Source organism: Impatiens glandulifera, chromosome 1, assembly GCF_907164915.1.
Source record: "Impatiens glandulifera chromosome 1, dImpGla2.1, whole genome shotgun sequence".
NCBI classification, from domain to species: domain Eukaryota; kingdom Viridiplantae; phylum Streptophyta; class Magnoliopsida; order Ericales; family Balsaminaceae; genus Impatiens; species Impatiens glandulifera.
This window is the reverse complement of record NC_061862.1, coordinates 600,207-672,295: the sequence shown is the minus strand read 5'-3', so window position 1 is coordinate 672,295 and position 72,089 is coordinate 600,207. Positions and strand designations below refer to the sequence as shown.

At 36.7% G+C, this 72,089-nt stretch overlaps 2 protein-coding genes and 3 non-coding genes across 5 annotated transcripts; 4 read left to right on the top strand and 1 right to left on the bottom strand.

Moving 5' to 3' along the window:
- Positions 1-45,907: 45,907 nt before the first annotated feature.
- Positions 45,908-49,273, bottom strand: LOC124921005. The gene has a single exon (XM_047461603.1). The coding sequence runs from the start codon at positions 49,271-49,273 to the stop codon at positions 45,908-45,910; it is 3,366 nt and encodes a 1,121-aa protein (XP_047317559.1).
- An 11,085-nt stretch (positions 49,274-60,358) lies between these two features.
- Positions 60,359-60,484, top strand: LOC124922850. Its single transcript, XR_007097903.1, has one exon. It is a non-coding gene; the product is annotated as a small nucleolar RNA SNORD14 (small nucleolar RNA).
- Positions 60,485-60,558: 74 nt separating this feature from the next.
- Positions 60,559-60,681, top strand: LOC124922842. The gene has a single exon (XR_007097894.1). It is a non-coding gene; the product is annotated as a small nucleolar RNA SNORD14 (small nucleolar RNA).
- A 53-nt stretch (positions 60,682-60,734) lies between these two features.
- Positions 60,735-60,858, top strand: LOC124922831. Its single transcript, XR_007097884.1, has one exon. It is a non-coding gene; the product is annotated as a small nucleolar RNA SNORD14 (small nucleolar RNA).
- Positions 60,859-67,733: 6,875 nt separating this feature from the next.
- Positions 67,734-68,179, top strand: LOC124920979 (secreted RxLR effector protein 161-like). Its single transcript, XM_047461571.1, has 2 exons — positions 67,734-67,941; positions 68,031-68,179. The coding sequence occupies exons 1-2, from the start codon at positions 67,734-67,736 to the stop codon at positions 68,177-68,179; spliced, it is 357 nt and encodes a 118-aa protein (XP_047317527.1).
- The last annotated feature ends 3,910 nt before the right edge of the window (positions 68,180-72,089 follow it).

Here is a 72,089-nt window from a genome sequence, read left to right as displayed (position 1 = left end):
ATGGCAGCTTCTTTCCCTTTTCCAATTATACAGGAGCTTTGAGCAAATATGTTCGTTACATACCCCTACAAAAGTAAAATTCACAAAATACATTATCAAATTTGTAAAACTCGAACCTGAAATTTGATTGGTAAAATTCAAACCCGAAATACAACAAAAAAAAAAAAAAAATGCGTTCAAGTTCTTCACAGAAAATATATATAATAATTAGTAATGGGTACCTACCTCAGTGAACCACTCATTTCCTAGTGAATCACCCCTTGAAAACAATTTATATAAGCAATCATAGACATAAAAACTACAGCACACGTGTTTACATACATTGGTTTTTAATCCTCCCATCACTCCTTAGATTTCCTGAGTTTGTCTGAGGTTTTAACATGTGAAGATATGAGAATGGTTCTTATAGATTTTGAGAGATGAAAAAATAGGGTAAAAGGCGGCGCGGATAGGGAACTAATTTGAGATAGGGTTTCTCTAGACTCTTGTCCCATTTTATTAAAATACCATTAAGCCCTTACATAACTTATAAATAGTTAAAATTGATCCCAAACATACACCATGGTTAACAATTAACCTAATCTAAGTTGAGATTAATAATTAATATAATATAATATAAGTTGGGATTATATGAATATATTAAAAAATTAAAAGAAACCTGATTATGTGAATATATATATAAAAAGAAGAAGAGTGAGACATTATTATCATATTATTTTTAAATATATATATATATATAAATATATTTGAGTAAGACTTTTACAATAATGGTGACTTTTTTACAATATCATTGTTTTAGTTTTTTTTCTTCAAAAAGTAAATACTTTTGAAAATAAAATTTTAATAGTAAAATATATACATATAGTATCACTCATATTTTCATCAACAAATAAAATGTTTATTATATAATGATTTATTTTGATCTTTTATATTCATTAACAATTTTAATTAATTTTAATATTTTTATAATAAAATTTTAACATTAAAATTCATAGATAATATAAAATATATAAAAATAAATAAATTACAATTAATGAAAATAACTTAATTTAATTCGTTAATATTATTTTTTATAAATATAATAAGATAGTTGAAGAGTTCAAATTTTAAAAAATATTTAGAATTTTGTTTTTGTAAAAACTAAAAAAAAAACTCACAAGGAACAATCATGTAGGCTCTGATCAACTCTGGACAGCCTTAAAAAGTTTTAAATTTACTAACTTAAAAAACAAACTATTATTTATATATTTATTTAAGTCATTATATATGACCAATTTGAAATATTTGTTTAAAAGTTTGTTTTATTGAGAAAATATAAGGTTACTGGAACAGTTACTACAAACTAAAGTTTACTTTCTAATAATAATATAGTATTTAGTGGATTATTGAATTATAAATATTTGATTTTGGATATCCATTTATATTGCTGATAAAAATAGTTATAATTCTAGTTCAAGTTTATAAATGTTTTATTTTTTTGGAAAATTATATATTAATTATTTTTATTTTTATTTTTACCATTTACACAATTTAAAGGAGTATGTAGTTGTAGTTTTTATTTACATCAATAATTTTTCTTTGTAATAGACTAGAATACCATCCTACTATCTATACACTTCAATTAAAATTGTTTTCAATGAAAATGAGTAGGTTCCTTTAATTAGATTACCATTCAGTTTTAGCACCTTGTTTCAGTTAACTGTATTTGTATAAAGATAAGAAAAAAGATAAAGAGAATAAGTTTACAAATGTTTTGGTAACATAATTGGAGGTTTTAAATTTAATTTCTACTTTAATTTTATTTTAGGTTAAAAAGTGATATATATATATATATATATATTTCATATAATAAAATAAATAATAGTTCTTAATTGGTAAACATTACCATCAAAAAGTATCAAAATTTTAAAACAAATAATCCTACAAAGAACGATCTTGTAGGTGAAAAACAAAAATCAATAAGACTCTTAAATACTTTAGTTTCATAGATGTCGTATCTAAATTTTTTCTTATGCCCCCCACTTTGTTAAGTCGATATCTTTTTTATTCAATTTGATTGTCGTTGTCGATAATCAGAATTATCTAGTTTCGCTTGGTGGGCCGGAAATGTTCTCGGATTGGTTCTCGCGTCCAATTAAGACCTTGCTCATATTCATCAATGAAGCCAATGTTTTCTTTCATTTTTAGGTATCGATTTGTTAATATCAGAAAAACTTTTCCTCTAAAAAAAATCTCTAACATAGTGATATGACAAATTGTATTTTCTAAGATTTGTATCACCTTCGAGAAATTTGTCTCCCCTTATTCCCCTGGCTAACTGAAAATAAAAATATTATGTGGTTATTGAGAAGTCAACTTAGAATTTGTTGGAAGTTAAGCTAATTTCAAATAAATCTTAGTCAAGCTGTTACTAGTTAAGTTATCTCCTAGTCAACTTTAATGTGAAATAAGGATGTTATTATTGTAGCCCTAGTAGACTCTAATTTGTGATCAACTTTGATATTTTAAAATTTCTAATAATCAGTTGATAGTTTGAAAATATGATAACATTGTTGAAGACTGCCAATTTTATTACAAATTTTAAAGTGTCATGATTTTGTTTGTATTTTTTTTATTGATATTTGTATAATGATTCTTATGTTTATTTGACCATTTCAAATTAAATCTAAAGTCAACATGTCCATGATTTTCAGGCATAAGTTGATAAAATCGAAACTACTTGGTTCGTAGAAGAAAACATGTTTACGCGTGAACTGAGTCAGGTCTGATGGTATCGTTGGAGATGAGAGTCTATTCATATAAGTATCATTATCAAGTTTTATAACTTAATAATACTTATCTATCTATTTTGCAAATAGTTATCTTTATTTTAAAATTAGTTATTTTATTTTTATAAATTAGTTGATAATTTTTTAAATATTATAAGATAGTTTGAGGGCTAAAGTGATATTTGTATATCAAATTTTGCCTATCAATTATATCACCTTTTGTAACCTCTTTTATTTATCCGATAAATATTAATAATACAAATATCAGTTTTCTTCTTGTTCTTGGAGATTTCATTCTCATTTCTAAGAGATCTTTAATATGTGAGTACCAAATCTCTATATGGTATCAGACCACTTCGACTTTAAAGGAGACAATTTACTTGAAGACACGGAAGAGGAAGACAGAGGCACAAATCAAGTAATCTTACAGAATTTGGGGAAAACTTCTTTGAATCATTCTTCTCCAAATTCATCAAAAATGACAACCAAGAAGAGACACGGTAAGATCACTCTGCATACATAGTGGAGAGATTCCAGGTGCAATCCTAACTTCTACAGTACTAACTAGGGAAAACTATTTTGAATGGAACACAAGTGTTGAACTGTCATTGACGACAAAGATGAAGATGTGCTTCCTTGATGGATCTTGCACAAAACTTGAAGATCCAGAAGATGCAATACTTTGGAAGATGATTGATGTCATGCATGGTCAGATCTTGAATCATGCATACAATAGAAAAGAAAGCAAGAATACATTTTCCAAGTGCAACCACATCAAATGCGTTATGCAATAAAATCAAGTCTAAGTATGAGACAGATAACTGACCAACTCAATACAAGTTAAAGAGAGACATATGTACAGCTAAACAAGATAATCTTGATCTTGAAGATTATTATTCTAAAGTTATATTGTTCTGGGATAGCAGTTACATTTACAGCCACACCAAAATTGTACATGTGATAGGAGTCAACAAGATTGTGTAGGCTGTAAACTAGAAAAAGAAGTTATAATGGTTTATGAGAAGATCAATCTACTCATTTTCCTTATGAGTTTAAATGATTCTGATGAGATTTTGATAGATTCAATATTGGTCATGGAATCAAAACCAACTGTATACAAAGTATTTACAATGTTTCTTAATGTTGAGAAGAAAATAAACATCAATATGGAACATGACACATATACTTGATCCATGTTTGTGAAAGAAAATTCCTACAATAATTCTAGAAGAAATAAAACTGAAGATGTGATGTAAAGAAATAAAACGCATATGTGTACACATTGAAACATAAATGATCATCTTAAGGAAGGATGCTACAAGATCATGGGCTACCCTGAATGGTGGACAAACAAGAGAAGGAAGAAGACATGTTCATATATAGCTAGTGCAACACATTTTGATAAAGAAAATGAATTAGTGAAGATTTTAAAGTTTCAGTACAAGGAAATTCAGAATTTTAAGAAGGCTATCAAGGAAGGAAATAACAAAACAATAAGTACATCTAAAGGAAAAGGAAGCTGCAATGATCTTGACTTCGCTGCAGGTGTACCGTCTTCAAACCCAAAGTTTTTCATATCAACTATTTACGAATTAAGTATGAGAATAAATTATCTGGAAAAAAAAAACATGTTTGGATAATTGATTTAGGGACAAGTAGTCATATATGTAACTAGAATAACCTTCTAACTGAAATTAGACAAACTGAAAAAGAAAAAAAATCTTTATCTAGTATATGGTTCAAATAAGATTATAAATGAAATTGGTAATTTGATATTAAGTGACAAAATTACTTTAAAGGATGTACTATATTCACCTAATTCTAAATATAATTTATTATCTTTTGCTAAACTGATTAGAAATGAGAAAATGAATTATATTCATTCTAAAAATAATTGTGTGATGCAGGAACTTAATCAGAACATCTCGTTTAAACTTGGAAAAATCTATTTTTTTTCTTTTGCAAATGAATTTGATGTAAAAGAAATAGTTTATAGCACTCTTAATTCTTTTTTTTGTTAATGATTGTTACAAGATGCACCTAAGATGTGTGTATCCTTCAAATAAAGTACTCAATTTCATTTTTTAAAATTCCGCAAATAGAGTTCCTCATTGTAAGACATATTTGTTTTCAAAATCTCATTGCTTACCTTTCCCTATTAGAACAATTATGACCAAATATGTTTTTTATTTAATTCATATAGATCTTTGGGGTTTCTGCAAAAATGAATCTTTCACAAAAACACCTATAATATGTTAACTATTGTTGATGATTATTCAAGATGCACTTGAATTTTTCTACTAACTGATAAAATTTCAAATTTTCTTTTTTCTAGTAAAAAATTAGTACAACAAAATATTAAAAAGTTAGAAGTGATAGTGGAACTAAATTAGTAAATTTGAAATAAAACATAAACATCTTTTTGAAGTCGCTAGGTCGTTAATGAGTTATTCCAGTTTACCTATAATGTTTTGGCCCTTTTCATTTTAACAACTACTTATTTGATAAATAGAATGCCCACATCAACATTGAATTGGAAAACACTTTTTTATGTATTACATGAAACTGAAATTGATTACACTATTTTGAAATTTTTTAGATATTTATGTTATATAACTAATATATGTCCACACAAATCAAAGTTTGAAAGTATGGAGATTAAGTGTGTTTTCATCGGATATCCTTCAAACAATAAGGGTTATCTTTTATATAACTTTGATTTAAATGAAATAATTATATCTAGAGATGTTGTTTTCTATGAAGAGATATTTCATTTTAAAGAAGTCACAACCATCTCAAATCAATATACAAATTATGATCACATTACTTTATCTTCTAATGATCACAATAATATTTCTAATGAAGAAACATCACAAACAATTGATAAATCTGCTTGTGACGTGTTCAATTTAGAAAACTCTAGATTCATAGACATTGAGAATAAAAAAGTCAAACTTAATTCTATTATATTTCAAAATGAGAATAGTACCGATGATATTGATTTAGAAAATATTTATAGAAGAGGTATGTTTCAAACCAAGTTGAAACAGAAAACAAACAATAAAGGAAATATACTCCTAAAACTTTCCCTTTTGCACCTCTAACATAGATGAAGAATACATAATTTTATTTCAAAAATTGATTTCACAAAACTCCTTCAAACTACAATCATACATCTAAAGATTCAAAGTGGATCAAAGCAATGAATGATAAATTAGATTATTTGAATTTTAATCAAACTTGGGAATAACTAATTTATTAAATGATAAAAAGACATTTGGTTGAATAGGTATACAAAACAAAATTAAATGTTGATGCTACTTTAAACAAATGTAATAAGCGACTAGTTGTAAAAGATACAATCAGAAAGATATAATAGCTGTAAAAGATACAATCATAAAGATATAATAGATTTTCATCATTGTTTTTGCAACGTCAGATACATAGACATAGAGAAAAATAACTTTTGTTTTCAAAATTAAGTGAAAAATGAAAAAATAATTTTATTTTTTTAAGATAAAATATTTACTGTATACTTTATAAGTGAGAATCGTGATTTTAGAAAATTTGAAACCAAAAAGTAATATATAAATAAAATTAAAATTAATTATTTATTACAAAATAATTTACAGAGTTAATGACTCAAGTGCCAATTAACTATAGCTAGATTATTTTATTTCTTTTTTTTTATGATAATCTTAATTATCTAAGTTTTCATTAAATTCAGGTTTATTCATAAAAACTAATTTTAAATATTTAATAATACAATTAATTTTAAATTAGTTTATAACTTTTATTAATATATATACATATAATATTTCTTAATTTGAATTTGTTTGATTTATCGGGTCGAGAGTTGTGATTAATTTGAATATATATATATATATGAGAGCAAATTGATATTTGGGGTGAGATCGTGGGTTAACCTATCCATAAACTTGAAACGATTAAAAATAAATAAAAAATGATATACGTATGTTTCGAACTTACAACCTCACAAAAACAAGTAAAACTTTTTAATCAACTAAACTAATAAAATTTTATATTTTAAATTTTACACAAAATTTGATGAACACGCGACATTTATAATAATATATATAATAATACTTAATTTGAATTTGTTTGATTTGTCGGGTCGAAACTATGGTTAATTTGAATATATATGTGAGAATAAATGTATATTTGGGTCAGATCGTGAATTAAACCGCCCATAAATGAATTCTTAATTATTTTTTTTTATTTTAATTATAAAAGAGTGTTGGATCGCTCAGAGGAATTTCAATATTAAACCTTAGGCTACAATTTATTTTTTACATATTTATTACATACACCATTTTTTATAATTTATAAAAATATTATATTTTTTCTTTACTAGTTTTTTTAATAAAAATTATATATATATATAATTCTATTTATATTAATTATTTTATAATATATTAGAATTTTTATGTTTCTATCCATGCGGCAACAATATAATCTTATCATATTAATGGTAAGATTAAAACCAACTAAGTAGGAAAATATGTAAAAATAAAGTATTTTCTTACACATAGTTTACAAACTGAATATAATTATGTCTTAATTCAAATAACAAGTCACCAAATCACAAATAAAACAAAAATTGGTATATGATCGTTCTCAATATTTTAGAATTATAGTTTGTCTATCCACGTGGAAACAATATAGTTTTATCATATTATTTGTAAAACTAAATCAACAAAGTAGGAGAATATGCATAAATGAGTATTCTCATACACATAGTTTTTATAATCCAAACCGAATATAATTTTATGTCACAAAATTCACAAGTCATTTAAATCACAAATCACCAAATCACAATCACTATAAAACAATATTAAGAAGTGATCGTTCTCAATCTTTTAGATTTTTTTTGTTTCTATCTACGTGGGAACAATATAGTCTTATTATATTATTTATAAGACTTAACCAACTAAGTAGAAGAATATATAGAAATGAAGTATTCTCATCCACTGAGTTTTATAATTTCAAACCAAATATAAATATACGTTCCAAATCACAAGTCATTCAAATCTAAGACCACCAAATTACAATCACTATAAACCAACATTAGTAAGTGATCGTTATAAATCTTTTAGAATTTTTGTGTTTCTATCCACACGGCAATAATATAGTATTATCATATTATTTAGAAAACTAAACATACTTAGTAGGAGAATATGTAGAAATAAAGTATTCTCATATACAAAGTTTTTATAATTTTAAACCGAATATAATTATTCGTCACAAATCACAACTCATTCAAATCACAAGTCACCAAATCATAATCACTATAAAACCAAAATTAATAAGTGATCGTTCTCAATCTTGTAAAAATTTTATGTTTTTATATAAACGGAAATAATACAGTATTATCATATTATTTATTAAACTAAACATACTAAGTAGGAGAATATGCAGATATTAAGTATTCTCATACACAAAGTTTTTATAATTTCATACTGAATATAATTATACGTTTCAAATCACAAGTCACCAAATCACAATCACTATAAAACCAACATTGATAAGTAATCGTTCTCAATCTTTTAAAAAAATTGGATTTATATCCACGCGAAAATATTATAGACTTATCATATTATTTGTAAGACTAAATCAACTAAGTAAGAGAATATATAGAAATGAAGTATTCTCATACACAATGTTTTATAATTGAAACCGAATATAATTTTACGTCACAAATCATTCAAATTACATGTCACAAAATAACAATCACAATAAAGCAACATTAGATAGTGATCGTTCTCAATTTTTTAGAATTTTGTGTTTCTTTCTACGCGGGAACAATATAGTCTTATTATATTATTTGTAAGACTAAACCAACTAAGTATGAGAATATGCATAAATAAAGTATTCTCATTCACTTAGTTTTTTATAATTACAAATCGAATATAATTATATGTCCCAAATCACAAGTCATTAAAATTTAAAGTCACCAAATTATAATTATTAAAAACCAATACTAGTAAATGATTATTTTCAATCTTTTAGAATTTTTGTGAATTTATCCAGGTGTCAACAATACAGTCTTATCATACTATTTGTAAGATTAAAACAACTAAGTAGGAGAATACGTAGAAATCAACTATTCTCGTACACGGAGTTTTTATAATTTCAAACATAATATAATTATACGTCCCAAATCAAAATCACTATAAAACCAACATTGATAAATGTTCGTTCTCAATCTTTTAGAATTTATGTGTTTCTATCCACACGGTAATAATATAGTCTAATCATATTATTTGTAAGACTAAACCAACTAAGTATGAGAATATGCATAAATGAAGTATTCTCATGGACATAGTTTTTATAATTTCAAACTAAATATAATTATAAGTACCAAATCACAAGTTAATAAAATCTCAAGTCACCAATTCACAATCACTATAAAACCAACATTAGTAAGTGATCATTCTCAATCTTTTAGAATTTTTGTGTTTTTATCTACGTGACAACAATATAGTCTTATAATACTATTGGTAAGACTAAACCAACTAAGTATGAGAATATGCAAAAATGAAGTACTCTAATACACAAAGAGTTTTTATAATTTAAACTGAATATAATTATACGTCTCAATTTACGAATCATTCAAATCAGAAGTCACCAAAATCACATAAAACCAACATTGATATCGTTCCCATTTTTAACTTTTGTGTTCCTATTCACGCATGCAACAATATAGTCTTATCGTATATTATTTTTAAAATTAAACAACTAAGTAATAGAAAATGCATAAATAAAGTATTCTCAAACACAAATCTTCTTTAATTTCAAATCAATTATAATTATATGTCACATATAACAATCCATCGAAATCACAATCCACCAAAATCAAAATCACTATAAAGCCAACATTAATAAGTGATTGTTCTCAATCTTTTTGAACTTTTGTGTTTCTATCCACGCGGACAACAATATAGTTTTATCATATTATTAGTAAGATTAAATCAACCAGGTAGGAGAATATGCATAAATGAAGTATTCTTATACAAAAAGTTATTATAATTTAAACTGAATATAAGTATATATTCCAAATCACAAGTCATTCAAATAATAAGCCACCAAATCACAATCACTATAAAACCAACATTAGTAAGTGATATTCTTTCAATTTTCTAAATTTTTGTGTTTTATTCATGTGGACAACAATATAGTTTTAACGTATATTATTTTTAAGATTAAACTAAATAAGTAATAGAGTATGTAGAAATGAAGTATTCTCAACAATAATGATTTAATCATTTGATAATTAATATATTCTCAAATCTCAAATCACAAGTTAAGTGATATTGTCTAAAAATAGGCCATGAGAATATACATAAATGAAGTATTCTCAAACATAATTATTTAATCATTTGATCTTTGACATATTTTTCAAGACTAGAACCAAAGGCAAAATATTTTGATATTATAGGGCCAACTTTAATTAAGAGAATAACAGTCACAAATTCTCAATAGTATAGAGATAACAAGAATATAGGAATATTGCCTCATAATTTTTGAAATGTTCTTTTTGTTTGTAACCGTATCGAACAATAAAATAAGCTTAAATGCTATTTTTTAAATATAATCACTATAATAAAACAAGAAAATATGCAGAAATGAAGTATTCTAAAAACCATAATAATTTAATCATTTGATAATTAATATTTTCTCAAATCTAAAATCACTAGTTAAGTGATAATGTCTCAAAATAGGCCAAGAGAATATGCAGAAATAGAGTATTCTTATACATGGTGATTTAATCATTTAATCTTTGACATATTTTTCAATCTAAAATCAGAAGCCAAAATATTTAGATAGAGCAAACATTAATTATGTAATATCGTTTCATATTTTTCAAAATGTTGTTTGAGTTAGTAACCATATTTTTCATATTTTTAGCCTAAGACGGTTATAGCCCTAGGCCTAAGTCCGAACCCTCACTCAAAATTGAACCTCTTCAACCTTACTAAGCCCAAATTGACAAGATTGGACTCGAACTAAGGGTTTAATCCTTATGCCCGTTTGGTTCCAATTTTCAAAAAATCCAAAACTATTCTGGAGCCAAGCCCCCATTTTCTAAAAAATGGTATTTTCAAGGTCATAAAGTAACTCTCAAGATTTTCTGGGATGTTTCCCAAAGCAATTTTCTTTTACTAGGTCTTGTTTGGTTATACTTTCTAACATCTTTTTCTGATATTTTCAGGTTTTGTTAAATTTGAACCCCAACGCAACAGGTACACACCTCCTTTAAATAATTTTGTACAATTATTTAAAGTATATCCTCATTTAGGACCCCTGCACTACTAATTAAAGATAAAGAATGTTATAATTAGATTTATAGAAGTCAGACTTTGTCTATTTTAGAAGGATTTTGAAAACCGTCCTTAGGCGGGCGTAGAGGACATAGCGCGAAAGCCCTTTCTCGAACGTAAACAGACAAGAACCACTTTTTTCAGAAACTCTGGTATAAATACGTTTGTACACGTATCATTTTATTGATTTTCATAAAATCTCTTGGCGACTCTAATTTTCAAATGAATAATCTTTAAATTAATTATGCTTAATTGATTTAAATCGGGTCAGGTTAAATTGTTATTTAGCCTCCTAGATTATTAATGTTTGAACAAAAGATTAATTATTTTTTATAATTAATTTCTTACTGCTCCAGGTATTTTCAAAATCTTTTAAAAAAAATGTTTCATTTTAAAAGATGTCTGGCACGCAAACCAATGTTGAAATCATTGAACCTCGAGCTGCCTCGAGATAGTCCTTCCATATTGGCACGTGCCTCACAAGCACGTGATAAGCTATGGAACGGGACATAGACCGGGGGATAAAACGGTGTTACAGCTTTCTTGACGACTCTGCTGGGGATTAACTTGTTATTTTAAAATGAATAAAATAAACAAAACTCTGGTTGTTTATAAATTGATATTTATAACATTCCACTCTCACAATAGTCCACTTCATGGGGTCCATCACCCCAACAGGTACTTAGGTTTTACCCTAAAATTTTTCTCGAATGGGTACATCACCCAAACTTACATGAAGAAGTACTCGGTCGGAATTCTATACTCCTATCAATTACGTGAAGACCGATAATACTGATAGTTATGTTAGATTGTTTGTACACAATCCTATAATTTCAAACCCTGTTAGTCAACAGGTAACCTAAACCCTATCTGTTGATAGGTACGTAAGATTGTTTGTACACAATCTCATTATTTCAAATTCTGTTAGTCAATAGGTAATCTAAATCCTATTAATTGATAGGTACGTGAGATTATTTGTACACAATCCCGTTATTCCAAACCCTATCTCTCGATAGGTCTAGACGTTGTTTGTACACGACTCCTTCTCTCAAAACCCTATCTCTCGATAGGTCCAGACGTCGTTTGTACACGACTCCTTTCAAAATCCTATCTCTCGATAGGTCTGGACATCATTTGTACACGACTCCTTCTCTCAAAATTCTATCTCTCTATAGGTCTGGACGTCGTTTGTACACAACTACTTCTCTCAAAACCCTATCTCTCGATAGGTCCAGACGTCGTTTGTACACGACTCCTTCTCTCAAAACCCTATCTCTCGATAGGTCTAGACGTCGTTTGTACATGACTCTTTCTCTCAAAACCCTATCTCTCGATAGATCCAGACGTCGTTTGTACACGACTCCTTCTCTCAAAATCCTATCTCTCGATAGGTTGAGGCGTCATTTGTACACGACTCCTTCTCTCAAAACCCTATCTCTCGATAGGTCGAGACGTCGTTTGTACACGACTCCTTCTCTCAAAACCCAATCTCTCGATAGGTCCAAACGTCGTTTGTACACGGCTACTTCTCTCAAAACCCTATCTCTCGATAGGTCTAGACGTCGTTTGTACACGACTCCTTCTCTCAAAACCCTATCTCTCGATAGGTCCAAACGCCGTTTGTACACGACTCTTTCTCTCAAAATCCTATCTCTCGATAGGTTGAGGCGTCGTTTGTACACGACTCCTTCTCTCAAAACCCTATCTCTCGATAGGTCGAGACGTCGTTTGTAAACGACTCCTTCTCTCAAAACCCTATCTCTTGATAGGTCGAGACGTCGTTTGTACACGACTCCTTCTCTCAAAACCCTATCTCTCGATAGATCCAGACGTCATTTGTACACGACCCCTTCTCTCAAAACCCAATCTCTCGATAGTTCGAGACGTCGTTTGTACACGACTCCTTCTCTCAAAACCCTATCTCTCGATAGGTCGAGACGTCGTTTGTACACGACTCCTTCTCTCAAAATACTATCTCTCGATAGGTCGAGACGTCGTTTGTACACAACTCCTTCTCTCAAAACCATATCTCTCTATAGGTTGAGACGTCGTTTGTGTACGACTCATTCTCTCAAAATCCTATCTCTCGATAGATCCATACTTCGTTTGTAAACAACTCCTCTCAAAATCCTATCTCTCAATAGGTCGAGGCGTCGTTTGTACACGACTCCTTCTCTTAAAACCCTATCTCTCGATAGGTCGAGACATCGTTTGTACACGACTCCTACTCTCAAAATCCTATCTCTCGATAGATCCATATTTCGTTTGTACACGATTTCTTCTCTCAAAATCCTATCTCTTGATAGGACGAGGCGTCGTTTGTACACGACTCCTTCTCTCAAAACCCTATCTCTCGATAGGTCGAGACGTCGTTTGTACACGACTTCTTCTCTCAAAATACAATCTCTCGATATGTCGAGGCGTCGTTTGTACACAACTCCTTCTCTCAAAACCCTATCTCTCGATAAGTCGAGACGTCATTTGTACACGACTCCTTCTCTCAAAATCCTATCTCTCATAGGTCCAAACGTCGTTTGTACACAACTCTTTCTCTTAAAACCCTATGTCTCGATAGGTCAAGACATCGTTTGTACACGACTCCTTCTCTCAAAATCTTATCTCTCGATAGATCCATACTTCATTAGTACACGACTCCTTCTCTCAAAACCCTATCTCTCGATAGGTCGAGACGTCGTTCGTACACGACTCCTTCTCTCAAAACCCTATCTCTCAATAGGTCGAGACGTCGTTTGTACACGACTCCTTCTCTCAAAACCCTATCTCTCGATAGGTCGAGACGCCGTTTGTACACGACTCCTTCTCTCAAAATCCTATCTCTCGATAGGTCCAAACGTCGTTTGTACACAACTCTTTCTCTTAAAACCCTATCTCTCGATAGGTCGAGACATCGTTTGTACACGACTCCTTCTCTCAAAATCTTATCTCTCGATAGATCCATACTTAATTAGTACACGACTCCTTCTCTCAAAACCCTATCTCTCGATAGGTCGAGACATCGTTCGTACACGAATCCTTCTCTCAAAACCCTATCTCTCAATAGGTCGAGACGTCGTTTGTACACGACTCCTTCTCTCAAAACCATATCTCTCGATAGGTCGAGACGTCGTTTGTACACGACTCCTTCTTCAAAAACCATATTTGTCGATAGGTCGAGACGTCATTGGTACATGACTTCGTCACAAGACAAAACCCTATCCTCCAAATAGGTAATTCTTAAACCCTATTTGTCGATAAGTACTCGATACCCTATCCTCCAAACAGGTAATTTTGAAACCCTGTCCGTTGATAGGTACCTTCAAACCCTATCTATCGATAGGTACTCAAAACTCTGTCCTCCAAATAGGTAATTCTCAAACCCTATATGTCAATAGGTACTCGAAACCCTATTTGTCGATAGGTACTTGAAACCCTGTTCTCCAAACAAGTAATCCCTAAACTCTATCTATAGGTACTCGAAACCATATTCTCCAAGCAGGTAATTCCTAAACTCTATCCGTCGATAGGTTCTCGAAACCCTGTCCTCCAAACAGGTAATTCTCAAACCCTATCTGTCTATGGTACTCGAAACCATGTCCTCTAAACAGGTAATTCCTAAACCCTATCCGTCGATAGGTTCTCGAAACCCTGTCCTCCAAACATGTTGTTAGATAAAATTAGACCGGTTCACAGAACTTAACATAAATAAACCTTCCATGCAGGAACAAAGAACCGGACCAGTCAAAGTACCCAACCGGTTTGAGAAAACCAACCGGTCAGACCAATGAACCGGTTAAGAAGCTCAACCGGTCAAGTTATCAAACCGACCTGAAACATGACCGCTCAAAAGAAGGCTGGAAACACCAGATAGCCGGTTAATAACCGGAAGTCATCAGGCTAAGTCAAATGACCGACCAGCATAAGAAGATACTTCGGGTATCTGTTGAGAATGATACCAAAGGAACAGATTGAACATTTCCATATCCATACAAGTCTGAGGAAAGTCTGTAGGCTGCAGAAGACAGTCTTACAAGATCTTTCCACTTCAGGATAAATCAGAGGCAATCTTCCAAGTACAGACAACTGTCTAACTTACAGTTACTATATTGGGTAAAAGACAAACCCAGCCAGTTTGTCGTACATACTGGAAGAACAGACTGCCAATTCTGATAGGTTGACCGCCAGGTCTGAAAAGTTGACCGCCAGGTCTGAATCACTGAACCTCTGCTCAGCCAATCAGATTCAAGGAAGTGAAATATGACCGTTGGCATATTTCACCTATAAAAGGAGCAGCTGAAGAAGAGTAAATGCGGGACAAGAGAGATTTCAAGGGAACACAGTGAACAATTAATCTACAAGTGATAAGAGTGTGTTCTCTCTCTAGAAAGCTTAAGTGCTAAGTTGGAGTGTGTATTTACAATTTCGGTGTAAATTGTACAGGTGTTATCGAGCAGGAAATAAGTCTCGATCGGATTGTATTTGTATTCCTTAATGAATATCTTTCTCGCGGTTTCGAGAGGAAGGGGTGACGTAGGAGTTTTATCTCCGAACATCCATAAAAACCTGTCTTGTTATTTACTTTCGGCTGGTTCTACATTCTAATCGACCTGTACTAACCTACCTACACCGCTTTAACCGACTCTACACCACTCAAACCGAATCATCAAGTTAAAAAAACCGACCCATCAATCTCCAAACATGTCCTATTCAAAACTGGTTCTGCCTATCTTGTGAGTGTACTGCTTCAACCTGAAACAAACCTCTTCCGCGCTTGAACCTGGTTCAAGGGTTTGTGACAGTTTGTGTAGTATTGAAACCCCGGTGTTAATCTCTAACAGGATTAATCACCACCCTTTAAGTGAAACGCGCTAACCGATCCAACCCCGGTCCTCCAGCGGCGACCTAGATCCTAACACAGGTAATTCTTAAATCCTATATGACAATAGGTACTCAAAACTCTGTCCTCCAAACAGGTAACCCTCTAAACCCTATCACACTTTCCTCTTCCGGTTCATCGACAAGTTCGATCACGTGTCTTTCGTATATGCACCAAGAATCCAAATCACTTTGCCGATGCTTTGGCCACGTTAGCAACTATGACTTAAATTCTTGTCGGAATTAAGGTCAAACCTCTAAAGATCCATCAGAAACGGAAATCCGATTTCGAAGTCGGAGTGGTAGCCTCCGTTCAAGTACCCACCAAACCATGGTTTGATATCCTTCAAAACTACATTGTGTATGGAGAATATCCGTCCCACTTCCAAGCTAAGGAACGAAGAGCTCTACGCCAATATTCCACTAACTATGCTTGGATAGCTAACAAGCTATATAGACGGTCTTTTGATGGTCAAAACATGCTTTGCCGCAATGGTCCCGAGGCACGAAGGATCATAGAAGAAGTACATGCAGGTGTGTGTGGTCCACACATGAATGGACTCGCCCTTGCTAAGAAAATACTCCGCCTCGGATACTATTGGCAAAACATTGAGCAAGAATGTGTCAGCTATGTGAAAAGTTGGCACCAATGCCAAATCTATGTTAATCTAAAGCATACTCCAGCATCTCTACTATACTACATGACATCACCATGGCCCTTTTCGACATGGGGCATTGATGTCATTGAAAAAATCTATCCCCATGCTTCCAATGGACATGAGTTCATACTCGTAGCCATCGACTATTTCTCTAAATGGGTCGAGGCATCGTCTTATAAGATCCTCAAGTCTACTCAGGTAGCAAAATTCATTTGTGTTAACATCATAGCTAGATACGGAGTACCTCATGCTATTTTCTCGGATAATGGAAGACACTTCCAAGGAAAGGTTTTATCCCTTCTTAAAGAATTCAAGATCAAACATCACAAATCTTCACCCTATCGACCCCAAACCAATGGCGCGGTCGAAGCGGCAAACAAAAATGTGATTAGGATCATCAAGAAGATGACCAACACATATAAGGATTGGCATGAAAAGCTGCCATTCGCCTTATGGGGATATCGTACGACTGCTCGAGCATCGACATACGAGACTCCCTATTCTCTAGTTTACGGCATGGACGCTGTACAACCCATCGAGATTAAAATCCCCACACTGAGAATCATGTTAGAATCTCACGTTGGTGAGGAAGATTGGGTAAAATCTCGATACGACCAGTTGACATTGATGGAAGACCATAGGTTGGATGCGTTATGCAAAACCCAAGCTTACCAGAAACGAATGGCCGATACCTTTAATAGAAAGGTCAAACCCAGAAGCCTAAAAGAAGGTGACCTAGTGCTCAAAGTAACTCGTGAACTGTTAGACCCTAGGGGCAAGTTCCGACCATGATGGGAAGGTCCCTTCCTCATCAAGAAAATCCTCTCTGGAGGTGCGGTTCGCCTTTCAACAGTTGAAGGCGGAGAATTTGTTGCTCCTAGCAATCTAGACGCCCTAAAACGATATTATGTCTAATATCGTTTCGCGCCACGACTCTAATCTAGCCTTAGTAGGATTACAACGGCTCTAATCTAGCCTTCGCAGGATTACAACGGCTCTAATCTAGCCTTAGCAGGATTACAACAGCTCTAATCTAGCCTTAGTAGGATTACAACGGCTCTGATCTAGCATTAGCAGGAGCACGACGACTCTCGATCCAGCCTTACCAAGATTAAGTCCTCTTGAACTAACCAACCTTCAATGGTGTATGTCTATGCCATAATTACCATCAGTTAGTCCCTAGCTAAGAGTGAACTAGTCAACCTCTAGTTTTGTACAGCTATGTCATCATCAACAGTGGGAGAACTACGTGAGACCTGATTCTTCCAAAGAAAATAAAAGAATATATCAAGAACAAATGGAAGATACGTAGGCAGCCTTTGTACAGGTTCAGTCACAATGAGCTCAGTAAGCTTAAGAAGCTCAGTAAGCTCAAGATGCTCAAACTCAAAATGAATGAACTATTTCTAGTTCTATCCCCCACAGGGTCTGAGGACAGTGGGAACCCTAGTTCTTTCCACCAACTGGTGATAAGGATTTTAGGAAACAAGTAAGGGCAAAAGTCAAGGGCATTTCCTTTAACCAAACTATGATTGATCTCCCGAATCAAAACCCCGAGTTTCCAGAAAACTTCTATCGATGGATATCCTTAATAAGCTTGTTTTCGTGGTATGCGATTATCCAAAAGACTAACCCTCAAGGGAAGGCTTTTGAAAAAGAAATGAAATAAAACCCCAAAAGCCAAGCCAAAGTCGCAATTTGAGAAAGGACGTCTCATTCCCCTTTGTATAAGAGAATAGAGAGAACTATACTCAAGGCTCCAAAAAATATATATCTACAAAAAAAAATCCCCGTAGATCAGGGTAAAGTCATTGTTCATACTCACTCGGGCGGTTGTCCCGATGACTATCGCAAGAGTAGAACGTGTCAATACCCATATGGACGAAAAAAATAGAAAACACTCTCGTGTAGGTTGAGGTGTTGAAATCACCGTTTATGCTCACTCGGACGGCTGTCTCGATGTCTATCGCAAGAGCAAAACGTATCGATTCCACCAGATATACCCCGGTAGTTAAAAATAAAAAGAAGAGAAAAATTCCCCAACCGGAAAGTTGAAACTCTCTCTGTGATGATACACGGAATAATCGAACTTTCGAAGAATTGCGGCCCACGGCAAAAGCAACCAAAAATATAACTGAACATGATTCTCATGGTTACCTTCCCCGCAAGTTAATATCTTGGATAATCGTCTGCACGAAATCAAATTTATCATCCATATCTTAATATAGGAGAATAAGGAGTTCGAGATCTTTTAGAAACGAGACAATCCCTTTCAACACATGAATGCTCATGTCTTAGCCCCGACCAGGGTTTCTTCTACTTTCAAACCTTGTCCGAGACAGAATTAAGAATAGTTTGTTCCCCCAACAACTTTTATTAAAGCTCTCCACCTTATAGAGTGATAAAACAACTAGTTAATGTGTCAACTAGGTTATGAAGAACACTTTGTAAATCCAAAGGAAAAAAGTTCATGTTAAACCATTCCCTTAACTCCCCAAAGTGTTGACAATTTCACCCATTTGTGAAGGACCCTTCGCAAGGACAAAGGAAAAACTCTATGGGAAGCTCCCTGAGTGTTAAACCCCCACGGAGTTAACGATTTTAATCTAGTTGAGAAGGAAACTTTGTTAAGCCCAAGAAAGATAAGTTGACGATTATGACAATTCCTCTCTTAAACAATCCCCAGCGGAAGCAAGAGGTTCAATCAGATGTGAAGGTCACTTCGTAAAAGACCTATTTAAAGCCCTAGTAATAGGCACAGAAGATCATTGTTATGATTCTTAAAGCCCTATTCCAATAGGCATCTATATAGGTTATTGTCATGACCTATCCCCAACAAATTGGCGTCCACATATGGGTTATTGTTATTGTTATAGCACATTCCCCTCGGAGCGAATGTGTTCGCGTATCCCCGATAAGAGTAAGCCATATCTCTCGATAGGTATGTGTATTGGTCATTTCCATGACCACTCCCTACCAGAGTGATTCTAATCACTCAGCTTATCTATAGGTTATTGTTATAACTCATATTCTCGGCATGATTGTAATCATCCCCACAAAGCGATGATTGCTATAGTCCCCACGACAACGTGATTGTTATCACCACCCAACATGATTGTTGTCACGTCACCTAGAAGGTCTTCCTTCATCCTCAATGGAGAATTCTCTTCATTCCCCAGAAAAGTCCTAGTTGTGGATATCATCTCCTACAGTAAGTCCTATCGTATTATAGACATCCTCGAGAGTCATTGTAATGACTACTCTCTAGTAGTGGATTCCATTTGTTGATGGATGGGGTATGATTGTTATCATTATCCCCAAGAGTTGTACCTCTATCCCCGTGGGATTGTATTCCCAAGAGAGCATTCCTCAGGAGGGTCCTACCTCCCGATAGGTAGTCTTACTGGCATGAGACTCCTCCCCACAAAGAGTTCTTTTTAATCCCCAAATGAGTCCTATTTATTGATAGGCACCATCCGTCATTGTTATGACAGGATTATTGTAGTAATCAATCCCCAGTTGGAGTCCCGCTTACTCTCCCAACAGGATAAGACTATTATCGTAGCCTATCCTATGCAAGATTCAATAAAGAAGAGAATGAGCCATTGTCATGACTCGTACCGCAACACCCTATCATCTTCCCGACACATGATAAGACTATTGTGATAGTCTATCCCCAACGAAAGACAACAGGCAAAGGAAGATCACATAATCTCCCCAACCACGAGTCATTGTGTTGACTCCCCACCAGCAGTCGCTGATATCCATGTTTTATCCTTCTACCTCACTGTAGGTTAGGGTGCAAATTTTTATGATCAAACCTCGAACCCACGTTTTCCAAAAACTAAGACTGTTTTATTCAAACTTGGTTTGAGAGGGGCATTCTGTAAACATGAAATTTTGACTTACCTTATTTGCAAAATAATATTATTATGTTTAATAATATTAAAATAATTTTTATATTCAAAATAACTTGAAAGAAGGAATTAAAACCTAATTAAGGATTAATTATTGTGATAATTAAACCTTAATTAAGGAAACTTTCCAAAATTTCAAAAATAATTTGAGGATAAAATATTTGTATATATTTTACCCAAATTAGACCAACGAATGGGTTAAAAATATTTAATTAAGATTTATTCATGATTTATGTTTAATTCATGACTTAAACCAATTAAATAAAATACCCAAAAATTCCCAAAAATTCCGAAAAAAATAAAATATGATCATAATTTTTATTATGATTCTATAAATATTTTTTGTGAATTTTTCGGCAAAAAAATGGATTTAAAAGGAATTAAATTCGAATTTTAATAACCTTTTAAATAAAATATAAAATTGCATAATCCTGTGTGGCTGATTTTATGTTTAAAATTTGCAGCAGGATCCTGGACCATCAGATGAGCGCCCAGATCTCATCCGATAGCCCAGAGCGCGCCAGAAATCCAGTTGTATCGGAACCGCGCGCGCGCGCGCCCGCACCGGATCAACTAACGGGACAGACTAACCCCGTTAGTCAACTAGGCTGACCGCTGACGGAACCAGACGGAACTCAGCGTTCTGTTACTCAAAATGACGTCGTTTTGTTCATCTTCTACGTTGGGATGCAGGGGTCGCCGGAATCGCGACCTCGCCGGCGAGTTTCTTCCAGAAGCTCTAACTTCGGCTACAGGCGATCAAATCCGTTGATTTTTTCGCCCACGTGATCCCCTCGTCAGCACCTACGTTTTCCCCTTATCTTCCCCGGGATAAGGCTGCAACGAATTAGGGATAAGAACGCCAGCGATCAAAGAAAACTCAAATTGGCTTTCTACAGCCGACCTTCGAGCACTATAAATACTCCTCTACCCCTCTACTACCAATCCATCAAACAATAACCAAGAATTACACATCAATTCAATCCGATTGAAGACCTTTAGATTCCGGCGAAGAACAGTTTCTTTCAAAACTTTCTCCAGCGAGCCAATCTTCGATCCACGCTTTTGGATCACTTCCAGCAACTCTCAGGAATGTTTTCAAGTTGTTGGTATGATTCCAGAAGCCTTGAACATTGATTTGTAATGGAAAATTTTGAATTTCTTCAAAATTTCTTGTTTGATCACTTTGGTCGTGTTCTTATGCTTGATTGTATGGTTTCTTTGTAGAGAATCATTATATATATCATGTGTGAGCTTTTTGTTGAAAGAAAACCGATCAAATCAACCTAGAACAGAATTTTGCAAAAATCAGTTTGAAAATTGGATTTTTTGAAATGTTGTGTTCTTGGTTTAAATCTGGATTTGTTGATCCAGATTGTTGTTATATATGTTTATAAACATGTTTGAATCATTTCCATACAACTATAATCAAGTTTTGATCATGTTTGATCAAAATTGAAATTTGAGAAAAAAAAAGCTTAAAATTTTGAATTTTAAAACTTTGTGTTCTTACTTTTAATCTGATTTTGTTGGTTCAATTAGTTGTATTACATGTTTGTATACATGATTAGATGATTTATAAGTAACTGTGATCATGTTTGATCAAATTGAAATTTTGGATAAAAAGGTTAAAAATCTAGATTTTTGAAATTTCATGTTCTTGCTTTTAAGTTGGATTTGTTGATTCAATTAGTAGTTATACATGATTCTTAACATGTAGGGATGAATTCCAAGCATCTGTTTCACCATTTTGATCATGTTTGATCAAATTTGGTTTTTGAAAAAAGTTAGATTTTGATTCAATCTTCAAAACCCATTTTATTGATGTAATGATGTTCTTGTTTTGGTATGGATTAACTATATTCATCATTTTAAAGTTAATGGAACAAAAATCGGGCCTTGAAATGGCCTAATTTAAAAGATCCCAAAATTTGACCTAGAAATGGTGTTTTAAAATTGATCCTCTTATGATTTTCAAAATCGTGATTTATGTTGGGTCTTTTGTTCTTCATGATCATATTAACCTACTGCAACTTACGGATTGTGATTTGGACATCCCAATCAAAAGTTATGGCGTTATGAAGTTTCGGACCAAAGCAAGAACACCAGGCCCTGAAATTTTGCCTTCGGACCGAGAAAAACAGGCCAGGACCGAGCCGCGCGACCGAGGAAACCGCTCAGGACCGTGCCACCCGACCGAGAGAGTTGTCTTAGGGCCGACAAAACTAGCCTAGACCAAATTAACCTAGGACAAACCTTGCACTTGATCTAGGATTGACCTTGACACCTAACCTAGGACCAGCAATTAAGCCTAGCCTCATCTTAGCCTAGGCCAAACCCTAGCCCTAGCCTAGGATCAAACCCCCATTTAGCCTAAGACCGTTATAGCCCTAGGCCTAAGTCCGAACCCTCACTCAAAATTGAACCTCTTCAACCTTACTAAGCCCAAATTGACAATATCGGACTCGAACTAAGGGTTTAATCCTTATGCCCGTTTGGTTACAATTATTTAAAGTATATCCTCATTTAGGACCCCTGGACTACTAATTAAAGATAAGGAATGTTATAATTAGATTTATAGAAGTCAGACTTTGTCTATTTTAGAAGGATTTTGAAAACCGTCCTTAGGCGGGCGTAGAGGACATACCGCGAAAGCCCTTTCCCGAACGTAAACAGACAAGAACCACTTTTTCCAGAAACTCTGGTATAAATACGGTTGTCATACTTCTTTCCGAGTGTCTGAAGCTCGTTTACTACGCCGGTGAATCGGTTGCTGAATTCCTTCATGTTTTCCCCCGGTTTCATCCTTATGTTTTCATACTTCTGCGTAGCCACCAAGATTTTGTTCTCCTTGGTTCTTTCGTTTCCCTCGTGGATCTGAATAATCGTTTCCCAGGCTTCCTTTGCATTTTCACACTCTGATATTTTGTTCAAAGTGTTATTATCTATAGCCTTATAGATGTGCCTCATGCAATGGTTGTCCAGGTTACTTCTTCTCCGATCTTCACTCGTCCATAGGTTTTCCTCCTTGTTGATCTTGATCGGTCCCTCTTTCAGGACTCGGCTCATCTCATCATCTAACGTAATCAGATGTAGATACATCTGTTTCTTCCAACTGCTAAACGCTTCGCTGTTTAGCATTGGCGGCTTGTCGCTGTGGGTCATGCTTCCCATCTTCTTCGGTTGCTTGAGTGCTAGGAACCTTGCTCTGATACCACTTGTTAGGATCGGGGACGCCCTTGGAGGACCGGGGTGTTTTCCGGTTTTAAGAAGGGTGGCCGCTTACAACGCACATAACACTCTTTGGTGATAGTCCGGTTAAAGACTAAAACCGTTCTTAGCACTACGCAAACTATCACAGACTCTTGAACCGGGTTCAAGGGCGGAAATGTCTGTTTCAGGTTGAAGCAACGTATGCGACTTTTAGATGATGTTTTAAAAGGAGTTGGTTTTATGGATGTGAGTGACCGGTTTTAGGTGTATGATTGGTTTGAGGTTTAGGTGAAGTAAACAAGAAATGAAAGCAACGAAAGAACACGAGACAAGAATTTGTTTATGGATGTTCGGAGCAAACCCTCCTACGTCACCCCTTCTTCTCAAGTTATGAGAAGGATCTCCACTAACTCTTTAGAGTTATAACAGACACTGCCGGTCGAGCCCAACTTCGCTACTCGCCGGTTACACCAAACTCACACTTTGATGTAATACAATTACTCTACACAACAACACACAGAAAGCTTCCGGTTTTAGACACACCGGTTTTACAGTATAGGACTTTATCTCTCTAGAATTTAATGCTTTGATGATTTGTTTTTCGTAATTCGTCACTTGCATTTAATGAAGACGATCCGTCTTCCTTTTATAGCTGAAAGTAGCCAACGGTTACTTTCTTCTCTCTCCTGCGGATTGGTCGATCGTCATCACGCCTGTTGCAGAAAAGGTTGCTTGCACGCTTCACTTTCCTCAACACCTGGCATTCATGCAGGCAGTTCTGAGCAAAAGATGACGTAGTCGGTTTTCAGATTTGGACACGTGTTGGGCATGCACCTCCGGTTGTCAATTTGAGATCAATAAAGCATCATTGCTTTCCTCGCATGCTTCTGATCGGATCCGATCTTCTTTTATTCTTTCAAGACACGTTTCTTCCGTCATGGTACGTCACTTTTGAGATTTGAATCTTCTGACTTTTATTCTGAACCTTCCGGTTTTTGTGTCTTGTGCGGTATGATCCGGTTGGAATGAAAGTTTTTGTCTTGACTAACCGGTTGCTTGAGAAGGTGAAAACCGGTTCCTCTGATCTTTAACTTGATCACTTGAAACTGGTTTCTTTGAATTGTAGTATCAGCCGGTTTTACAACGCCAACCTGTTCATACGGTTTTAGAAGTACCTGCACATGAAGATTGACTTCTGTTTAGTTCGTCTGGCCGGTTCCAAAATTAATCTACTTAATTTTTCTATCAATTTCTCCCTTTTTGATTATTTAGAATAAATATTCAAAAATTGTAATGTGTGGCCGGTTTTAAAATTAATCTACTTAATTTTTCTATCAATTTCTCCCTTTTTGATTATTTAGAATAAATATTCAAAACATGTAATATATGGCCAGTTTTGAAAGATTTATGTTCGATTGTTTTTGAAAAAGATGTTTCAAAAGGCATGAGTTTGATTGTTTGAAGAAAGTGTTTCAAAAACATATGTTTTTCTAGCAAATATGTGAAAACCATCAGAAAAGTGTAGTGCAGTAACTAAGTTCAAGAACATAATTAGACATAATTGTTTGAGGTAAATAACGAGAGGTTTAAGGCTTGGATGATCCCCCCTTGTGAAGCTCCTTTTCCAGCTCCTTTTCCAACCGTCTTCTCTCTTCTTCTTGCCTTGCTTTGTATTCCCAATCACGTCTTTCGGCATCAATCAGCACTCCGGCCCATACACTTGAGTGACCGGTGCCCTTATTCTTGAACCCGAAGTTTGCACAAACTGGTTTTGGTGGTGGAGGCGGTGGAGCATTCGAAGGTCTGATGCTTGGAGTTGCGGTTGATCCTTCGGTTGTCCTTCTCTTCCGTTGGTTGAGTTGCTCCGGATCTTCTTCTTCTTCTTCATCAAGCGGTTGCGCATTTATCACGACCGGTAAAGCTGTTTTCTGTTCTGCCCGCTTCATCACTTTCTTAACTGCACTTCGTTTCTTCTTGTTCCTTGTATCCATGGAGTGGGACGGTTGAACCAGTGGAAGTTCCTGGATGTTGGCCTGTTCCTCCTCGGTAAACTTTTGAGCGAGTTCGAAATCCCGTTCTTCAGTCTCCTTCTGTAACCGTTCTCTTTCTATCTCTTCCTCTTGCAATTTCTTTGCGGTTTCAGCATCCTTTTCGATTTGTGTTTGGGTTGTGCTGACTTGAACCTTGGACATTTCCCCGATTTGAATGGTCATTGCCTGCAGCATGTCAACTAATGGAGCGGTTGCGGTTTGGACGGACTCGGCGATCAAGGCTTTTACTGTTGTCTGCATGGCCGTGTCCATCATGGTCTTTAGAGAGTTTGACAGTTTATCTTCAGCTATTGTAATTCTTTCGTCGGTTACGGTTGTGAACTTTCCAAGGCATGAGTCAACTGTTTCAGCCACTACTTGCTTAATCTGATCAATTTCCAGAGTTTTAACCGGTTGAGAGGATTCTTGTTCCAGGTTTTCAGATGTTCTGGATGTCTCTCCCCCTGTATAGAACGGCTTACTTTGATATAACTCGGCATTGTTGAGTTGACGTTGGCAACCTTTCCTCCATTGCATGTCAACACGATCAAGATTTTGGACAAGCTGCTCTCATGCTCTCGTACACGCCAAACTGTATTGATAGAAAAATTAAGTAGATTAATTTTGGAACCGGCCAGACGAACTAAACAGAAGTCAATCTTCATGTGCAGGTACTTCTAAAACCATATGAACAGGTTGGCGTTGTAAAACCGGTTGATACTACAATTCAAAGAAACCAGTTTCAAGTAATCAAGTTAAAGATCAGAGGAACCGGTTTTCACTTTCTCAAGCAACCGGTTAGTCAAGACAAAAACTTTCATTCCAACCGGATCATACCGCACAAGACACAAAAACCGGAAGGTTCACTTCATCAGACCAGAATGCATTTGTACTAAGCGGTTTTCCATGACCGGTTTTAGTAGGATATTTCCATTTGTGAAGAAAAGTTGATTAATGTCAACAGTTGTTCAACTTTGGATTTGACTTATCCACTTTAGCCCGGTTATTTCAACCGTATAGTAAACATACATTTGATTCGAAATTATGAAGTGATCGGGCATAACCGGAGACTTCCTCCCGGTTAGCATATTTGATTTATTAATGGCCTATTTGAATATGGTTTGAGAAGCTTTAGCTTCTCCCTGAACACATATCCCGGTTTCTTACATGCATACATGATTATTATATCAATTGATTAAGATTAGTAAGTCCCAAGATATTTCGAAAGTGAGAAAACTTAGCTTCCTGTAGCGGTTTTGTAAATATATCTGCTACTTGTTGCTCGGTCGAAACATATTCCAGCCGGATGTGTTTCTCCTGAACATGCTCCCGGATGAAATGGTGTCGGATGTCTACATGCTTTGTTCTTGAGTGCAACACCGGATTGTATGTGATCGCTATGGCGCTGGTGTTGTCACAGAAGATTGGAGATTCATTTGCTTCTATTCCGAAATCCCTTAGTTGTTGTTGGATCCAGAGAAGTTGTGCACAGCAGCTTCCAGCCGCTAGGTACTCCGCCTCTACGGTTGAAGTTGCAACGGATGTTTGTTTCTTGCTGCTCCAAGTGACTAACCGGTCACCCAGGAACTGACAGGTTCCACTTGTACTCTTTCTGTCGATTTTGCATCCTGCGTAATCGGCATCTGAGTAGCTTATTAGATTGAAGCTCGAGTCTTTTGGGTACCAAAGTCCCACTTCTTGAGTTCCCTTCAAATATTTTAGGATTCTTTTGGCCGCCGTATAATGAGACTGCTTTGGATTTGCTTGGAACCTCCCGCACACTCCAACCGCAAACAAAATATCAGGTCGACTGGTTGTTAGGTACAGTAGCGATCCGATCATTCCTCGATATGCTGTGATGTCAACGGCTTGACCATCATCATCTTTGTCCAGCTTTACTGAAGGACTCATTGGCGTAGCCGCTTCGGCACATGTATCCATCCCAAACTTCTTCAACAGCTCGGCTGTGTACTTCGGTTGGCTTATAAAAGTTCCGGCTTCAATCTGCTTAATCTGAAGTCCTAGAAAGAAGCTCATTTCCCCCATCATACTCATTTGAAATTTATCAGTCATCATTTTCGAAAATTTGTCACATAATTTTGGATCGGTTGACCCGAATATGATATCATCAACATAAATCTGAACAAGTAAAATTTGTTCCTTTCTTTCAAATTTGAAAAGTGTCTTGTCTACCGAACCTATTGTAAATTTGTGATCAAATAAGAATTGTGTCAAAGTATCATACCAAGCTCTTGGAGCTTGTTTCAAACCGTAAAGGGCTTTATTCAGCCGATAAACGTGATTTTCATGTTCTGGATTTTTAAAACCTGGAGGTTGGTTAACATACACCTCTTCATTTACTTTACCGTTTAGAAAAGCACTCTTAACATCCATTTGATAAACTTTGAAGTTTTTGAAAGCTGCATATGCTAAAAATATTCTAATGGCCTCAAGTCTAGCTACAGGGGCGAATGATTCTTCAAAATCAACGCCTTCTTCCTGTTTATAGCCTTGAGCCACTAACCGGGCTTTGTTCCTCGTAACTAAACCGTCTTCATTGAGTTTATTTCTGAATACCCATCGTGTGCCTATAACCGGTTTGTTTTTCGGTCTAGGGACTAGGTACCAGACTTTATTTCTCTCAAACTCGTTTAATTCCTTTTGCATTGCCAAGATCCAATCTGGATCTGACAGTGCTTCATCCACCTTTTTCGGCTCAATTTGTGATATGAAAGCAGAGTTTCCATAGTGATCCAAATTTTGTTGCATAGTTCGGACAGATGAGGATATGTTACCTATTACTAGTTCAAGAGGATGATTTTTGTTCCTTCTGAGGTTAATCCGAGACGTGTCTACCAAGCTTTCGGCTGTCTGATCAAGGTTAGACTGATCGGTAGGTTGAACAGAGTCAGACCGACCGATTTCTTCAGTAGAAACTGAAGCGTCAACTTTCTGCGGTAAAGCAGCTTGATCAGGCTGAATTTCAGCATTAACCGCTTGGTCCTTGACAAAGCGTCTAAAGACCGGAACCTCGTCTTCATCATTAGAATAGATATTGAAATTTTCCATTCTGTTGTGAAGGTCGAAGGGTAATGTAGTGTTTCGCTCAACCGATTCATCGAAAACAACGTGTGCGGTTTCTTCAACTGTTAAAGTCCTAGTATTGTATATTCTGTAGGCTTTACTCACAGCTGAATATCCCAACATTATTCCCTCATCGGATTTAGCATCAAAAGCGGTCAAGTAATTCTTGCCGTTATTGTGAACAAAGCATTTACTACCAAAAATTCGAAAATACCGTACACTTGGAATTTGATCAAAATAAATTTCAAAAGGAGTTTTCGAAAACCGTTTAGTTACTAAAGATCGATTTTGTGTATAGCAAGCGGTATTGATAGCTTCAGCCCAAAACTTTTGAGCGATACCCGAATCGGCTATCATTGACCTTGCGGCTTCCTTGAGAGTTCGGTTTCTTCTCTCAGCCAGGCCATTTTGTTGAGGAGTTCTGGCACTAGACAACTCGTGCCTAATACCGGAATCATCAAGAAAAGTAGTTAAGTTACTGTTTATGAACTCAGTTCCTCTATCACTTCTGATTTTGTTTACTCGAATGGATTTTTCATTTTGTATTCTCAAAATTAGTTTAATCAAGTTTGGAGTTGCTTGATTCTTAGAAGCTAGAAAAGTAACCCAAGTAAATTTGGAGTAATCATCAACAACTACCATAGTATAATGCATGCCTCCTAAACTAGTTACTTTAACCGGACCAAACAGATCCATATGCAAGAGTTCCAAACATCTTTCAGATTGATAATTTCCTTTACTTTTGAAAGATGATTTTACTTGTTTCCCCATTTGACATGCAGCACATACTTTATCTTTTGAAAACTTAACATTTGGAAAACCGTGAACTAGTTCTTTGGAACAAATGAAGTTAATCGTTTTGAAATTCAAGTGGTTTAGCCGTTTATGCCAAAGCCAGTTTGGATCCTTTCCGGCTATCATACACACAGGTTTTTCGAAATCAGTTTTCCAATCAACTTTGTAAATGTTTCCTATCCGGTTACCGGTTAGAAGAACATCATTGTTTTGGTTTTTAACTAAGCATGAGTTTTTATGAAATTCAACTTTGTATCCCACATCACACATTTGGCTTATGCTTAACAGGTTAAAGCTTAGTTTTCTACCAATAATACATTATTTATGGATAATTCACCATGGACAATCTTACCCTTGCCCACGGTTTTACCTTTTGAGTTATCCCCAAATGTGATGACTGCTCCGGTTTCGTACTTGATGTCTGTTAGTAGCTCCTTGTTTCCGGTCATATGCCTTGAGCATCCGCTGTCCAAGTACCATTCAAAGTTCTTTAGCCGGTTGCTCCTTCTAACCTCTTCGTCGTTTGCCATGAAGCAGGTTACTTTCTCTTCACCATCTTCATTATCGGAGTATGCCCACTCGCTTCCACCGTCGGAGGCAATGAGTGCTTTTTGAATTTCTTTTCCTGCATCAGCATGTTGATCATCATTTCTTCGGTAGTCGTTTCGTTGGTTGTTGTTGTTTCCCCGGTAATTGTTTCCTTGATAATTGTTTCCCTGATACCGGTTGCCTTGATAGTTATTCCCTTGATAATTGTTTCCTTGATAGTTTCCTTCCGGTTTTCTATCGTCTCTTCTTGGTTTTCTACACTCTGACCTGAAATATCCAAAACCATCACAGTTATAACATCTCTTGTTTGATTTATCTACATAATTATAATTAAAATCATTATTAGATGGTGGCTGGCTCTTCTTCATAAATTTCCCGAATTTCTGGGCTAGCATCGCCATCACATCGTCGGTAATTTGATCAGTGTTTTAGACTGGAGCCGGTGCGGTTGATACTTGAGCCGCCGGTTCCACCGATGTAACCAAAGCTCTTGTTGCGGTTGATGTGGATGCTTCATTTTCGATCCGAGACTTGATCTCGAATTCGTAGGCTTTCAAGTCCTCGAACACATCATGCAACTTCATCTGCCCAAGGGTGCTTGATTCCCTCATCACCTTGGTCTTGATATCCCACGTGCTTGGCAAAGATCTTAGGGCTTTGATGATCACTTCTCGGTTGTCATACTTCTTTCCGAGTGTCTGAAGCTCGTTTACTGCGCTGGTGAACCGGTTGCTGAAATCCTTCATGTTTTCCCCCGGTTTCATCCTTATGTTTTCATACTTCTGCGTAGCCACCAAGATTTTGTTCTCCTTGGTTCTTTCGTTTCCCTCGTGGATCTGAATAATCGTTTCCCAGGCTTCCTTTGCATTTTCACACTCCGATATTTTTTTCAAAGTGTTATTATCTATAGCCTTATAGATGTGCCTCATGCAATGGTTGTCCAGGTTACTTCTTCTCCGATCTTCACTCGTCCATAGGTTTTCCTCCTTGTTGATCTTGATCGGTCCCTCTTTCAGGACTCGGCTCATCTCATCATCTAACGTAATCAGATGTAGATACATCTGTTTCTTCCAACTGCTAAACGCTTCGCTGTTTAGCATTGGCGGCTTGTCGTTGTGGGTCATGCTTCCCATCTTCTTCGGTTGCTTGAGTGCTAGGAACCTTGCTCTGATACCACTTGTTAGGATCGGGGACGCCCTTGGAGGACCGGGGTGTTTTCCGGTTTTAAGAAGGGTGGCCGCTTACAACGCACACAACACTCTTTGGTGATAGTCCGGTTAAAGACTAAAACCGTTCTTAGCACTACGCAAACTGTCACAGACTCTTGAACCGGGTTCAAGGGCGGAAATGTCTGTTTCAGGTTGAAGCAACGTATGCGACTTTTAGATGATGTTTTAAAAGGAGTTGGTTTTATGGATGTGAGTGACCGGTTTTAGGTGTATGATTGGTTTGAGGTTTATGTGAAGTAAACAAGAAATGAAAGCAACGAAAGAACACGAGACAAGAATTTGTTTATGGATGTTCGGAGCAAACCCTCCTACGTCACCCCTTCTTCTCAGGTTATGAGAAGGATCTCCACTAACTCTTTAGAGTTACAACAGACACTGCCAGTCGAGCCCAACTTCTCTACTCGCCGGTTACACCAAACTCACACTTTGATGTAATACAATTACTCTACACAACAACACACAGAAAGCTTCCGGTTTTAGACACACCGGTTTTACAGTATAGGACTTTATCTCTCTAGAATTTAATGCTTTGATGATTTGTTTTTCGTAATTCGTCACTTGCATTTAATGAAGACGATCCGTCTTCCTTTTATAGCTGAAAGTAGCCAACGGTTACTTTCTTCTCTCTCCTGCGGATTGGTCGATCGTCATCACGCCTGTTGCAGAAAAGGTTGCTTGCACGCTTCACTTTCCTCAACACCTGGCATTCATGCAGGCAGTTCTGAGCAAAAGATGACGTAGTCGGTTTTCAGATTTGGACACGTGTTGGGCATGCACCTCCGGTTGTCAATTTGAGATCAATAAAGCATCATTGCTTTCCTCGCATGCTTCTGATCGGATCCGATCTTCTTTTATTCTTTCAAGACACGTTTCTTCCGTCATGGTACGTCACTTTTGAGATTTGAATCTTCTGACTTTTATTCTGAACCTTCCGGTTTTGTGTCTTGTGCGGTATGATCCGGTTGGAATGAAAGTTTTTGTCTTGACTAACCGGTTGCTTGAGAAGGTGAAAACTGGTTCCTCTGATCTTTAACTTGATCACTTAAAACTGGTTTCTTTGAATTGTAGTATCAGCCGGTTTTACAATGCCAACCTGTTCATACGGTTTTAGAAGTACCTGCACATGAAGATTGACTTCTGTTTAGTTCGTCTGGCCGGTTCCAAAATTAATCTACTTAATTTTTCTATCACATTTATTTACAAAGGCATCAGAAAGAGATGACACCTATAGACATGTGAAAGAAATTATGCTTAGTTAGTGTAAGTTTTTGGATAAAAAATTACAAGAGGATATAAATATGCAAACTCTACCAGTTGTATCAGGTTTTACTGAGGATGTCCTCGTTCGAGCGAAATGAATGAAAACTAAGAAGACAACAAAGTCTGGTAAGAAAAGGAAAGGTGGGATAGAGAAGAATTCAAGAAAAAGAAAAACAAGCGAATCACCAATAAATCCGGTATGTAATTGCTCGCTTAACTACTTTAATATTAATTGGGTTATTACTCTTAATTTATTAACAACCTTTAAATTGTTATACTGTTCCAGTCATCAAATGCAATGCTAACAAAAACAACTGCTCAATTCTCAATTCATCAACAATGAGACGAAAGTTGCATGGACGCTGATACTCCATTCATTGTTCTTTTGTCATCTCAACTCTCGAATTTCAGTTTCATATGAAAGCTGAAATGTAATTGTATGTAAATTTGATTTCAAACCCTGAATAAGCTAGAATGTATGCATGGGGGTTGATGTAAAACAATGACCAAATTAATGAAAATATATTGATCACTTCATGTCAACCAGAAATGAAGCATTCATCTATTCTCTACGTTGTTCTAAGTAAAACCATAAACACCGTTAACGGAATGTAGAGATAACGTATGGAGCGAAGCATACTTCGCTCCAAGCGCCATGTAAAATGGAATATAGAGAGGCGCTATGGAGAGAAACATACTTCACCCATGCACCATGTAAAATGGAATGTAGAGAGGTAGTGTCTTGAGAAGCATATTTCGCCCAGAGTCCATGTAAAACGGAATGTAGAGAAGCGGTATAGAGCAAAGATTCCTTCGCTTCAATTATTTTTTATGCCTAGAGGTTCATGTAAAACCTCCAACTCATCAATTTTAACTTTCATGTAAAAACATTTATTCTACTATGTGAAATAAATAAATTAACCAAAAAAATTAAAAAACAAATTAATAATGAAGATGCGCTTTTTAGTGAAGCATACTTTGCTTTAGTGAAGCATAAATCGCTTCAATTAGTTTTTATGCCTAGTTTCTACGGTATCGAGTGGACAAAATAGGGTGTTCCCCTGTACAAATATGTAATACCATAAACACCGAAATATAAAACTATGAGCACATAAATTTAAAACAATACACACATTCATTTCAGCTGTCAACTAAATTTATTTGAAAATTTGAATTTCACAATCTATATACATTTTCAAATTGATCCACTGATCCATTTCATGCAGTCCTCCATGGCATTGATCCTTATTTTGTTTAGATTCGACTCAATGATACCCCAAACATATAACATCCTCAAGGTCTTCATTTGTGTGCGCACTGTTTTTTTATTGCTGAAGTCACTTCTCCAACCCTTGATTTTATCCTCATATGTCTCCATGTGTCTCATGCAGTAAACCCCGCAATCATTGAAATTCTTGCCATCCAGCCATGACAATTTTAAACATTTCATTTCTAATTTGGAGAACTTTAAACCAAGAACGGGGTCTACGTCGTCCATATATCGTTTAAGGAAGTCAGCCTGGTACATAATGAACAACATGATGTAATGTCAAATAACTCAAAATTATTTGCAAATGAACATGATAGGATCGGCTTTATCCATAGAGACGGGGTCTGGCTAAGGATGAAGGCTTATGAAAAACGGATTGAAATAAATCCTATTAGGGATTTAATTCGCTTTCTATTCTACGCAAACTTTTGTAAACACTTGAAACGAATTCAAGGCGGAATTGTTTACTTGGGTTTGAAGCACAAGATGAAATATGAAAAGATGACAAAAATGAAGAACACAGCAATTTGTTTATGGATGTTCGGAGAAACTCTCCTACGTCACCCCTTCTTCCAACCACCGGAAGGATTCACCATAATATGATTCGAATCAAATACAGTTTACACACTTAGCTCACTATTAAACAGAATACTTTATGTTCAATTACAAGATGAAGAATATCACTCAACTAAAGGTGTTTTGATTCTAGCTCTCTCTTGATTCACACACAGTACAATAAGAAAGTAGCTTCATAGTATGGGTTCAGTAAGCAAGATGATTGAGTAGTTTCTCTCTCTGCAAAATCAGATTGCTTGTTCGTTCTTTAAGGTAGATTTGTAAGGCTAGTAGTTCTTCTTGTAAAGGCAGATTGTCTATTGTCCTTGAGATTTGTTAAATACTAAGTAGGAGCTAACGGTCGAATCTTCAAGAATGATACGTGGCACTCTTCCATTGGAAAGCCTCCATTGTACACAGCAGGTTCTGAGCACAAGGATCGTGGCCGTACATCACTGGTAGTGCACCGAATATTCCATCAGGGATGTACCTGCAAAATAAGTAACGTGAGGAAAATTCTCTTACGTGGCATTCCTTGGTTGGTTGCATATAGTTGTTGTACTAATCTTCACTAGAAAGTGGAGCAGGAGTAGAGTACAGCTATAGAACGTGGGTAATGAAATGCTAGCTTCAAGCATACTACTTAAACTGAGCATTAGACGTATTTCAGTTAGACGGATTTGTAAAATCAGTCTAATGAAATCAAACATCTCCTTCTAATAGTAACGTCTATTAAACCGCCTAATCTAATAGAATTAGACTCACGTCTAATTACAATAACCATTAGACTGCACGTTTAACTCCACTAAGTTAGACTGCATGTCTAATTCCGGTTCTACTTCAGACTTGTCTGAAGGAGTTAGACTCACGTCTAACTTTCACTAATTAGACTATGCGTCTAATTATCCAATAACCATTAGACTGCACGTCTAACTCCATTGAGTTAGACTGCACGTCTAATTCCGGTTCTACCTCAGACTTGTCTGAAGGAGTTAGACTCACGTCTAACTTTCACTAATTAGACTACGCGTTTAATTATCCAATAACCATTAGACTGCACATCTATCTCCACTGAGTTAGATTGCACGTCTAATTCCAGTTCTACCTTAGACTTATCTGAAGGAGTTAGACTCACATCTAACTTTCACTAATTAGACTACGCGTCTAATTATCCAATAACCATTAGACTGCACGTCTAACTCTACTGCGTTAGACTGCACGTCTAATTCCGGTTCTACCTCAGACTTGTCTGAAGGAGTTAGACTCACGTCTAACTTTCACTTTCTATTAGACTGCACGTCTAACTCCACTAAGTTAGACTGCACGTCTAACTCCGCACATATTAGACCATTCGTCTAATTACAAGTCTATTAGACTATACGTCTAACTCCGGTGAGTTAGACTATACGTTTAATTCCGAATATCTATTAGACCATCAGTCTAATTACAAGTATATTAGACTACACGTCTAACTCTGGTGAGTTAGACTGTACGTCTAATTTTGAATACATTAGACTTACGTCTAATTCCGTGTACATTAGACTACATGTCTAACTCCGATGAGTTAGACTGTACGTCTAATTTTATGCATTCATTAGACTACACGTCTAAATCCGATGAGTTAGACTGTACGTCTAATTCTATACATTCATTAGACTACACGTCTAACTCCGATGAGTTAGACTGTACGTCTAATTCTATGCATCTAATTGTCAAAATTGGTCTAATGATCCTCATTAGAGCCAAGTCTTATGAAATATTGTTTCAATACACCTGCATCAAAACTCATAAGTCATTTCATCATCAAAATCTTAGTGGTTAAATTATTTCAACACTTAGTCAAAATAATTTGACCCAACAATTTCCCCCTTTTTGATGAAGAAATTGCAAACCTGCATATATCAACACATGCATTCATCATATAAATAAACTAAAACCTTTGTTCACTTACATCACATATCCAAAACCAATATTCAGAGAACCATCAAAGAAATATTGTTTAAAAGACTTAAATAGAGTATAAGAAAAGAAATTATTGTTCTTCCCTTTTAACTCGAGGATCGGTTGGACTCATATCTTGACCGGGAAGCATGTTGAAGAAGGAAGGATAGCCGCGACCACCACGACCGCCTCCACTTGATCTACCACCACGTTCATTACCGCTGCCACGACCTCCTTGATCAACATTGGCTAGCCTACTACGGCCACCACCACTTCGACCTCCATGATCATTACCACTTCGACCTCCACCTCTCTTGGTTGGTCTAGGATTGTCATCGTTGCTTGGGGCTCACCTGGATCTAGTGTCGATTGACACTCCATCATTTCTTCTACTTGACTCGCCTTGAGTGGGTCGAGATTGAGCACCTTCAGCATTGGCCTTTGCGTTCTCCTTTGCTTGAAACTTCCTTGCAATGGAGTCAGCAAATTCCTGTCGTTCATTGTCATTTCTACTCAAACAACCCTGAATTTCCACCATCTGATTCTTCACCAGACTAAATTTTTCTAAATTATCCTTGTGATGTTCATCATTGAATTGCCTTTCAATGTCCAGTAATTCACTTTGACGGCTGAAGAGTTGCTTTTCAAACTTTGAGAAGTTTATATTTGCGACATGAGTCTCATATGTGTTCTTCTTCAAAGTGTTATCTAGTTCAGTAAGGACCTTGATAATCTTGCAAAAGCCCTCTCTTTCTTCTTCCTTCGTGTTCATGGCCTTTGTCATGGTCTTCTGAATCGATGAGAGCACAGACTTTATAGACCTTAACATCTTGTTTCCTTCAGCAGAAGATTCTTCATGTGATGAAATCTCTTCAGACTCTGCTGCCATGCTCTGAATTGGCTCAAAGTTTGTGTGAATCTGCAAGGATTGCTCCGGTTGATTCTTTTCGGCTTTCTTAGCAGCTTCATCTTGCTCTTCTTCTAAAATTTCTTCTTCAGCTCTCTGAAATCTCTCATATAGATTTCCAGTGTAGTGAAGAGGAATGTTGATATTTTCATGAACATTTCCCACAATAGTGTCGGGAAATAGACGAGGCTTGATAAAAGTTGCTTGTTGATCATGTTCCTCCTCAGATGAGGAACTCCCTTCTTCAACGACCTTCTCTTTGGAGGGTTCCCCCTCAGATCTGACAGTTTCTGGCTGAGTTACCTCGGTCACTTTCTCTTGAACAACCTATGTTCTCACAACAGGGGTTAACATCACATCTTCTTCAATAGGAGATTGAACAGCCTCCTTATTCACATCTTCCACAAGAACTTATTCTTCATTTGTCTCAGGGCTTGTTCAGGTTGATCTAGAATGCGTCTCTCTTCGGTAGAAAGATTCCCGAATTCGATCAAGAAAGCAGCATCTAGCTCGTCGGCATCATTCTCATCATCGAGAATATCCATAGCTTCATTATCATTGAGAGGTTCTGCGCCAGAACAATCGGCGCCATGAATGTGTCGAGAAGCTACCGAGACGTATCCATCCAAGATGTCGTTCAACCTTTTCAAAACTATTAATTCAACTTCAAATCCTTTCTCAGCAGGATTGAAGTTAGCTTATCTGGCTTCAAAGATTGGGAAAAGAGCTTTTCCATACAAACAAGCTTCCACTATATCTTTTCTCTTCAGATCCTCAACAACCTCTAAAGTTCTTGCCCATTTCAGAACTTTATTTTCATTTGCCACCCGCTTCTTCCATTCTTTTGTTATTACAGAATTTGTCAGAGAATCGTTGTGCTTGGATGACAGTCTCTCTAGGGACCAAGATTCAAAAATCTCCAGTTTCTCAGCCGTGATGACTTTAACTTGATCTAAAATGAGGTCAACAATCCATGTTGCCTCCGATACCTTTTCAGGAACTGGAATTGCAATCTTTTTACCTTTTCCAACAACCTCTACGAGTTTTGGAGCAGGTCTGGATTCACCGATCACGATTCCACATGTCTGTCTTTTGGAACGCATCAGTTCGAACGCTGATTGGGGTTTCTTACAGAGCTCGGTAGGGAGCTCCACACGAGTAACTTTCCCGGCTACCAATGAATCTTTAGGAGCGAGAACAGTGGGTTCACCAGCCACAAGGGTAAGAACAGCACCTTGTTCTGGTTGAGATGACTCTGTAGCACCAGCGACTACTATATCAGTTGGAACAACAGGAGACACATTCTTGTTAACATTTTCAACATTTGGACCGGCTGACTCAACAGTAGGCCCTTCAGCAGATTCTCTCAACGGAGAAAATACAGATTCAGCTTGTTCCACAATAGGAACATCAAACTTAGGCACAGCGGCCAAAGATTTAGAAGAAGTTACCTTTACAGATTTAGACGCGCGGGGCGCCTTTGTCTTCTTCTCCTTTGAGACACAAGATCTCGAAGGTTTCCTCAAAATGGTTGAGGGAGTGGATAGTGAGGACATCGGAGTTGCAGCAAGTACACCTGGACCTTGCCTTAACCTTGAATCGACAGATTCAGAATTCTTCTTGTTTGAACTCTTCAAACTGGAGGAATTGGCCTCCGATTCATTCACTGTTTTCGATCTATTTGCCCCTGTTGTCATCATAGAAGTAGACGGTTGCTTGGATCGGGTAGAGGGCTTTCCACCGGTTTGGTAACTAGAAGCACCAGAAGCAGATTCAAGATTGTTCTTCAACCTCATTAGTGTGTTAGCCACTATAAGGGCAGTATATACTCTTGGAGAGTTGATCTGCACAGGTTCACCAACAGGAACCCCCAAATGCTTCAACAAATGACTCAGTTGAGCCGCAAACGTTATGCTTTCCTTGTTCGTTTGACAGATCGAGAAGCACAAGTTCTGGAAAAGGGTGTGAGCCTAGTTTACCTGGATTCCCTTTGAAATAGCACACATATAGTCAAAACGGTCTTGACTATAAAGATGGAAAGAGTCAGCTTTCCCTTGTAGCGCCTTTGCCACCACGTCGTTCAGTAGAATGAAATGCGGTTTAAACGCCTTTTTGAGTCCATTTACATGGATTATCGAACCATCGGCATAGAAGGTTCTCTTCATCTCCTCCATGATTTCTGGTGAAAGGATCAAGTTGAACGAGTGCCCCTCCGTTGGAAGTTCAAAGAACTCCGCATAAGCTGCTTCATCAAATGAGAACTCCATTCTGTTGATGGTTGCTACGATGGATTCACCCACCATAGTTGTCATTTTGAAGAACTCGCGAACTTCTTTTACATAGAATATGAACGGACCGCCGAGATACTTCCTTAACCCAGAATACTCTAGGGTTTGGAACATCTCCACCACCTCCGGTTGATCGAACGTGTATACATATGGAAAATCCACATGCAAAGTACAGTGACCCAAAGTGATTTTCTTCACCATTTTCGAAAGAATATGAAACGACACAATATTTCAGAGAGATTTAGAGGGAGAAATGCAAAGAAAGCTAGGGTTCTTAAGGATTTCGAGAGATTGAAAGCTTTCAAACTCATGCACTAATATCCTTATATAGACAGAAGAGAGAAATACAAAATAACCGTCTTTTCTTAAGGGTATGGTCCATTAATAAATGTTAGACGTCCTTTTTCAAGGAGTCATCATTAAAAATGAGGATATATCATTCATTTTCTCTAAACTTGATAGACACGTGTCTTCATGTTATTAAGAGATGACTGTTTGATATTTTGAGCGGGAAAATAAATAGCTCTCAATTGTGGGACAGTTGTCCTTGATCAGTCTAATCAGCACGTAGTTAGACGTTTTTCTTACTCCACAAATCCATATAACAAAACATCTATTAGACGGATGAGTCTATTAGACGCATACGTCTAATTCTGTGTTATAAAAATTCGTTTAATGTCTATTAGACGTGTACGTCTAATCGCGTAGGTATAACACCTCAACATATAGACTTTGATGTATAGATTATGAGCAAAAATACGTCTAAGTACACACTGTTTCTTTTAGACACACTTGTCTAATTAGACCGATTAAGGATATTCGTCTAGAGAGTATCTTTACTTTCAAAGTAATTTTCCCTCTCATTAAAAAATGTAATAAAGAATTTTTGTGGTCCAAAGACCAAAAACATTTTCAACAAAAAAAGACATTTATTCTTCTAGAATGGCAAATGCCATTGTTGATCTTCCGGGCTGTGTACTCAGAAGAGTACTCTTCTAGCTTCCTTCCTACAATCCTCTTGCATCACCTACAAAAGAAACTATTTACACATTTTGGTACCCATACTCAATTGGGTCCTCGATCAATTAGTCCCTTAGGAATCCATATTTGAGTTATTCTGATGGACTTCTCATTTTGTGTTGTGATTAATGCATAGGATTTTGACTTAAAAGATGACTTCCTACTAGCCACTGATCTTTTAACTTTAGAAGAAGATTTTCTTTTAAAACTCCTTAACTTAGAGTCAGGTTTTAGATTGCCAGACTTGTTAGCTGCTTCTAGCTTATTCTTAAGTCAGCTAACAGTAGGCGGAACATAAACTATTTCATTTTTGAAAGCAACTTCTTCATGAATAGGATCAGATTATATGTTAGTCATACTTCCTTTGGCAAAACTTATTGGCTTAAGTTTGTCATATGATTTTGACTTTTTGCATGACAGGTTAGGGTCATTGCTATCAAACCCCAATCCGGATCTAGATCCAGCAGGTTTTAACATGCTGATCTGATATTTGACAGAATCTCCAGACCTTGTCCATGCACAGACAACAAAGTTTAACCTTTTGTTTTCAGATGAAAGGGTTTGAATCTGTTTCTTGAGCATCTCATTCTCAGATGAGATCTCTTCAATCTTCTTTTAAAAAAAACATTTAACTCTTTAGCTTGAGACAAATTTGGTTTGTTTTCATCTGATGAAGATTTAGTTTCATTTAGGGATTCTGCTAGCTTTCTGTACTCGATGACCATGTCATTTAGTGCACCTACTAGTTGTTCCCTTGAAAACCTTTCGGAAGAGAAGTCAAATACCTCAGTCTCATGAGTTCTTTCTTCATCTTCTCTTGCCATGAAGCACGCCACCTCTTCTTCATCACTTTCACTGGATGAAAAATAAGAGACACGGTTGCTTCCTTTGTTCTTCCCGTCACCTGCCATAAGAGCCTTCAGCTCTTTTCCATCATCCTTGGCATCTTCACGCTTTGGCTTCTGGCATTCCGATGCATAATAATCTTTAATACCACAGTTAAAACAAGTAACATTAGCTTTAGATTTTTTATTGTAATTAAAATTTGAAGAGTTTGAGTTAGAGTTGCTCTTCTTCATGAAGTCGTCAAACTTCTTCACAAAGAGAGACATGGCATCGCTGCTCAGCTGTTGAGCTGTCATCTTCACGTCCGGAGCGATTGGTGGCTCTTCAGCAGTCACCAGCGCCTTAGCAATGATAACGGACGTGGGTTGATCTTCTTCCATCCTACAGTTCAGCTCGAACTCATAGGCCTTGAGGTCAGCAAAGAGATCAAAGAGAGAGATCTTGTTAAGATCTTTGGATTCTTTCATCGCCATAGTCTTTATGTCCCATTCCCTTGGAAGAGCACGTATGACCTTGATAGCAAGCTCCCGGTTGCTATAGGTCTTGCCTAGGATAAACAGAGAGGAGACGATCTTGCTGAATCTGGTGTCGAAATCGTTCATTGTTTCACCAGGACGCATTTTGAAGCTGTCGAACTGTTGAGTGGCAACCATGATCTTGTTTTCCTTGGTTTGCTCATTGCCCTCGCATAGTTGAGTGAGTTTGTCCTAGACCTCTTTGGCAGTATCGCATTCGATAATGTAGTTGAACATGTTGTCATCAAGAGATCTGTACAAAACATCAAGAGCCATGTTGTTGAGGTTGTTCTGCCTCTTTTCATCAGCGGTCCAGTCAGCCTTCTCCTTATCAATCTTGATAGGACCTTCTGTAACAACGCTCCACATGTCATCATGAAGAGAAGAGAGATGAGCACGAACTCTTTTCTTCCAAACAATGTAGTTTTCTCTAGAGAAAGTTGGAATGGTTGTAGCACTGGCATCTTTGGTTATGGTAGACATATTTCAGGAAAGGCTTGAGAATAGAAATAGGGCTCTGATACCAATTGATAAGATCGGCTTTATCGATAGAGACGGGGTCTGGCTAAGGATGAAGGCTTATGAAAAACGATTTGAAAGAAATCTTGTTATGGATTTAATTCGCTTTCTATTCTACGCAAACTTTTGTAAACACTTGAAACGGATTCAAGGCAGAATTGTTTACTTGGGTTTGAAACACAAGATGAAATATGAAAAGATGACAGAAATGAAGAACACAGCTGTACGCGTTCATTTCTATTCCCTTCGATTTTCTCTTGCGCGTGTGCCCATTTTTTATTTGGTTTGGCATATGCTCCCTTTTTTCCGAATTGAATTGGCCCGTACAGGTTTTAAATCGACACACTCGCGAATGTGTCGATTTAATTGACTTGAGAGTCGCCACTTTAGTTTACTTCCCAAAGAAACTAAAGAAAAGAAAAATCAGAGATTCATTTTAAGAGTCCGGTGTTTGGTTACGTATTAGGAAAGGGCCTACGGCGCTATGTCCTATACGCCTGTCTTTACAGACAGTCTCTACTCCTAAGTAATTGGCCATATGATGTTTGAAAGATTATTACGTTTTCGTTCTAAGTTCAGAACTCTTTTGCTTGTGTGAGAAATCTTGATCATTTTGCTAGGGGCTAGTCTTATTCATGGGGTATCTGACAAGGATAAGGCATTGAAAAGTATTAAAAGGCATTGAAAGGCATCAAAGAGCATCGCAAGGCATAGAGCAACCTTGTCAAAGAAAAATAAGAATCAGAATTCCGAGAAAAATCAAATGAGGATAGATGAGGAGAATAACAATTCGATTGGAGGACTAGAATTTTATTCTTTTGCTCAAAGGAGAGAAGAGGGTGGATTAACTTAAAGTCCCAAGTGTTTCCCGATTTAAAATTTTCAAAGTTAAAGAGAACTCCGAACACAACACATTAAAATGAGTCATTTTCAAAAATAATTCCCAAAATTCCCAAAAATTTCATATGATAGTCAAAAATATTATTAAAAGCTCATAGGAATCGAGTTTGGAATTTTCGGAGTTATAGAACCCCCGATATGACACTACAAAGATAGACATTTTTCCAAACGGGCCCTAAAAATTCCGGGAAAAATTATTTTTGAAGAAAGTAATATTTTGGAGTTTTGGGGAAAATTTGAGAAGGTTTGAAAGTGGTTTGAATGTTAGAATCATCATTTTAAGGTGGTTTGTTAAAATTGGGAAACAAACAAGACCTAAGATTATATTAATTTTGTTTTTTTTTAAGTTTTAAATTAAAATAAAAGGAAAAGAAAGTTTAGAGGTCCAATTGAAAGGAGGGAAAGAGTTCAGGGACTACTTTAATTTCGAATTAAATAATTAATTCGAAATTAAAGTTGTTAGGCATATTTAAAAATAAAAGAGGCATGGGGGCTTCTTTGCAACTTCAACAGAAGTTGAGGGAAGAGGATATAACAGAAATACTCCTCGTCTCCGGCGACCCCTCCGGCGATGGCGATTTCCGGCCAAACGATTTCCGGCGACACTGTGCCTGAGATCGAAGATCGTTCTGAAGGCGAATCTTCCACTGGTCCGTTCATCCCGTCTGAGTTCCATCTTCTTCCCACTATAGTTCGTCCTGTTGATTCGATGAATCTCAAAGAGAGAGAGAGAGAGAGAGAGAGAGAGCTTGATGTTGTTTCTTCAAACTGCAAGACCGCCGCAACCTAAATTTTTTATCCTTCATCGCAGCTGTGATCACCGCGATAGTTCGCCTAGCCGCCTGAAGTTAAAGTCGCACCTAATCTTCCACAGCTGAAGAAGACACTGCAGAATAACTAGAACACAGCACCTGCACCTCTTTCCTTTTGGCGAACGCAGATTTCGGAATTCCAGCAAAAATGGACTAGAATCCTAAAACAGAAGAATTCTAATCCTAATCTAGACCTAAGTTATTCTCAATCAATGCAATTAACAGCTAAGGTTTAACCAATACAGTATGTTACTTCAGCAAAGTAAACAATCCAATAAGAACTCAAGTAAACTGCAGGTTCAAGCTTCAATAATGACTGGCATCGGTGTACAAAACCGATGCCTCAAACATAGTACTACGATCTACATCGAATAGACAATTACCTGAAGTGAAGAAATCGACAGAATGGATAACGGATCGGAGCTCTCCTGGATCTTCCGCGTGAATACTCCTTCTAGTTCTGCTGTCGTGCTGTATTCGTTTCCTTTGACCAAATCTGAAAATGGAGTTCTTCTCTCTCTAGACGGAATCGGAAATGCTTCTTCTTCGCGATGGAACCTTCCCTGGATTTTTGTAACCGCTCCTCTAGCTCCAAGAAGTGAAAAAAAACTGCTCTCTTTCTCTAAAACTCACCAACTCAAAAACTGACTTCCCCACTCATCTTCCCCCTCTTTTTTTAATTTTATTACAGTTTTTTTTTTAGCATCATCGGTATATCTGACCGAATCGATACGCCTAGCAAGATCGCTCGGCGGTGATTTCAAGATCTCAACCTTTTGATGAATGCTTTGTTCCTTGATTTCTTTCTTTTGAGCATGTCTCTTTTCGCGAAGCTAGACAATTCTCCTAATCCACTCAACTTTCAGGTTAGGTTCGGGTTCTGCTGTGTCTCAAAGGGTTTAAAAACAAAGATTTTTCAGCAATCGCAAGGTATTTTTGAAGGCAGTTGACAGACCAGACTTCCCTACGTGAGTCTTTTAGAAAGACTTCGAAATCGCTTTTGGAAACAGTCATCGGTTAAGAATTGGTCTTAACGCTTACTCATTTCATAATGTCCTTGTTGGTTCATGACAATAGAGATCACTGTCTTCTTCACACTAAGGATAAAAATGTTTTGAAAGATTTTGACCGAACCTATTTGATAGGTTGCCTACCTATCCCCTGAGGATGGGGAATCAGGTCCAAAGGTAGTTCAATAGTTCTTCCTTCAATTCTGAGTGCAATGGATTGAAAGGAAAATGAAAGAAATTCTCTCAACGTGCTTGTTAACAGGTCCTCAACATGTTTTTTTTTTTAGAAACTTGACTTTAACAATCACGTTGAAAGTTTTTTTTTTCGTTTTTGTTTTTAAATGCATTTGCAAAAATGCCCCTAGTATAGAAACTAGGGGTTCGACGACAATGTCATGAAATGCATGCTTGTATGCGAATGCAGAGAAAAGATGTTGAATTCATGATATGCATTTTCCGGAAATGCCTTTTGTAGAAAGCAAATGGGCTTAGGCGTTCACCTCATTTGGAACATCTTTGACAATCACGGAACACGTGAAATGAGAAAACCCCCATGATTTTTTTCTTTTTAAAACAAATCAAAACCATGTCGTTGATTTATTTATCTCAGGAATAGTATTTCTTGAGCGTGTCAAGATTAAAGGGTGATGAACACTCATCGCCATCGAGAGTGGCGAGGCGAACAGCTCCACCTGAAAAAATCTGCTTGATGATGAAAGGTCCCTCCCATGGCGGCTGAAATTTTCCTCTAGGGTCCTGCAGCTCTCGGGTTTTTCTAAGAACAAGGTCCCCTACAACAAGATGCCTAGGCTTAACCTTCTTGTTGAACGCCCTTGCCATGCGTTGTTGATAAGCTTGTGTCTTGCATAGGGCATCTAGCCTCCGGTCCTCCATGAGTGATAGTTGGTCGTATCTGGACTTCAGCCAATCTTCCTCGATGACGTGGCTCTCCAAAAGAACCCTGAGAGTAGGCAATTCCAACTCAATGGGTTGAACTGCCTCCATGCCATATACCAACGAATAAGGATTTTCGTCCGTGGAAGTCCGAGCGGTGGTTCGGTAACCCCACATAGCATAGGGTAGCTTCTCATGCCAATCCCTATATGTTTGTGTGGTTTTCTTCAAGATTGAGATCACATTCTTGTTAGCAGTCTCGACTGCCCCGTTGGTTTGCGGTCGATATGGTGAAGACTTATGATGCTCGATTTTGAATTCTCTTAAAAGTTCGAGCACATTACCTTGAAAGTGTCGTCCATTATCGGAAATCATCGAATGGGGAACCCCGTATCGACTAATGATATTATTGCGAATGAACTTTGCCACGTGGGAGGATTTGAGGATTTTGAATGAAGAAGCCTCAACCCACTTGGTAAAGTAATCAATAGCGACCAATATGAATTCATGGCCACTGGATGCGTGAGGGTGGATTTTCCCAATGATGTCGATTCCCCATGTAGAAAATGGCCATGGAGAAATCATGTTATAGAGGAGAGAAGCGGGAGTATGCTTTAGATTAGCATAAATTTGACACTGGTGACACTTCTTGACGAACGCAATGCAATCTTGTTCCAAGTTCTGCCAAAAGTAGCCTAGCCGAAGAACTTTCTTAGCAAGAGCCATGCCATTCATGTGGGAACCGCAATTCCCAGCATGCACTTCTTCCATGATGGTAGTAGACTCCGCCTGATCTACACAAAGCATGTTTTTTCCATCAAAAGATCGTCGATAGAGACATCCCGCCACAACCACATAGCTAGTGGCAAACTGACGGAGAGCGCGACGCTCTTTCTTCTGAAAGTGGGCAGGGTATTCCCCCCTTTCGATATATGATTGAATGGGCTCGAACCAAGGTTTGCTTGAGATACTAGCGTTAGCCACCACTAGTTTCTCATAGATGCGATTGCACCTTTGTTGGATTTTGAGTGGCTTGATCTTGATTCCTTCGGGAATCTGAGTCATTGCCGCAAGAGTTGCAAGGGCGTCAGCGAAACGGTTCTGACTCCTTGAAGCATGGATGAAAACAACACTTTCGAATTTGGCGATTAAACGCATGAGAAAAGAATGATAAGGTTTAAGATTGTCGCCTTTGACCTGCCAATCTCCATTGGCTTGTGAGATTACAAGATTCGAGTCTCCAATAACCTCCAATCTGTTAATCCTCTTCTCGCTAGCTAACTTGATCCCAGCAATGCATGCTTCGTACTCAGCCTCGTTGTTGGTGACACTATAACTCAACTTAACAGAAGTAGGATTATACGTGCCAGCAGGATCGATCAAAAGGATACCAATGTCGTAACCTTGTCTGCCCGACGCGCCATCGAACATTAACTTCCACGTTTCGGATTGAACAACCATGATCTCATCATCTGGAAAGACCATCTCTTCGTCATCGTCTCCAACGGTGATTGGTTGATCAGCTAGGAAATCAGCCACTATGCTCCCCTTGATTGACTTTTGCACAGTATGTGTGATGTCATATTCTGAAATCATCATCACCCATTTAGCAAGACGCGGCGAAAGAAGAATTCTTTGAAACAAGAAACGAATGGGATCGAGCCTTGACACTAGCTTGATTGGGTGGGCTTGCATGTAGTGGCGCAACCTCTTCGTTACCCAGGCTAGTGCCCAACAGACTTTTTCCACAGAAGAATAGTTCAACTCGTAACCGGTCATCCTTTTGCTGAGGTAGTAGACAACTACTTCCTCTTTGTTCTCGTTCTCTTGGGCCAACATGCTCCCCATGGATGACTCGGTGACGGTGAGATAAAGAATCAAAGGAACTCCTGGCCTCGGAGACATGAGGATAGGAGGGGATTGCAAATAAGCTTTCACCTTATCAAAGGCGTGTTGACAAGCGTCACTCCAGACGAATTTTTGATCCTTCTTCAGAAGCTTGAAGAGAGGATCGCAAGTGGAAGTGAGCTTACTGATGAAGCGACTAATGTACTGGATTTTCCCGAGAAATCCTCGAACCTCTCGCTCGTTCCGGGGTGTTGGCATGGCCGTGATGGCTGCAATTTTGCTAGGGTCGACTTCTATTCCTCTTTGAGTAATTAGAAATCCCAGCATCTTACCGGCAGTAACACCGAATGTGCATTTCTTTGGATTTAAACGAAGTTGGTATTTCCGAATCCTTTGAAGGAACTTCTCTAGGTTTACAATGTGTCTCGCTCGATTCCTGGATTTGACAATCATATCATCGACGTAGACTTCGACTTCCTTGTGGATCATGTCGTGGAGGATAGTGGTGGCCGCCCTCTGATACGTGGCTCCAGCGTTCTTCAGCCCGAAAGGCATTACACGGTAGCAGAAGGTGCCAACCTCAGTGATAAAAGTAGTCTTTTCTTTGTCCTCAGGCGCCATCAAAACTTGATTATAGCCTGAGAAACCATCCATGAATGATAGGAGCTCATGACCAGCCGCGTGGTCAACCAACACGTCAATGTGTGGGAGTGGGAAATTATCTTTGGGGCTAGCTTTGTTGAGATCACGGTAGTCCACGCACACACAGACTTTTCCATCTTTCTTAGCCACGGGGACCACATTGGCGACCCATTCTGGATATTCGACAACATCTAGAAAGCTGGCTTCCAATTGTTTCTGCACCTCTTCCTTAATCTTGTCGACCATGTCGGGTTTCATACGCTGGAGCTTCTTCTTGACAGGCTTGGCATCCGGGTACAACGAAATACGATGTTGGACAATTTCGGGGTCAATGCTCGGCATGTCTTTATAGGACCATGCAAAGACGTCTTTGTTAAGCTTCAACAACTCAATTAGATGATGACGCTCGTTTTCATCTAGGCTTTGGCCTATCAAGACAATTTGTGGATCCTCCCCCGAATTCAAATTAATTTCAATAGTTTCTTCCATGGAAGAGACTTGATTCTCATTTTCTAAAAATCGTTTCATTTCAAACGGAAAATCATTATCAACAAACGTATCATTTGAATTCAAAGTAACATCATGCATTGCATAAACATGGACATTAGAATCCTCAACAACGATATTCGACTCGGAAACGAAAGGAGAAGGAGGATCAACTGGAGTTTTAACAAGATGGAAAAGAATGAAGAAGAAGAGGAAGCGACAGAAGAAGACTCATGTTTGGTGAACTTCTCGGATATGACCTCTTCAATTATTGTTTTCCCAATGTCGAGGACAAGTGCCATGGTGGATCTGGAAACATGTTTAGATGTGGGTGCCATCTCTTCATCGTCACTTGAATTGTCTGAGTCGGAATTGATCAATACATCAGGGTCGGCTTCCATTGAGCATGGCCTCAGAGTGCTCCTTGACAGCTTCCAACTTTGCGGGGATGTATGGGGATCTCAGAAAAGCTCCCTAAGTCCACCTGTGAAATATGATTCTTCTTACTATCGGAATTGATGTCAATGGTCCCCTCTACTATTAGCTGATGAAGCAAAAGTGCATAAACAATGGCATTAACATGCTTTGCGGGAATCAAGACAGATGTAGCGGTCTCCCACATGTACTAATAATCGAAGTAGAACTCCTAAGAGGAGGGACTCTTATTGTTGGGAGAGACGTACCTTCATAAAGATGTGTGGACCATGCCGAATTGGCGAAATAAACGGGCGATGTCATAGATGTTGATCACTTCCAACTCTAGAATCATGATAAACGGGAGACCACCCATCTAGAACCTCACGACATCGAAGTGATACTACAAGATGATGAAAAGGAATTGATGGTCGTCTGAGATACTGTGACCATCATGGTCTTAGAAAGTCTTGACCGCTGCATGGGGAGAATATATGATAAAGATAGAGTGGGGAGTCGAGCAAAGATTGTCTATCCACCACTCAAGCAATAGCACGAGGGGAGACCCCCACTAAGAATAGTGAGTCGGTCCCGAAGAGAACACTTGGAGACCTTGAAGGGTCTCGACCAGGAAGAGACTGGCTAGGCTCTGAGTGCGGGTTTCCACGAAATGGACGACCCCAACGAGGCGAAGTAACAGGAGCATCCCCTTAGAGGGACGCAACAAGAAATATGCTACCAATATAAGCATGTCCTACCTACAATGGACTATGCAATATAAGCGCGAGTTCACCCGAAGAAGTTAAGAAGTAGGTGTCTCGTCATGTAGTCGAGTGGGGAATCAGCAACAAGTCCTCAGATGTGGGCCGAAGAATGGCTTAGAAGTCTTCCATAGTAGGGCGTATGTGCACCCCACCAATGATGAATGCCCGAGATGCTTTGCTCCAACGCCCTTGCATGTGCGCCATTAGCCGCTCGTCTATCATGGTGCTCATCAAATGTAGAATCTCATTCACACTAAAGGGTGCAAATGTGAGAGTGTTGTCTTCGAACAACTTTCTAAAACTCCTCAGTCTTTCTTCTGATATGTCCATGACGCTCTTCGAAACACAAGTTTATTAAACTCTCACATTTTAACACTCCCTTCTCCCTTTTTTAGCTTAGCCCTATGAACATCTACATTTTTTTACTAGCATGCTAAACATTCATCCCTAAGCATTGAGATTGGCTTACGACATGGAGAATGCCGTAATCAAGAAGAAACGAGATGAGAGAAATTGATGTATCTCAGTGCTTTATCGATACATTTTGGGCACACAGCCTGTCAGTGTAGTTAGTATCCTATAGATACTCCTTGACTACACGACTTCGAAGTAAAATGAGCGCTTGAGCCCGTTCATGTGCAAATAGTGATTATGACAACGCTTCTGTTTGCACACCCCTTCAATTAAAAGCGTCGAGCTTTGTCGGGTTTTACCCTCATGCAATTTAAGCAACTAAGCAATCAAGCAAATGTGAATACAAGATTCACATTATTCACGGGTTCTCACACCCTCAAGCAAAATGTTGTGAAGTTATAAACGTAACATCCTTCGAATTTTTTTTGGGGGGTAGTTTGGCCAACTACATGTTTTGAGCTAAACATCTTAGGTAATCCCCAGCAGAGTCGCCAGTTTTCTGTATGCGTTCATTTCTGTTCCCTTCGATTTTCTTTGGCGCGTGTGCCCATTTTTTATTTGGTTTGGCATACGCTCCCTTTTTTCCGAATTGAATTGGCCCGTACAGGTTTTAAATCGACACACTCGCGAATGTGTCGATTTAATTGACTTGAGAGTCGCCACTTTAGTTTACTTCCCAAAGAAACTAAAGAAAAAAAAATCAGAGATTCATTTTAAGAGTCCGGTGTTTGGTTACGTAGTAGGAAAGGGCATACGGCGCTATGTCCTATACGCCTGTCTTTACATACAGTCTCTACTCCTAAGTAATTGGCCATATGATGTTTGAAAGATTATTACGTTTTCGTTCTAAGTTCAGAACTCTTTTACTTGTGTGAGAAATCTTGATCATTTTGCAAGGGGCTAGTCTTATTCATGGGGTATCTGACAAGGATAAGGCATTGAAAAGTATTAAAAGGCATTGAAAGGCATCAAAGAGCATCGCAAGGCATAGAGCAACCTTGTCAAAGAAAAATAAGAATTAGAATTCCGAGAAAAATCAAATGAGGATAGATGAGGAGAATAACAATTCGATTGGAGGACTAGAATTTTATTCTTTTGCTCAAAGGAGAGAAGAGGGTGGATTAACTTAAGGTCCCAAATGTTTCCCGATTTAAAATTTTCAAAGTTAAAGAGAACTCCGAACACAATACATTAAAATGAGTCATTTTCAAAAATAATTCCCAAAATTCCCAAAAGTTTCATATGATAGTCAAAAATATTATTAAAAGCTCATAGGAATCGAGTTTGGAATTTTCGGAGTTATAGAACCCCCGATATGACACTACAAAGATAGACATTTTTCCAAACGGGCCCTAAAAATTCCGGGAAAAATTATTTTTGAAGAAAGTAATATTTTGGAGTTTTGGGGAAAATTTGAGAAGGTTTGAAAGTGGTTTGAATGTTAGAATCATCATTTTAAGGTGGTTTGTTAAAATTGGGAAACAAACAGGACCTAAGATTATATTAATTTTGTTTTTTTTTTTGAAGTTTTAAATTAAAATAAAAGGAAAAGAAAGTTTAGAGGTCCAATTGAAAGGAGGGAAAGAGTTCAGGGACTACTTTAATTTCGAATTAAATAATTAATTCGAAATTAAAGTTGTTAGGCATATTTAAAAATAAAAGAGGCCTGGGGGCTTCTTTGCAACTTCAACAGAAGTTGAGGGAAGAGGATATAACAGAAATACTCCTCGTCTCCGGCGACCCCTCCGGCGATGGCGATTTCCGGCGACACTGCGCCTGAGATCGAAGATCGTTCTGAAGGCGAATCTTCCACTGGTCCGTTCATCCCGTTTGAGTTCCATCTTCTTCCCACTATAGTTCGTCCTGTTGATTCGACGAATCTCAAAGAGAGAGAGAGAGAGAGAGCTTGATGTTGTTTCTTCAAACTGCAAGACCGCCGCAACCTAAATTTTTTATCCTTCATCGCAGCTGTGATCACCACGACAGTTCGCCTAGCCGCCTGAAGTTAAAGTCGCACCTAATCTTCCACAGCTGAAGAAGACACTACAGAATAACTAGAACACAGCACCTGCACCTCTTTCCTTTTGGCGAACGCAGATTTCGGAATTCCAGCAAATATGGACTGGAATCCTAAAACAGAAGAATTCTAATCCTAATCTAGACCTAAGCTATTCTCAATCAATGCAATTAACAGCTAAAGTTTAACCAATACAGTATGTTACTTCAGCAAAGTAAACAATCCAATAAGAACTCAAGTGAACTGCAGGTTCAAGCTTCAATAATGACTGGCATCGGTGTACAAAACCGATGCCTCAAACATAGTACTACGATCTACATCGAATAGACAATTACCTGAAGTGAAGAAATCGACAGAATGGATAACGGATCGGAGCTCTCCTGGATCTTCCGCGTGAATACTCCTTCTAGTTCTGCTGTCGTGCTGTATTCGTTTCCTTTGACCAAATCCGAAAATGGAGTTCTTCTCTCTCTGGAAGGAATCGGAACTGCTTCTTCTTCGCGATGGAACCGTTCCCTGGATTTTTGTAACCGCTCCTCCAGCTCCAAGAAGTGAAAAAAAACTGCTCTCTTTCTCTAAAACTCACCAACTCAAAAACTGACTTCCCCACTCATCTTCCCCCTCTCTTTTTAATTTTATTACAGGGGTTCATTTGTAATTAGCCCAAAAATTGAAGGGCACGCTTGGAAGAAAAGAAAAAATATATATTTTCCCTTTTTTTTTTCCTTTTCGTTTTACTCCTTTTCCATTTTTCTTTCTTTGCACCTTCACACTAAACGAATCACCCCGGTCGCGTATTTGCTCAGAAAATTGTGAAAATTTTATGGTCAGTTCTTAACACCACGAACATGAATCTCCTTTTTGAATGAACCCAAACGGACCTTCCTATCCAAAGTTATGATATTTTAAAGTCACCCCTCCATTTCAATTTTTTCAATCCCGCGGTTTTCACTTTCATAACTTTAATAGCCCATAACTTTGTGCACAGAGCTTTCCCCACAATGAGGTTGGTACCATTGGAAAGGCAAGACTCTTGCCTACATCCCCATGTTCTCCTTTGCTTGCGAAATGATCCGTGTTGGTCAGGAGACTAGCCTCACAAAAAATGTGTCAGTTCACGCATCACCTTCGCTGCGGGTGACTTGGACTGAGCTTCAGGGAGAACTGGGAGAAGTATTTGGTGTCGATGGAAAGGTAATTCAAAGGGCTTTCCAACGGTAGCTCATACACTGAAGATGGATCATTGGTGCAAAAGATATGATTTTTAGAAGTGCAACATAGCTTCAGCTAGCTCCCAGAACTTGAATCGGTAGTTTTTTCCTTCTTTTTGAGCATTTTCTGCACAAATTTGCAAACAATAACATTATACTCAAAATTCAAGATTTTTCAAAACGTACAACATGAACGTGTCACGGGTTGGGAAAACAGAGTCGTTATGAAACTCGACCTTTAGATCGTTATCTTTTAAGCTTTACCGGGTCAGTTTTCCACGAGGTGATTCTATTTTTGTTTTCCCGGTTCAATAAACAAACATGAGTATTATTTTGGGCCGGGTTTTTCTATTAGGTATCTAGGGTGTAAAAATGGGGTGTCTACAACAGCAATTTGTTTATGGATGTTCGGAGAAACTCTCCTACGTCACCCCTTCTTCCAACCACCGGAAGGATTCACTATAATATGATTCGAATCAAATACAGTTTACACACACTTAGCTCACTATTGAACAGAACACTTTATGTTCAATTACAAGATGAAGAATATCACTCAACTAAAGGTGTTTTGATTCTAGCTCTCTCTTGATTCACACACAGTACAATCAGAAAGTAGCTTCACAGTATGAGTTCAGTAAGCAAGATGATTGAGTAGTTTCTCTCTCTGCAAAATCATATTGCTTGTTCGTTCTCTAAGGTAGATTCGTAAGGCTAGTAGTTCTTCTTGTTAAGGCAGATTGTCCGTTGTCCTTGAGATTTGTTAAATACTGAGCAGGAGTTAACGGTCGAATATTCAAGAATGATACGTGGCACTCTTCCATTGGAAAGCCTCCATTGTACACAACAGGTTCTGAGCACAAGGATCGTGGTCGTACATCACTGGTAGTGCGCCGAATATTCCATCAGGGATGTACCTACAAAACAAGTAATGTGAGGAAAATTCTCTTACGTGGCATTCCTTGGTTGGTTGCATATATATGTTGTACTAATCTTCACTAAAAAGTGGAGCATGAGTAGGGTACAATTATAGCACATGGGTAGGTGAAATGCTAGCTTCAAGCATACTGCTTAAACTGAGCATTAGACGTATTTCAGTTAGACGGATTTGTAAAATCAGTCTAATGAAATCAAACATCTCCTTCTAATAGTAACGTCTATTAGACCGCCTGGTCTAATAGAATTAGACTCACGTCTAATTACAATAACTATTAGACTACACGTCTAACTCCACTGAGTTAGACTGCACGTCTAATTCTAGTTCTACCTCAGACTTGTCTGAAGGAGTTAGACTCATGTCTAACTTTCACTAATTAGACTACGCGTCTAATTATCCAATAATCATTAGACTGCACGTCTAACTTCACTGAGTTAGACTGCATGTCTAATTCCGGTTCTACCTCAGACTTGTCTGAAGGAGTTAGACTCACGTCTAATTTTCACTAATTAGACTACGCGTCTAATTATCCAATAACCATTAGACTACACGTCTAACTCCACTGAGTTAGACTGCACGTCTAATTCCGGTTCTACCTCGGACTTGTCTGAAGAAGTTAGACTCACGTCTAACTTTCACTAATTAGACTACGCGTCTAATTATCCAATAACCATTAGACTGCACGTCTAACTCCACTGAGTTAGACTGTACGTCTAATTCCGGTTCTACCTCAGACTTGTCTGAAGGAGTTAGACTCACGTCTAACTTTTACTTTCTATTAGACTGCACGTCTAACTCCACTAAGTTAGTATGCACGTCTAACTCCACTGAGTTAGACTACACGTCTAATTCCGCACATATTAAACCATCCTTCTAATTACAAGTCTATTAGACTACATGTCTAACTCCGGTGAGTTAGATTGTACGTCTAATTCTGAATATCTATTAGATCATCCGTCTAATTACAAGTCTATTATACTACACGTCTAACTTCGGTGAGTTAGAGTGTACGTCTAATTTCGAATACATTAGACTTACGTCTAATTCCGTGTACATTAGACTACACATCTAACTCCGATGAGTTAGACTGTACGTCTAATTCTATAGATTCATTAGACTACACGTGTAACTCCGATGAGTTAGACTGTACGTCTAATTCTATACATTCATTAAACTACACGTCTAACTCTGATGAGTTAGACTGTACGTCTCTATGCATCTAATTGCCAAAATCGGTCTAATGACCTCATTAGAGCCAAGTCTTATGAAATATTGTTTCAATACACCTTCATCAAAACTCATAAGTCATTTCATCATCAAAATCTCAGTGGTTAAATTATTTCAACACTTAGTCAAAATAATTTGACCCAACAGAACATGATGAAAAACGAAGTTTAGTGTATTACCAAAATTAGGACCTTCTTATATCTCTTCTCAAAGGGAGATTTTATCACCTCCCTGTTGTCAATTACTTGAATTTCATTTTCTATGAAGTTATAGAAAACTAAGTAAAAATGGTCGTCATGAATTGTTGGGAAAAACATCTGCAAATACAATTAAAGTAAATAAGATTGCATAGAGGTGTACATGCTATTAAATGATATCACAACAACAGATTTACTTACAAGATCTGCATTCATGAGGTCTACTTTCTTCATGTTGAAATTCTTAGTTTCCTCATAGACCATCAAATCAAATTTCTCTTTCATAATACTCTCATCATTAGCATAAGACTATTTACAACATAGTCTGTATTATAACACTAATAAGATAATTGATAAATAATAGTGTTAGTACAACTTACGGTGATCACATTTGTGAAGAAAAGCTTATTGTGTGTAGAGTCAAAGATTGAGTTTCATCTGTGAGGTTGGTTATAGTAAGGGCTCGCTTTTCGCTATTTTGATTTTCTCCTAGAAATTACGTTCAACATATACGACCAAACATCAACAATCAGATTGTCTATCCAATGATCAACAGTCAAGATAAGCATTTCCGCGTGCGTCAGGTGGAGAATGAGTGTATCACTATAAAATAACATTCCATTGCATAAGACAAGAAAGCATATTTCAGAATGAGGTAGAAAGTACATTTTTTCAATATAAATAAGAATGTAGAGGAAACATTACGTTTTTTCTTGTCCTTTATCAAATACGAATCCCAGAATTATCTTCTTCTTGGTTGATATATCCTTAACATCCCTAAATATTTTATCGTAATAGGTGTATTCAATATTTGGGGCAATTTTAATCCTTCAAGTCATTCGTTCATTTTTCGTCAATCATTATATGGTAGACGAGGCAATGTAGGTTTAAGTGGCGGTGGTAGAATAGAGATGCATTGTTCTTCAGTTTTACTACCGACAAAAGAGGAGAGTTGTTGTTGGTTTTAATGGTGATTTCCTTGCTTAACTAATCAGTTTTCAAATTTTTGGGGTATTTTCTACACAAGTTTAATGGATTTGATGGTCTAAGAGCTGTTTCTTGAAAAAATTTGGTAGGAGAAATTTGGATCTTGTTGGCTTTGATTGTGGATGGAATGATGTTCTTGTGGGCTTTGGTTGTGGGAGTAATAATGTTCTTGTTGGTTTCGGTTGTGGGAGTAATGATGTTCTTGTGGGCTTCGGTTGTGGGAGAATGTTCTTGTTCTCTTGGTTGGTGATGTTTTGTCTGGTCTAAGCTCCTTGCTAAGCCTTCCCTCAGGATTGAATATTAGTTTACGACCGTAGAAAAAGGCTCAAAAGCAAATTGTACAAGTTTAATTGCGTTCATGTGGTGCATCTCATTTAGATATTTAGCACCTCGTGCCAATGCTTCTGTAGCGGCAACAACCTTCATCAAACATGATGCAATATTGGATGTATAGTCACTCCTAGAATGCTCATTCCAAACCTACATAGTCTGAGGCTTTACAATTTGGTCATTTAGAGGCTACTTAGTATGAGGCTTAACATTTTAGTCATGTGGAGGCTGCTCATTCCTAGGCTTCTGATTTTGGTCATTTAGGGGCAACTCAATCTTAGCATTGTCATCCCGAGCTTGTTCAGGTGGAGACTGCTCATTCTTAAACTTCTGATTTTGATCATTCGGGGGCAGATCAGTCTTAGGATTGTCATCTCTAGCTTATTCTAGTGGAGACTTCACATTTTGGTGATTCGGTGACTGCTCATTCGGAATGGCTATGTGTTCTTGAGCTAGATCAGTTGTCTTGGGAATTTGAGCCAAGTTTTTCAGGGCATGGCGCTAATAGTCCGTTCTTTTCCTAATCATGCAAACAGAAGGGTTAAGATTATGAGGATAGTCTAAAAAAATTTCGAGACCTAAAAAATATCTTTGTAAATTTGGATTGGTAAAGAGTTTTAGGAAGTCAAAGCATAGGGTGCTTTGTCCCTCGGGGATGAACTGTCCATTCAATATTGGTGGAACAACTATGCGTCGTTTGGATATCCTTTTCTTGCGGATTTATTCGAATCCTATAGGGATGTATCCCATGCTAGGGAAATATCTTATTTTGCGCATCATTCTAATGACAAGGAAGCTAAACGTACTAAAGTTAGGGTGTTTGGATGAGTATTTATAAGGATTTAACATATCTCGAACCCGCTTAGTTTAACTTTAGGGGTGTCAATATGGGTAGACCCAAAGACTGCTGCAATGTCAGTTTCGTCGTTGATTGTGATAACTTGGTCGTTGGCGATGAACCAAAGCTTTTAGTACAATGTAGAGACTAAAGTCTTGGCTTAATGAAACCATGGTCTTCTTAAGATCAAGTTATAGGAAAGTTGTATGTTGATGATGCAGAAGTCAACTTGAAAGGGTATGCCGGCCACTTAGACAGTGCACTTGAGGCAACCCATTATCTCACGACGAGAATTATCGAAGCCTATGACACACTCCAAGAGTTTACTAGAGACATATGTTGAGAGTTGATTCACTATCTATTAAGACCATCGGAACGATCTTTCCCTCTATTTGCACATAAATATAGAGTGCTTTATCATGGTTTGATTCGGTTGATGAAAGATTCTTGTCTTCAAAACCGATCATGTTATGTTGCGAACTAACGTATATGATCCCTTACTAGTTCTTCAAAGGTCGTGTTAGCATAGACATTAGTCTTTATTAACTCATTGAGGACTGCTTTCATGTGCTTGATAGAGTACATCGGGATTTCCTAAATGAAAATATTAGCATTTTTCCTTTTCAGTTGACTCAAGAGATTGTCTCTTGGGTTAAGAACTCTGGGCTCATTTTCCCTTATAGTCCCTACTGGTGGTTGCGATGAGGATGACACATTGGACGATGTGTTTTTTATGAAACTAGGTTGAAAATCCGTTTCACCACGTGTTGTCGCGATATCTATCGGGGCGTAAATGTGAGCAGTCGTTTTGACTTTCACTATTTAAAAGCTTTACCAAAACATGTTTTAGACTTCTTTTTGAGCTAGAGATCAATCATGTTGATTTCTGGTTCAACGTCATGGATCAGGTCCAGTAATGCGTTGACGTCAAAGGATGCTTAGTTAGTTGTGAGCATGTTGACTTGGTGATCTGGTAGTGGATTCTTAACTATTTCCGACTTGGAGATCACGTTTTGATCGATCAAGTCCTGGAACATATGTTTGAGGGCGCTACAATTGTCGGAGCGTGGCCCTTTGCTTGGTGATAGTCACACCAAACATTCTCATACTTACCGAAGAATGGTCTGTCTATTTTTGGAGAGAGGGGTTTGATAAGATTATTTTCTTGAACAATTTTCATTACTTGACTTAAAGACATTTATAGGTCGTCAAAGATTCTAGGAGGTCTATGTGCATTCGAATGTGTGGTTTTGGTAGGAGTAGTTGTACTTACCTTAGGCTGTGGAGGCTTACTTGGGCTCGTCTTTTGAGGAGATTGTTCATGCCTGAAAGTGGTTACCTAATATATTTATGTCTTTGTCTTTCTTGGGAAACGACTTGAAAATGGGGTAACTTTAACTTTTCTCGATGGCATCATCGATGTTATTTCCAATTTTTACCAATTTCTTCATGTTTGGTTGGACATTTCCAACACTATTAAGTTGAAAATTTCAGCCATTAATTCGTTCTAATTTCAAAATCATTCTATTTATTTGATTATTTATATTAAATTTAAATGATTCAAATTGAATAGGCCTTAGAAGAGGCCCACTCCAGCCCGGCTGAATTCGGCCCGCCCCAGCCCTATAAGATAATTATTTATCTATTTCTTAACAAAAATGGAAAAAAAAAGTTAGTCTTCTTCAACGACCGAAACCCTAAAAACGTCCCTCACTATTCTTTATAATCCTTCCTTCTTTCGGTGTTGATCAAAAATATCATTCAACTCTAGCCGCGGCCTCGGTCCTCTCTCTATCTCAATCTTTGAGCTCTTCGATTTCTGTCTTTGTTCTTCAACAATTCCGTTTAATAACGTGTCAATGATGATGTATATCTAAAGGCTTGTTTCTCAAAACATTCGCAGTGGCCGCCTAACATCTTTCGCCTTCGCCGGGCTCGAGAGATAATGCAGCTATTATCCTTCCTTGGATGTCTGAGTCCTTTTTATTAACTATCTATTGCTTCTTTATGATTATACTTGTTTTTGTTTATTTAAATCTGTTTTGAGTTTAAACTGTTGATGATGATAATCCGAAGGCTTGTTTCTCAAAACATTCGCAGTGGCCGCCTAACATCTTTCGCCTTCGCCAGGCTTGAGAGATAATGCAGCGATTATCCTTCCTTGGATGTCTGAGCCATGTTTAACTTTTATTCCTTTAATTATTAATTTGATCTGTTTAATGTTTTGAACTGTTAATGATGATAAATCCAAAGGCTTGTTTCTCAAAACATTCGCAGTGGCCGCCTAATATCTTTCGCCTTCGCCGGGCTTGAGAGATAATGCAGCTATTATCCTTCCTTGGATGTCTGAAACATGTTTTATTTTTTTTGATTTTATATAATCTTTCGACTATCTTCTCATCTGGGGGGTTGATGTAAAATGCTTCTTATTCTTTCCTTCTTGGATATCTGAAATTGACCATTTTTTGATTTCCTTATATTTTGTTACTCCTTTTGATTCTGATGAAATTGAAGCTTTTGAATCTGTTTGTATCTCAGTGCCTTTGTTTTGGACATACGCCTTGATTTGGTATCTGATCCAGCTTTCTGAGTGGTTTGTTTTGTTACCGGAGCCTTCCATATGATCAGGTCAGAATTGTTTATTAGAGTCTTTGATTAGTTCTTGATAAATTTCGCATCAGAAACCGGGGATATTGAGATCCCCATCTCGGATTCATGTTCGCTGGTTCGGCTCTAAGTGACAGACAGCAGCGACATGCTTACCGGATTTTTGGAATCTTTCTCCAATAATATTAGCTTTTACCAATCCTGCGTTACTAACATCGGTCTCCACCACCAACTTCAGATATTGAAAAGACTAGAGGAAGTTCAGAAAACCCTCATTTCTTTTGCGACTATATACCAGAATATTGTAACAAATTACTGCTCTAATTGAAATGTGGCAAGATTCGAAAAGCATAATCCTAAATTCATATAATTTTGTGATTATTTGTTCTCAAATCCAATTTTGAAACTTTTTTCTCCGTGTAGTTCATCTAATAATTCGTTAACTACCGGATATGGATACTTATCTCTAATTAATTGTTATATCGTTTAACTTATAGTAGTTTATACATGATCTCCATGTATCATCCAGTTTCAAACATCTTTGCAATCAGTCCTAATGATAAAGTTTCTGATGATCAATTTCTCATAAAGGAGAAAGTCCTTTGTTTTCTGCAAAAATGCGTCAGAATTTTTGAATCACTCTTCCAACAATGAAATCTATTTGTCTAGTGTCTTTTTGTCACTAACTTCATCTTCTTTATAAATTTGGGCCACCTCTAAATAAGTGATTGCCTAATGCCTAAGCGGTTGAATATAAATATAATAAAGTTGTTATATAATTATCATTTTATAAAAATCAAATTAATATTTTTTAATATAATAATATTTAATAAAAATAAGTATGTAGACTAGTTGAAGTAGAGAAAGATTATTAGATGATTGAAAAAAATGTAGATGATCAAGGAAGTGAGGTGAATGAGATAAGAAACGAAAAAGAAGAAGATAAATGTATTGGAATATAAAGAGTCATTTCAAAATTTAAATAAATAGTGAGTGATAAAGAGTTTTTTTATTGAATATATATATATATATATTAATATTAATATTAGTAATTAGTTAATTAAAAATAATAAATAATAAATAATTAAATAATCTGACCGCCTCATGTATAGGCGGAGTGGGATTGGACCGCCTACCGTTTAAGCGCCGTCTAGGCGGCCGCCTCGACCGCCATTTAGAACACTGTCAAATACTAATTAACTTTCTATTGGCCGACTAACTGAATAGAATAAGACTCTTCCATTCTGTAGAATAAGACTCTTCCATTCTGCAACTCATTTATTTGGCGGTTCCTTCATCTAAGAAAGAGTAAGAGCTACTATTGTCGATTAAGATTGATATCATTTGACTTCCCATTCATCCTTTAATTTTTAGCCTTTTGCCTCCCTTTCGCTCATCGATTGTGCAAATATCTTCCTTTTGAGTTTTCTCAGGTACAATTTCCACTAATTTGCAAATAATTCTTCCATTTCTTCATTAATGTCTTCCACAATATAGATTCGCAATCTTTTGTATATTTTTCTCCATACTTGATACATAGTTACTTTCCCTCTGTGCTTGATACACAACCCATTTATTCGACTTACTGTTTACCTGAATTGATTATCTCTTTTTGTTCTCCGCATGTTTTCCAATATATCTGATGGCTCCATAGTAATAGATCTGAACTGCATTGTTTGTGTGACATTATATTTCATCTTCTTTGACCTCTTCAATATTTTTTTTCTTGTATTTTGGCTAACTTCATTGTTTGATCTAACGCGGCATGTTGTGAAGTAAAGACACCACAATCTTCAATTCTTCTCTAACTCAATGAAATTCAAGCATAATATTCTTAATCTTGAGGTGTCATATATCTCGAAGAGAGGGATCTCAATTCTAGCCAATTTAAAATGAGTATCAAGGGGATCTAATAGGGATCTCTCCTATTAGATTTTCAATCCAATCAAGGGATGACAAATTATTCTCTACATTTTATTGTCAATATATTTCCTATTCTCTATCATTTCTCATTTAAAATATAATAAGATTCGATACAATTGATGTCTTTAATGCATTCATTGAAGTTCGACATGTCTTGCGTGATCCCCATTTACCGAAGTTGTCATTAAGATCCAAGGTTCATCATCAACGACTTTACTCTTGAGCTCTCTCCATAACTGTCTTTTTTTCGTTTGCTATATTGCTTCCATTGATAACAACAAAATAGTATTTCGTCTTGTTATCCTGTTAACAATCTCCACTATCATGACCTGCTTATTGTCGAATAACTTTTTGACCTCAACTAAGCTATTATTCTAGCCAACCTAGATTCTGCTTTTACACCTATCTGAATTGTGAATATAAGATCAGTCGTTTCCAACACAGTCTTTACTGATAGTATCAATTTGATTGTGTCTTACTCTCGTCTCCAATATAGTCTCCAGTATACTTTGATTTTCTGTCTTTCAATTATTTTTCTAACTTTTATGGAATTATATTCTTTCTTTCGATGGAGTCATTGAGCCCCCTAATATTTCAGGTAATTATATGCATGAAGAAATGTTGACGACATTCTTATTCATTCATTTCCTTTCCACTTCAATCTTCTCCATATTTGTGGTTTGAATGGAATTACATGTCTAGGATGTTGCTTACCTCTCGTCTGCATTGTGGCCTAAACCGTTTCATTAGAAGAGGATTTGGAAGTTTATTCGCCTACAATTTCTTTGTTTCCTGACACTTTTGGAATCAAGTCTGTTTTTGGGTTACCCTTCTCTAAATTTGTTGTTTACTTTGGTACTTCAGCTTGCCCTTCCACATTTTTCTTTCATTTCTTGCTTCCCTCTTCTTGTGTTTGATTTTCTTTTGTTCTTTCACCTGAGTTTTCAACTACTTTTCCTTTGGCATTGCTTTCTTTTGCTGTTTTTTTTTTCTACCATTGTTTCTTTTGTGTTTGTTGTTTCTTGTTTGTTTTATGGTTGATCATTGATTTAGGGCAATAAAATATTTAAAGGTATTGCAGTTCACGCATTTGTATGGTCGTCATTCATAGTGTAGTCTCATCTTGGTAGCATTGCCATTTCGATCCACCACTGTAATTTCATTAGGGAAAACGCTCATGGGTTGAACTCCAACGCTCATCCTAGCATATATGAGATTTCCGCTTTCTTTAGTGATTTTATCCATGTATAGCAGGTTTCTGAGATGACTAGCGAAATGGCTTAAGGTTTTTGCATTGTAAATGTCATCCAAATCATAATTGTTGGGTATTGGTTGACCCAACATTGTGGCCCAATCTCTAGTAACTCGCTTATTGGACTTGACCTAATAATATAAATAGATACTACTCTCTTGGTGGGAGGGAGATGTCAAATTCCTTTGTGGTGTTTGGATGCTAGTGAGAGGGTTGCCTCCTTTGTGTGAGATAGTGGTGCAACGGAATCGATAAACAAGAGTGAGCCAAACTTCAATCGCATTCACACCCAACAGTGGTATCGGAGCTAGGGTTTAGGGTTTGTAATTGGAGTTTGAGATTGGGTTAGAGGATATAAGTTATCTTCACCAATAAGCGTAGATCTGTCCTTGTTTCTTCTTTAATCCTCTTCTTTTATTTTTGCTTCTACTACTAATGGAGGAAGAAGAAAGTCGTTGCCGCCTCTGGAGAAGAAGTCGTTGTTGTCTTGTTCAACCGTTGTCGGTGTCGCGTTTGTCGCGACTGTTGAGAATCAAAGCCTCCGCCGTGCCGCTATTGTGCCTCCGCCGTGCCGCTACTGTGCCTCCACCGTGCCGCTGTCGTGCCGCTACCGTGCCGCTGCCGTGCCGCTGTCATGCCGCTGCTGAGAAGACGAAGCAGCAAATCCCCGAGTGGGGTGGGTAAGTTGAAACTTTCTTTAAGTTTCGCAAAGTATCATAGCTTGAACCCTCCTATTAAATTCTGCCAATTGATTGTTGATTGCTTTTTATTTGTTTGATAGCATGTCTGGTGTTAATCAATATGGTATGGTTCTGTTTGACGGAAAAACTGATTTTAGGGAAGTCATGCATGTGAGGGGTAGATCTCATGGTAGGTTTAGTGCTCAAAAGTGTTATAATTGTCATGATTCTGGTCATTTTATCAAGGACTGTCCTAAGTCTAAGAGAAATCAGCATACTGAAAATGCTAATGTGGTTGTTTGTGAGGGCAATAAAGGTGATATTTTTATGATTAATAATCTATGTGATTATGCTAGCTTAAACTCTGTGTTATCTGATTCTTTGTGCAAATCTGATTGGCTAGTTGACTTTGGTTGTACTTTTCATGTGACTCCATTTAGATATTTGTTTTCCAACTATAAAGAGATTGAACATGTTTTTTGTGTCTATGGTAAATTCGAAAAATTGCAAAGTGTTAGGAATAGGTGATGTATGCCTAAGGTTCTTTTATGGCTCCGTGTTTACTTTGAAGAATGTGAGGCATGTTCCTGATTTGCGTTATAATTTGATGTCTTGTGCATCTCTTGAGAATGATGGTTTAGAGGGAAAGTGGGGGAAAGGTGTTATGAAAATTTTACGTGGGTCTCTTGTTATCTTTACTGCTAAAAAGATTAACAATCTGTATGTGTGTCATGCTGAGACTTCTTGTGACTCTGTGAACTTTGTGATTGGTGATAAATATGTTCTTTGGCATAATAGATTAGGTCACATGAGTAACAAAGGTCTAGAAATTTTTGCATAAAGGTGGTCACTTTGGTGGTGATAAATTGTCCCCCATCCCCTTCTGTGAATCATGTGTGCTAGGAAAACAACATAAGGTGAGTTTTCCCATCTTCTCTTACCCAAATGTGTTTAAGTGTACTGATATCCTTGAATATTTACATGCTGATGTGTGGGGTCCTTCTAGTGTTGTTACACATGGAGTGAACAAATATTTTCTGTCCATCATTGATGATTATTCTAGGAAAGTTTGGGTGTTACTTTTAAAACATAAGTCTGATGTTTTTGAAAAGTTTAAAGAGTGGAAGATTTTGATTGAGAATCAAACATGTAAGAGAATCAAAACTCTTAGAACAGATAATGGTCTTGATTTTCTTTAATAAACAGATGAATGATTTATGTGTTACATGGGGTATTAAAAGACATAGGTCTGTGCCGTACACACCACAGCAGAATGGTGTTGCTGAGATGATGAACAGGACACTTCTAGAGAGGGTGAGAGCTATGTTAGCGTCATCTGGTTTGTCTAAGAAGTTTTGGGGGATGCTTTGTATACTGCTGCTTATTTAATAAATAGGTCCCTTAGTGTTCCCCTAGCAGGGAAATGTCCTAAATCTGTGTTTTCAGGTAAACCTCTTGATTTGAGCAACTTGAAAGTTTTTGGTTGTGTTGGCTATGTGCATCAGAAGGTTGACAAGTTGGAGCCTAAGTCCAAAAAATGTGTGTTCTTAGGCTACCCTGAAGGGGTAAAAGGTTATAGGCTTTGGGATAGGAGTGAACCTGGACTTAGTATTGTGATAAGTAGAGATGTTGTCTTTAATGAAAATGATTTTCTTTGCTTGTCTATGTCCTCCACTCCTGTTAATGATGCTCCTAATAAAGTGGAGCATGTGCCTGTAGTTTTTGATCAACCTATTGAACATGATGTGAATGCTCTAAATGAGGTGGAGCATGATAATGTGCATGATATTGATGATTTGCATGATTCAAATGTTTTGTCTGATTCAAATGATTTGTCTGATGATTTGCATGACTATCAACTTGCTAGGGATAGAAGTAGAAGAACTGTTATAATGCTTTTTAGATTTATGGATGATAATTTGAATGATTGTAATATGTCTGAATTTGCTTTTAACATGTTTGAATCCCTAAACTGTAATGAGCCTAACTCTTATAACGAAGCTTTGAGGTCTAAGTTTTCTACTGAATGGATTGTTGCTATGAATAATGAGATGAATTCCCTAAGAATCAATGATACTTGGAAACTTGTTCTTAAACCTCATAATTGCTCCTTAGTGGATTACAAGTGGTTGTATAAGGTGAAACAAGAGTTTGAAAAAGTTAGATTCAAGGCTAGGTTAGTAGCCAAGGGATTTACTCAAAAAGAGGTAATAGCTATGCTGAAATTTTTGCTCCTATTATCAAATTCACTACTGTTAGAATTATGTTTTGCTTTAGTTGCTCACTTTGATTGGGAATTGAAGCAAATGGATGTTACCACTGCTTTATTACATGGTGAACTTGATAAGAATATATTTATATGCATCAACTTGAGGGGTTTGTTGACCCCCAGTTGACTTATCATGTTTGTTTGTTAAAAAAAGCCTTGTATAGTTTAAAACAATCTCCTAGGCAATGGAATACCAAGTTTGATAAGTGCATGCAATCTTTGATGTTTAAAAGAAGTTCTTCTGATCATTGCCTTTACTTCAAGAATATAGACTTTGTGCATGTATTTCTTTTATTGTATGTGGATGACATGTTGATTGTTAGCCCATGTCTGAAGTCTGTTATGCATGTGCAAAAATCGCTTTGTGAAAATTTTGACATGAGAGACTTAGGTGATGCTAAGAAGATTTTGGGCATGAATATCATTAGAGATAGAACAAAATTTTCTCTTATGTTGAATCAAAGTGCATATGTTGCTAAAATTTTGAGTAAATTTTCTATGTCTGATGCTAAATCTGTGAATGTGTCTCTTGCTTCCCACTTTATGTTAAGTAAGGATCAGTCTCCTAAGACTGAAACTGAAATAACTGAAATGAAGAATGTGCCTTATTCCAATGCAATAGGGTCTGTTATGTATCTCATGGTTAGTACTAGGCCTGATATTGCATATACAGTTAGTTGCTTGAGTAGATTTATGTCTAACCCTGGTATTCCTCATTGTAATGCTTTGAAATGGCTTTTGAGATATCTAAAAATCACTTTGATGTTGGCTTGATTTTCTCTAAGTGTTTTGTAGGTACAAAGTTGGTTGGTTATGTAGATTCCAATTATGCTAATGATAGGGATAATAGAAAGTCTACTACTTCCTATGTGTTTACTTTGTGTGGCTCTTGCATAAGTTGGAAGTCTCAACTTCAACCCATTGTTGCTTTATCTACTACATAATTTGAGTATGTAGCTGTCACTGAAGCCTTTAAGGAAGCAATTTGGCTTAGGGCTGTTTTGTCTGAAATTGGTTTTCTTGACAAAAATGTGGTTGTGTTTTCTGATATTGTTGAAAAGGACATTGTTAAGTTAGAGAAAATTCCTTCAGAATTTAATCCTGTTGATATGGGTACTAAGTGTCTACCTGCTAAAAAATTTATTTCGTGTCAACGGATTTTAAATTTTGACTTAGGGAAAACTCTTTGAGGTTCGTCTTTTATGGGAATGGCATGCTTTGTGATCTTGCCTTCAATCTTTGTGATTTTTCCATTCTTTGTGCTCTTGCGTTTGATCTCTGTGATTTTTGCATGCTTTGTGCTCTTGCATTTGATCTTTGTGATTTTCGCATGCTTTGTGCTCTTACATTTGATCTTTGTGATTTTTGCATGCTTTATGCTCTTGCGTTAGATCTTTGTGCTCTTGCGTTAGATCTTTGTGTTTTTGCGTTTGATCTTTGTGATTTTCACATGCTTTGTGATTTTGCGTTAGATCTTTGTGATTTTCCCATGCTTTGTGCTCTTGCGTCTGATCTTTGTGATTTTCGCATGCTTTGTGCATTTGTCCCTAGTCTTTGTGATACGAGTTTACCTTGGGTATTCTCTTTGTTGCCTCAGTGATAATAAATTGGCGATGATGTGTCTTGCGATTCCGTGATTATGTTTTGCACTGTTTTGGGCCAAAGGTGGAGATTGTTGGGTATTGGTTGGCCCAACATTGTGACTCAATCTCTAGTAACCCGCTTATTGGACTTGACCTAATAATATAAATAGATACTACTCTCTTGGTGGGAGGGAGAGGTCAAATTCCTTTGTGGTGTTTGGATGCTAGTGAGAGGGTTGCCTCCTTTGTGTGAGATAGTGGTGCAACGGAATCGATAAACAAGAGGACTGAGTCAAACTTCAATCGCATTCACACCCAACAACAATCACTCTAAACCAACATTAAGAAGTGATCGTTCTCAATCTTTTAGATTTTTTTTGTTTTTATCTGAAGGGAAAATATAGTCTTATAATATAATTTGTAAGACTAAACCAACCAAGTATGTGAATATGCAGAAATGAAGTATTATCATACACAGAGTTTTTATAATTACAAATCGAATATAATTATACGTCTCAAATCACAAGTAATTCAAATTTAAAGCCACCAAATCACAATCACTATAAAACCCAACATTAGTAAAAGATTGTTCTCAATCTTTTAGAATTTTTATGATTATATCCATTCGGCAACAATATAATCTTATCATTATTTGTAAGATTAAAACAACTAAGTAGGAGAATATGAAGGAATGAAGTATTTCATACACAAAGTTTTATAATTTCAAACCGAATACAATCATTGTAATACCAACATTGATAATGGATCTTTTTTAATATTTTAAAATTTTTGTGTTTTATCGGCACGGCCAAAAAAAGAAAGAGCTTCTTAGGTTGGCCTGTAGGAGCTGACGAATGTAGTAAAATCAATTATGCCTCGACTGGATAAATTCACTTATTTTACACAATTCTTCTGGTCATCCACGCGGGGCAACTAAGTAGTAGAATATGCAGAAATTAAGTTTTCTCGTACACAGAGTTTTAATAATTTCAAATTAAATATAATTATACGTCCTTAATTGCAAGTCACCAAATCACAATCAATATAAAACCAACATTGATAAATGTTCGTTCTCAATCTTTTAAAATTTTGCGTTTCTATACATGCGACAATAATATAATATAATCATATTATTTTTAAGACTAAATCAACTAAGTATAATAATATGCAGAAATTAAGTATTCTCATGTAAAAAGTTTTATAACTTAAACTGAATATAAATATAAGTCCAAAATCACAAGTCATTCAAATCTAAAGTCACCAAATTACAATCACTATAAATCTAACATTAGTAATAATCGTTCTCAATCTTTTAGAATTTTTATTTTTCTGTCCACGCAGCAATAATACAGTCTTATCATAATATTTGTAACTAAACAAACTAAGTAGGAGAATATGTATAAATGAAGTGTTTCATACACAAAGTTTTATAAATTCAAAATCGAATATAATTATACGTCATAAATCACAAATTATTCAAATCTTAAGTCGCCAAATCACAATCATTGTAATACCAACATTGGTAATTGACCGTTCTCAATTTTTTAGGATTTTTGTGTTTTTATCCACACGGCAACTATATAACTATCATACATGTTGTAAGAATAATAAACCAACTAAGTATTAGAATATACAGAATTGAGTATTCACACACACTTTATTTTTATAATTTCAAACCAAATATAATTATACGTTCCAAATCACAAGTCATTCAAATCTAAAGTAACCAAATCACAATCATTATAAAACCAACATTAGTAAATAGTTATTCTCAATCTTTTAGAATTTTCGTGATTCCATCAACACGCAACAATATAGTTTTATCATATTATTTGTAATATTAAACCAACTAAATAAGAGAATATGCAGAAATTAAGTATTCTCGTACACAGAGTTTTTATAATTTCAAACCGAATATAATTATACGTCCAAATCGCAAATCACCAAATCACAGTCAATATAAAACCAACATTGATAAATGTTCATTCAATTTTTTTTAAAATTGTGTGTTTCTATCCACTCAATAATAATATAGTTTAATAATATCATTTGTAAGACTAAACCAACTAAGTAGAATAATATGCAGAAATGAAGTATTCTTATTAACAAAATTTTGATAATCTCAAACTCAATATAATTATAAGTCTCAAATCACAAATTATTCAAAATCTAAGCCACCAAATCACAGTCACTATAAAACTAACATTAATAAGTAATCGTTCTCAATCTTTTAGAATTATTGTGTTTCTCTCCACGCGACAACAATATTTCTTATCATATTATTTGTATGACTAAATAAATTAAGTAGGAGAATATGGTGAAATGAAAAATATTCTCATACACAAGGTTTGTATAATTTCAAACTTAATTATACACCAAAATCACAATCCATCCAAATCTAAAGCGACCAAAATCACAATTCATCGAAATCACAATACACCAAAATCATAATCCATCGAAATCACGATACACCAAAATCATAATCATTATAAAAATAACATTAGTAAATGATTATTCCTAATCCTTTAGAATTTTTGTGATTATATTATTTATAATATTAAACCAACTAAGTATGTGTTATTCTCGTATACAAGATCAAAATATTGTTATGCAACAGGAAAACATAATTTCCACATTAATATCTAGTTCAAGTGCTCAATTGGAACCCTAAACCCTAATTCTCATAGCTGTGGAGAAATAGGTCATTACTTATATTGCAATCACTTCATCATTTGAACAAATCATCGAAGTCTCAAATCTTATTAGAACAAAGAATCACGACAGTCCTACAACATATATGGTTAACAAAATTATTAGATTTTTATTACACTATCGAATATCGAAAAAAAATGTACCAACAATGCAAGGACACTCTATCACAAGTGGGAAAAAAAAAACATATGTTTTGAGAACTAAAATCTAAGAAGGAATGGCTAAAGAGGATAATTGGAAAAAAAAATCTTAACGGAACGGCTGCCGAAGAGGATAATTGGAAAAAAAAAATCTTATGAACAGAAAGTTAATAAGTATAAGGGCATAGTTGTTATAGAATCGAGCTCAGTAAGAGTAAATATATTGAGATTTCATGGGTCCAATATTGAGGACACTCAAATTCAGGTACATATACAGGTAAAAATTCTACAAGCCATAAATAAAAGGTGAAATTTATAAGATAATTAAGTCATGCAATGTTTGTCAAAAAAAAAGGTGAGATAATCTATGGCAGATATTTTTATGGACTTCATTAATGGGGGTTTCTCATTAAATCACT

What these genes read in the sequence shown, in the direction of transcription:
- LOC124921005 (XM_047461603.1), bottom strand. Translation starts at nt 49,273, where the DNA reads ATGCATGATGTTACTTTGAATTCAAATGATACGTTTGTTGATAATGAT.
- LOC124920979 (XM_047461571.1), top strand. Translation starts at nt 67,734, where the DNA reads ATGTCTGATGCTAAATCTGTGAATGTGTCTCTTGCTTCCCACTTTATG. An exon ending in TAGATTTATGTCTAACCCTG is followed by an intron (nt 67,942 to 68,030) that starts GTATTCCTCATT and finishes AGTGTTTTGTAG; the next exon opens with GTACAAAGTTGGTTGGTTAT.